Here is a 72,089-nt window from a genome sequence, read left to right as displayed (position 1 = left end):
TGTGGACCAATGAGTACAAATGCTAGAGGTGGTTTCAGCTACTTTATCACTTTCACTGATGACTTTAGTAGATATGGTTATGTCTACCTAATGAAGCATAAGTCTGAATCCTTTAACAAATTCAAGGAATTTCAGAGTGAAGTAGAGAATTAATTAGGCAAGAAGATTAAGGCACTGCGGTCTGATAGAGGCGGTGAATATCTGAGCTATGAATTTGATGACCATCTGAAAGAATGTGGAATTCTATCAGAATTGACTCCTCCTGGAACACCACAATGGAACGGTGTGTCGGAATGGAGGAACAGAACCTTGCTAGACATGGTCAGGTCAATGATGGGTCAGGCCAAACTTCCATTAGAATTTTGGGGACATGCACTAAATACAGCTGCACTCACTATAAATAGAGCTCCGTCTAAAGCTGTCGAAAAGACTCCATATGAGTTATGGTTTGGAAAGCCTCCAAATGTGTCTTTTCTTAAGATTTGGGGATGTGAAGTATACGTTAAACGATTAATTTTACACAAACTTCATCCAAAATCTGACAAATGTATCCTTGTGGGCTATCCAAAGGAAACAAAGGGGTATTACTTCTACAATACATCTGAGAACAAGGTGTTTGTTGCTCGAGATGGTGTCTTTTTGGAGAAAGATCACATTTCCAAAATGACAAGTGGGAGAAAAGTAGACCTCGAAGAAATTCGAGTCGAACAACAAACTCTAGAGAATGCTCAAGATGACATTCAGGATGAAACTCAGAGATCTTTAGAAGAATCTGGTGAGAATCATGGTCAATCTAGAAATGTTACCCCGCGTAGATCGCAAAGATATAGATCTCAACCAGAAAGGTACTTAGGTATTTTTGACGAACGAGAGCTATGACGTTCTATTACTTGAAAGTGATGAATCTGCGACTTACAAACAAGCTATGACGAGCCCTAGCTCCAAGCAATGGCAAGAAGCCATGCAATCTGAATTAGACTCCATATCTGAAAACCAAGTATGGGATTTGGTCGATTTGCCAGATGGCTACCAAGCCATTGGAAGCAAATGGGTTTTCAAACTGAAAAAGGACAAGGATGGGAAACTTGAAGTTTTCAAAGCTAGATTGGTTGCAAAAGGTTACACGCAAGTCCACGGTGTGGATTACGATGAAACCTTTTCACCAGTTGCAATGCTAAAGTCTATTCGGATAATGTTAGCAATCGCTGCATATTACGATTACGAAATATGGCAGATGGATGTCAAAACTGCTTTCTTAAACGGCGTTTTAACAGAAACTGTGTTTATGACACAGCCTGAAGGTTTTGAGGATCCAAAGAATGCTAAAAAGGTATGCAAGCAGGCATCCAGGAGCTGGAATATACGTTTTGATGAAGCAGTCAGTGACTTTGGTTTCATCAAGAACGCAGACGAATCTTGTGTATACAAGAAGGTCAGTGGGAGCAAAATTGCTTTCCTAGTATTATATGTCGACGACATATTACTTATCGGAAATGACATTCCTATGTTGAACTCTGTCAAGATTTGGCTTGGGAAATGTTTTTCGATGAAAGATCTAGGAGAAGCACAGGACATATTGGGCATCAAGATTTACAGAGATAGATCTAAAAGGATGATTGGACTTAGTCAAAGCACTTATATCAATAAGGTGCTTGATAGGTTCAAGATGGCAGACTCCAAGCGAGGCTACCTACCCATGTCTCATGGAATAACTCTAAGCAAGACTCAGTGCCCAAAAACACTTGATGAGCGTAGACGAATGAATGGGATTCCATATGCATCATTGATTGGTTCAATAATGTATGCTATGATATGTACACGCCCGGATGTTGCGTACGCACTCAGTGCTACGAGCAGATACCAGTCAGACCCAGGAGAGGCGCATTGGACTGCTGCCAAGAATATTCTGAAGTACCTGAAAAGGCACAAAGATGACTTCCTGGTCTATGGTGGAGATGATGAATTAATTGTTAAAGGCTATACGGACACAAGTTTCCAAACCGACAAAGATGATTTCAGATCACAGTCTGGGTTTGTCTTCTGCCTCAACGGAGGTGCAGTAAGCTGGAAAAGTGCTAAGCAAAGCACCATTGCGGATTCTACAACTGAAGCGGAGTACATTGCTGCACATGAAGCAGCAAAGGAAGCTATATGGCTAAGGAAGTTCATAGGTGAACTTGGTGTAGTCCCCTCCATTAAAGGACCAATAGCCCTGTATTGTGATAATAACGGAGCTATTGCACAGGCAAAGGAGCCTAGACACCACCAGAGAGTCAAGCATGTACTTCGTAGATTTCACCTTCTACGAGAGTTCGTTGAAAGAAAAGAAGTCGAGATAAACAAGATTGGAACTGATGACAACATATCAGATCCATTGACTAAACCTCTGCCGCAGGCGAAGCACAACTCGCACACTGCAGGTATGGGAATCAAGCATATTGGAGAATGGCTTTGATATCCCTGTTTAATGTTTTAAAGTTTTAGAGTTTAAATCTTTGTAAAACATTATTGGTTAATCATTCACAATAAATGAAAAGAATTCATTTTTCCATTTAATTTGTGGTTTATTAAATGATGAGTCCCTTCAATTTGACGATATATTCAAGATAGACTGTCAGGACCAGTCCTGTGACTAAGAAATGTCTATCAAGTGAACTTGAATGTCAAAGGTTGAAAATGGTCCCTAGTCGGAGTTTTCTATAAAATTGGACGCATAGAAAACGTTAGACGATTAGAATGCAAGATGACTAGTAGTTCTGTTTCTTGAACTATGTGGACATGGCAATGTCATAATCATTTGCATAGATACTTACTTTGAGAAGACTAGTATCGGACAAGACCTATGAAACTTTACTGTAAGAGATGAAAATCTGTCATAAGTAAATTTCATTAAAATTATTAGACACTAAATCCTCAATACCTGAGTGATTTGAGATTACTTGTTTGAGAACTGGTTGCTTTGACGTTGACCAACCGTCGCACCGTAAAAGGAGGCTATAAAGGCAACGCTCAGGTAATCACCTATCAAATGAAGTCTAATCTCAAGATCGCAAGATTGGGATTGTCCTCCCATAAATCGGGATGAGATGCTTAAAAGTTGTACAAGGCCACTCGGAGAGCTAGAAACTGTGAAATGCATGGCCGTGCTCGGATGAATCATAGGTTATGATTATCTGTTTATTTGATCAGTTGAACTCTGAAACCGAGGAACACCTCTGGACATAATAAGGATGACAACTCTTACCTTATGTTCAAGAGCAAGCATCGAGCGACAAAGGAATTAGGAAATGCACACTTGTCCCTAAGGACAAGTGGGAGACTGAAGGAAATAATGCCATTGGTCCAAGTATGCATTCTATGTTAAGTCTAATAAGTGCGGTTCAGTATTAATTAACAAGTTAATAATTCAGTGAGATCAAGTGAGCTGAATGCCTAGCTAGAGGCCGCTTCAGTTCAAGTGGAATTAATGATATTAATCCACAACTTACTCTTGACTGAACCCGTAGGGTCACACAAATAGTACGTAAACGGATCAAGTATTTAATGGCATTAAATACTCCATCTATGGATATTCGGAATCGACGGATCTTGGTTTCAGTGGGAGCTGAGATCGTCACAGGCAAGAAATGAATACTCCGGAAACGATGATATTGCCGGAAACGGAAATATGGATCGTATCGGAAATATAAATATTATCCAAGTCGTAGATGTTGCCGGAAACGGAAACATGGTACGTATCGGAAAATATTATCGGAAATGGAAATATTGCCGGAATCTGAAATATTGCCGGAAACGGGAATATTGTCAGAATCGGAAATATTATCGGAATCGGAAAATAATTCCGGAAACGGAAATAATAAATATTTGTTCGAAACGGAAATTAATTCCGGAATCGGAAATATTAAATATTGTTCGTATCGGAAATGAATTCCGGAACCGGGAATTTAATCGGAAGCGTATCGTACGAATAAGCATCGGACGAGGCCTGTCGGACGAGGGCCCAGCACGAAGCCAGGCCGTCGCCCAGCAAGCCAAGCGCGCCACACGAACAGCCAAGGCCACGCCAGGCCCAGCAGGCCATGGCAGCGCGCGCAGCGCGCGCAGCAATGGGCTGCGAGCATTGCTGCAGCTCGCGTGGGCTTGTAGCTCGCGTGGGCCGAGCGGCCGTGTGGGCTGTGCGCGGGCATGGCCTACACGCTTGCGGGTCATGCTCGTGTAGAGTTTGTGTTCACATACGAAACCTAAAGAGTATAGGATTTGTTTAATGATTAAAATTCCTAATCCTAAAAGATAAATTAATTAAATAAGAATTCTACTAGGATTATAATTTAATTAATTCGTATCCTAGTAGGATTCGATTACTTATTCCATGGTCTATAAATATGAGTTAAGGGCTCATAATTTAGATCGAGTATTCAAGTATTCAAAGTGATTTTTGAGAGCAAAAATTCAGTCATATAATTGCCTACAATAGCCGAAAATTCTAAGTACCTTAAGGGCAATTCTAGTTGGTCAAGCTTAAGGCGGATCCGGACGTGCTGTGGACTATCTACGGAGGGACGACACTTGGAGTCCTAAAGACTTGTTCTTGTTCGGTTCGGGCGCAGCTAGGGAGGGCACGCAACAAAGTGTATGCATCTAAACTATGCTAAATGATTATGTGTAAATAATATGCTTTCCTGGCTTTATGGTTTTTTCCGCATGATTTATGTTTTGTCATATGAATCATAACATAACAACTTCCACCATCACCTAACCTCGCTACAACCACCCTACATCGTCCGACCGCCCAGAACCACCGCGAAACACCACCAAAAATTCCCCTGTTTTCCCCTTTTGTTTTGCACACTCACCACCCTCTCACAACTCCGTCGCCACAAACAACCACACTCCGGCCACCACACCACCTTCCAAACCCACCTCCGCCCTCAACCACGGTGAGTTGCTACTTCCGCCGCCCAGAACCGCCCAACCGTTCTTAAACTCCCTTGCTTTCCCCCTCCTATGTTCGACTCCCTCTCCCCTCACTGCTCCGCCGTGAACCGCCGCTCACTCCCCCACCATCATCGTCACCTCTGGCGCGGGTCTCACGCTGCTGCGACACCCAGGCTGCCGCCCAGCCTCCCCTCTTTCCCCCCCTGTTCGTGCTCTGTTTCGCATCCCCCTTTTTTCCCTCTTTGGTCGACTTAAATGAAACCAGAAACCAAATACCATACCTCGTTTTACTGCTTTAACAAACCCAAAACAAAAGTGCTAGGCCCAAATTCTAATGGGTTTTGGTAAGCTCATTCTCTATTACTATTTTCAGATTTATAACCTTATCTTTCATGTTTTTATCTAAATAAATTTGATAAAATATTTCAATATATGTTTATATACTAAATTAGTAATAAAAATTACTTATTATTTTTCAGGTAGGAAAATATATTTAAATTACCGTTTTTACTAAAATTAAGTTACTAGCTAGTATTAACAAAAATGAAATTTAAATATTTTCATGTAAGTCGATTTATAAAATATAAACCTATGTTTTGATTGAAATATCATTTCGTGATATATCAATTAATTTATGAAATTATATTTTTATTAAAATTCGTTATTTATAAATTCATTACTTATAAATCTTATTATTTATAAAATATCGATTTTAGAGTATTTATTATTTTAAATAACTAATTGAATGATTTAATATTATGAAAGAAATTGGACTCGGAGCTCGGGACGAACGAACCAACGAAAATCCTTAGCAAATCGTGGAAGTGAGGTAACGGCTATTGCTAGTACCCGCAATCCCCTTATAAATGTATTATGAAATTATGACGTTATGATTGAATTTATGAATTAAATGTTTTGATGTGTTTTATGGATTGTGGGATGAAATATGATTTGATTGAATTGTTTCCTATAATATGATTTGATTGAGTTTTCTCATAAAATGATGTTTATGCAATGCTATGAAAGAATTGATATTTTATGGATCCCAGGATCTAAATGATGTTTTATGATCTAAAAAGGAGTTAGGTTATTTCAACTGAAATACAAGCCAAGGCTTGGTAAAAATTACACACAACATGATAAATGAAAGTGAAAGACATAGTTTGTCTGGCGGTATATAAACTACCATCTTCCTATCTATCGGTCATGCATGCACCACGGACACCTGTCCACCCATGGATTACGAGCCCAGGCTCCCATGGTTTATGAGCCCAGGCTCAGGGCCCAGGTCCATGTTACGATGATGAGCCCAGGCTTAGGGCCCAGGCCCAGTGGAGAATTCCTTCACGGTCAGTACTTGCCGACAATTAACTAGCATGTTAATTAAAAGTTTATGAATTAATCAAATATGATGTTTTATTAAATGTTTTACTTATTCTATTCTCCCTGTGTTATTAAATAAAATGAGTTGAAATGAATTTACGTTACTAGGGTAGTCGTTACTGAGTCTCCGGCTCACCGTTTTGTTTTCCGTTTTAGGTACTGCGGGGAACGATGGACACGAGTAGTGGCGAGGAATTTCACTTTATTAATATTCACCTAGTTTATGCTTAATGCTTTGATAGTTTAATTAAAGACTTTTAGTAAGTTATGTACTTTTATTTTGGGAATATAAAGGATTATATATTTATTGGAGAATTTAATAGCTTATGTTATGATGTTTGCCTTGTAATTTCCAAGAGGAAGTTACGGCAGTAATGGCCCGACCGAATTAGGTTAATTCCGCTGCTAAGTATGCTTTAATAATTGAATTAGAGATCGGGGTGTTACAGTGAAAGAATGTTAACAGTTGATGGAAAATGGCTAATTGATTGAAAAAGAATTATTTTCGAGTTTTATTATTGTGTTTAAATTTCTAATTACACCAACTTTTGTTGATTTCCTATTATAAATAAACTCCATTTGGCAACTTGACAGGAATTGATTATTCCCTTCGATTATAGTTTTTTATGTTTTTTTGCTCAGTACATTTTTGAATGAGTCTATAGTAAATGATGTGCACTGCTATGGACTGAAACTATTATGTACTGCTATATATTGCAATTAATTAATTTAATAATTTAAGTTAATTATATTAAACCCCAACTCTTATTCTCACACATTAGTTCAATTGACTTTTAAAAAAAAAACTCTACCATATATATATAGCCAAAGCACAATATTTGCAATCGAGTCAAAGATTATGAATATTATGTAATCTTATCTATATCTTATACTAAAAGAGAGAAAATGAGTGTGGTGATGATAAATGGGTCACTTTATGATTCGTCTCTCTTATAATTTTTTAATAATAATTACAATTATTAGTCAAATTTACTTTGTCTTACTTAAGGAAAAAATATACACCATAATATATTTGGATAAGGAAACAACTAAAATTTATAATTTTTCTATATATATTATACTAAAAGAGAGATAGGGAATCAATGTCGAGCTGTCAAGTGTCACTCTTTGATTTGCCCCTCTTATAATATAATAATTAATTAAAAAAATCTTAATTATGGTATGTCAAATATTCTGCTAATATGCATTAGTAAACGCTAAATATTCTGCAAATATGCATTACTAAACATGATTTAATGTGTCGCGTACAAGAGTATAGGTATAACCTCCCGTCAAAGAAAAAAAAATGCATAATTGCATAATCACGTTAACGTTTACTAACCATCAATATATGAATAACTGAAGGCACACATGTTTTATTAGCAAACTACAATAATCTTATTCTCTTATACTTTTTATAGGATAATAGGAATACAATTGTATTGGAATGTTTATTATGTATATATTCTTTATTGCGATTATTAACAACCCATACGTATAGGAATATTCGAACTAAATATTTCAATAAGTCATATACCTTATTCAACATATATACGTATTACTACTGTACCATAAACAAAAGACAAATTTACTAGACTTGGACATGATTAAATCTAATAGGGCATAATTGAAATTTATGGATTTGATCTAACCTGATTTCAAGAGAATAAACTTGAGATGGGGCGGGTAACAAAATGGGTACGGGTAACACAATAAAAAATGAAATAGTATTTGAACATAATATTGGATCTGAAATGGGTCGGGTTGAACAGGTATAGATGGGTTACATTACATAAGGTTCAAGTTTATATCGATTCAGGTTTTTGTTGGTTTAGGTTCATACAATGTGGATAAATCAATAGTGTTATGAAATGGGTAGAGGATTGTGCTTCGGGTCAGGTGAATTCGGTTCCAATTATAAAATCAAAGTTTTTAATAAGTTTATAAATACTAATATTGAGGCCGTGATTAGGGGACGAGAAAGGCAATGACTAACTTTTAAAAGTGTTAAAAGTTTAAGACCAGTAGCGGATTAAATGGACTATTGGTTACAAACGATTCGAATTAAACGAGTTACATGTTGTAAATGGTTTGGATTAAGCGGGTTACAGGTTAAAATCGTTCAGGTTGTAAAAGGGTTTTCCTCGGGTTCAAACGGTTCAGATTTAAACGGATTGGGTCACTAACGGATTCCAAATCCATTAGGTTTGGCTTGAAACGAATCGAGTTGTTGCGAAAAGGTTTGTTATCGGGTTTAGGATCTTAATCGGTTTGGGATGAATATAATTGGATCGATTTTGAGTTCTAGCTCGCGGGTTATTAACGGTTCGGGTTCTAAACGAGCAGACCAACCCAGCGGGTTCAACGGTTCAGGTTGAGAATTGAAATCTCTCATAGTATAGGATGATATTTGATTATTATATCTAAAATGAATTATGGGTGATGCGTGAAAATGAATAAAAAAATCTACGTATTTTTTTATGTTCCAAGTTAATTTAACTTTGCACATAAAGTTAAAATATGTAAATCGTGCATCGCACGGGTCCTATACTAGTAAAACAACTAAGGATGGGTAGATATTTTAGTAAGTAAACAAGTGGGATACACTTGTCTTTTTCGGCCGTATTTTTTTTTTGAAGGTAAAAATTAGTTCATTGATAAAATAGTCATACGACATCTACAAAAGAAATCAAACCTAACAAATACAAAACAATTTGGATCAAAGAAAATTCTAATCCGGCAAAACCACAATCGTTGTAAATGAGATCTGACAATGATGAATTCCCTCTTTCACATCGCTGTTTGATACAGCCTTCAACGAGTGGGTTTTTCGACCTGTGGTAGCTTTGGTATTGAATTAAATCTGATTCAATTGATTGTAGACGTGAGAATGATATCCGTTGTAACCCCGCACAAATCTCATCAATAAATCAACTTTTTCTGCCAAATTAAAAACATGGCCACAAACTCTCACAAGGAGAGAGATAAAACCCAATAAATGGGTATAGATAACCCAATAAATGGGTAAAAAAGCTCTCCAATAGGGAGAGAATGGAGTTTTATTTTTTCCGAACATAAAATCAAAAGCTATGAAAAACAAGAAAAAGGGGGCATACCATCAACTTAATGGTTGGTGGTAGCCCCTAGAAAATTAGGGTTTTGAAAGAGGAAGAGAGAAAAGGGAGATAAAAAAAAGAGGAGGAGCGGCTCATGAGATCCTAGTGGTGTTCCGTTTCGACCGTATTTATTTAAGGGATACACATGTCATTTTTAGTAACTTATCAACCCCACCATCTAATTAAAAAAAATTCTACACTCTCCCCCACCCCCACTCCCTAAAATGACATGCATGGTCCGCACTTCTTTTTCTTATTAAAATATCTTCTCAACCCCACTTGTTTTATTACTTTTTTTCATTCAATTCTTTTTCTTAATATCCGTGCCCGACCAAGTGTATTCCTTAAATAAATACGGAGGGAGTATGAACAACCCCTTCACATGTCATTTTGTGGTCTCATGCACCCTTCCCCCTACCCCCTTACCTCATTTAAAAAGTTGACACATATCCCTATCTATATTTAAAAAAATACCCCACTATTAACTACCATATAATTAAATAATAGGTCAATTACTTTGTTTTAAACTTTGTGCCGATCAAATCGGTTCAAGTATTACGGGATGGAGGGAGTAAATTGAATGTCAAATTAACCATTCCAGCACCTACTAGTCATGCTTTTTTAATTCTTTAAAATATATTTTAAGTAATTTAGGTTGATCATATTGTTTGATTGTACATAGTATTTCCTTTTGTTTATATGCTTGAAATGATTACATTACACGATAATTAATACAGATAGAGAAAAATATTACTTTAATAAAGAAGTAAAAACTCATAACACAACCAATTTGAACGAAAAAAAACAACAATTTCAAAATAATTAGCAAAAAAAATTATATGCCCAACACGTGAAAATAAAAATGACATTTAAAATATGAACCCGTAAAGGTATTGAACCCTAAAATCCTAAACCCTAAACCCTAAATCCTATTGCCGGAAACGGAAATATGGTTCACAACGGAAATATAAATATTATCCAAGTCGTAGATATTGCCGGAAACGGAAACATGGTTCGTATCGGAAAATATTATCGGAATCGAAAATATTGGCGGAAACGGAAATATTGTCGGAAAAGGAAATTATTTCCGGAATCGGAAATATTAACGGAAACGTAAATATTTGTTCGAAACGGAAATGGATTCCGGAATCGGAAAACGAATCGGAAGCTCGACGAGCGACAAGCCGGCAAGCGAGCCGGCCTATCGCTCGACAATTAGCAAGCAAGCAAGGCACTAGCACACGATGGGCCGCGCCAAGCAAGCAAGGCAGCAGCGTCATGGGCCGCGCCAAGCAAGCAAGACAGCAGCTGCTCCATGGGCCGCGCCAAGCCCGCGAACAAGGCATCAACTCCATGGGCCGCGCCAAGAAAACGAGCAAAGCAGCAGCAGTGCAGACCCGCCAAGGCAAGGCCGTAACACACTGGGCCTTCGGCTAGTTGCGACTGTGGCTGGGCCTAGGCAGGCACGCGCACCAACGTGGCCCATTGTTGCTGCGTTGAGTTGCTACGTCTTGGGCTCCAAGAAAAGTCCGATTGCTTAATTCCCAAGTAACCTCGGATTAAGTATTCCTAGTCCTACTGGAATTGATTTAATTTAGAGTTTAATTAATGTTACAATTCTAATTGGATAAGAATTTCAATCCTAGTAGGAATGGTAATTCTCTTCCTAGTAAGACTCAAATTTCTTATTTCCTACCCTATAAATATGAGGCTAGGCCCTCATAATTATACACATCAATTACATTGAAAATCATATTCTTTATTCTCATTGTGTTCAAGGGAGAACATAATATAGCCTAACCCGAATACATAAAACCTTTAGTAAAATCCTAGTTGGTTAAACCTAAGGCGGATCTGAACGTACTGTGGACTTTCTACGGAAGGGCAACGTTTGGGGCTCTAAAGACTTGTTCTTTTTCGGTTCGGGCAACATTGTATGTAACCTAAATTATGCTAATTGAGTATGTGGCAATTAATTTGGATTCTGGCTTTATGATTTTTCCGCATGAATTATATTATTGTATTATTCATAACCTAACAGGGGTATCACGAGCCTCTAATTAATTCCATAATATATTACAGTTAACATGTATTAAATTTTATAAGTTTGCAATGAATTAAAGGGGTGATTAATTTCGTGGATGTAATTGATTGCAAATTCTTGCGAATATTTGATTATATGTTCGCAGGTTTTTTCGGCAGTTTTGTCAATAATGGTCGAAATCTTATGTTTTTATAGTGAATTTCTCATGTAAACGACGTTTTAAAATTTGACAAAAATCAAAGATTTAATGCTGAACCCAGAATTCCCAAATTCGAAGACTAACTATGACTTTTCGGAGGTAATTTTTATGATGGTAAATTAAATATTTGCGAATCTTGTATGTAAATCTTGAATCTATGATTGATCTACCGTATATGTTTAACAATCTTAAGGTCTAATTTTCTTAATTATACAACCTAATTTGTAATTATAAATAATTTGTTGAATTTCAAATAATTTAGAATTTGTTTTGATTTTAATAATTAATTGATAATTTAATTAGGATCCTAGGATTAAAAACCATTATAAAATTTGTTAAAAATTAAATATTTTAAAATTTTATGACCTAGATTTTAATCCCTAAGAGAATATTTAATCGGAAATTAATTTGAATAATAAATTTTCGACTTTTCGCCTAAATTTAGTAAAATTAATATGAATTATTAATTCGTCATTAAATTTAAATATAAAAGTTTTGATTTTTATAAATTGTTCACAAGCCGCACGTGCGAAGCAATGTAAGCTAAGTGTTACCCTTAAGGGGTGTTGCATAGTGCGGGCATGCGACGACGAGCAAGGGAGCTCTTCGCCCATGAGGTATAAGGCAACGAGCAATGCACAAGCCACGCGCGCGGGGACAACACATGTGCAGTGTGTGCTGTGCGGAGTGATCGAGCAAAGTCAGTAGGCAACGCTGCTAGCCCGTGTTGTGCCCAGGAGCGATGGCGACGAGGCATCAATGGATGCCCTCGTGCCATGCGCGCAAAGCAATCAAGCATGCAACAACAGCCAGCGATGGCGTCGAACCAATGTCGCTGGAGTGGGCTTCGCTGTGCGATGGCCTCGGCCATGCGTGCGACCAGCTCATGCGACACTGCTGGCCTTGGCATGGCATGGGCCTTGCGCCCATGTGCCTTGCCTTGGTCGATTAACTTGTTTCGTTTTTTTTTTAATTTTCGGTTGAAAACGATTTATTTAAATTTAATTTCGTAATTTAATTTTTCTCGGAATTCAATTTTGATTAATTTCATTATTATAATTTGTTTTATACTAATTATTTTAATAAAATTAAAACTTTGGTAAAATTATGATTAATTAATTTTAATCAACTGAAAATAATATAAAGGGATTTAAAATTATTTTTATGTGAGCTTTAAATTTTAATTAAATTTTTAAGTTTCTGGTTGGACTAGGAAATACAATTTTATGTTTAAAATTTGTAAAGAATGTAAATTCGTGGTTTTAGTGGGGCTTTTAGTCATTAAACTCTTGATTAGGTCTTTATTCCTTTATGGTTAAAACAACTCGGTTAGAACTAATAAGGTTGTAAAATTTGTAGATTGCTGCAACCTTTGATTAGTTGTTGCAAATGTTTATGTGATGCGTGATTTTTTCTACTAACTTGCTATGTGGGCCATTCATTGATAAATGAATGGACGAATGGTATATTGTAAATGTACTGTTTTGCAGGTTATGAAAAGTGACTAGTATGGCCCAAATAGGATAGTAAATATGGTATGCGTACCATTAATTTGAATGTAAAATTGGTCTTATGCACCAAAGTTTTTATTTAAATATGGTATGCGTAACATCAAATAGTTGTAATTAGTTTTAATTATAGCATATCCTATTTGAAGAAAATGACGCCTCGCATAGTGAAACTCAAGACGGATTTCCAATCAATTTTCAAGACAGAGTTTGAAGTTGAAGCTTAAAGATGAAGTCGGGCCATACTAGATCACATTTAAATCTTATGCATGTGTTAAGTTATTTATTGCTTTAAGTATGTCTTAATAATGCATGAGATTGTGGCTTGATTATATTGCATGATTAAGAAATCAATCTACGGATTGAAGCAGGCATCCAGGAGCTGGAATATACGTTTTGATGAAGCAGTCAGTGACTTTGGTTTCATCAAGAACGCAGACGAATCTTGTGTATACAAGAAGGTCAGTGGGAGCAAAATTGCTTTCCTAGTATTATATGTCGACGACATATTACTTATCGGAAATGACATTCCTATGTTGAACTCTGTCAAGATTTGGCTTGGGAAATGTTTTTCGATGAAGGATCTAGGAGAAGCACAGTACATATTGGGCATCAAGATTTACAGAGATAGATCTAAAAAGATGATTGGACTTAGTCAAAGCACTTATATCAATAAGGTGCTTGATAGGTTCAAGATAGCGGACTCCAAGCGAGGCTACCTACCCATGTCTCATGGAATGACTCTAGGCAAGACTCAGTGCCCAAAAACACTTGATGAGCGTAGACGAATGAATGGGATTCCATATGCATCATTGATTGGTTCAATAATGTATGCTATGATATGTACACGCCCGGATGTTGCGTACGCACTCAGTGCTACGAGCAGATACCAGTCAGACCCAGGAGAGGCGCATTGGACTGCTGCCAAGAACATTCTGAAGTACCTGAAAAGGCACAAAGATGACTTCCTGGTCTATGGTGGAGATGATGAATTAATTGTTAAAGGCTATACGGACGCAAGTTTCCAAACCGACAAAGATGATTTCAGATCACAGTCTGGGTTTGTCTTCTGCCTCAACGGAGGAGCAGTAAGCTGGAAAAGTGCTAAGCAGAGCACCATTGCGGATTCTACAACTGAAGCGGAGTACATTGCTGCGCATGAAGCAGCAAAGGAAGCTATATGGCTAAGGAAGTTCATAGGTGAACTTGGTGTAGTCCCCTCCATTAAAGGACCAATAGCCCTGTATTGTGACAATAACGGAGCTATTGCACAGGCAAAAGAGCCTAGACACCACCAGAGAGTCAAGCATGTACTTCGTAGATTTCACCTTCTACGAGAGTTCGTTGAAAGAAAAGAAGTCGAGATAAGCAAAATTGGAACTGATGACAACATATCAGATCCATTGACTAAACCTCTGCCGCAAGCGAAGCACAACTCGCACACTGCAGCTATGGGAATCAAGCATATTGGAGAATGGCTTTGATGTCTCTATTTAATGTTTTAAAGTTTTAGAGTTTAAATCTTTGTAAAACATTATTGGTTAATCATTCACAATAAATGAACAGAATTCATTTTTCCATTTAATTTGTGGTTTATTAAATGATGAGTCCCTTCAATTTGACGATATATTCAAGATAGACTGTCAGGACCAGTCCTATGACTAAGAAATGTCTATCAAGTGAACTTAAATTTCAAAGGTTGAAAATGGTCCCTAATCGGAGTTTTCTATAAAATTGGACGCATAGAAAACGTTAGACGATTAGAATGCAAGATGACTAGTAGTTCTGTTTCTTGAACTATGTGGACATGGCAATGTCATAATCATTTGCATAGATACTTACTTTGGGAAGACTAGTATCGGACAAGACCTATGAAACTTTACTGTAAGAGATGAAAATCTGTCATAAGTAAATTTCATTAAATTATTAGACACTAAATCCTCAATACCTGAGTGATTTGAGATTACTTGTTTGAGAACTGGTTGCTTTGACGTTGACCAACCGTCGCACCGTAAAAGGAGGCTATAGAGGCAACGCTCAGGTAATCACCTATCAAACGAAGTCTAATCTCAAGATCGCAAGATTGGGATTGTCCTCCCATAAATCGGGATGAGATGCTTAAAAGTTGTACAAGGCCACTCGGAGAGCTAGAATCTGTGAAATGCATGGCCGTGCTCGGATGAATCATAGGCTATGGTTATCTGTTTATTTGATCAGTTGAACTCTGAAACCGAGGAACACCTCTGGACATAATAAGGATGACTACTCTTACCTTATGTTCAAGAGCAAGCATCGAGCGACAAAGGAATTAGGAAATGCACACTTGTCCCTAAGGACAAGTGGGAGACTGAAGGAAATAATGCCCTTGGTCCAAGTATGCATTCTATGTTAAGTTTAATAAATGCGGTTCAGTATTAATTAACAAGTTAATAATTCAGTGAGATCAAATGAGCTGAATGCCTAGCTAGAGGCCGCTTCAGTTCAAGTGGAATTAATGATATTAATCCACAGCTTACTCTTGACTGAACCCGTAGGGTCACACAAATAGTACGTAAACGGATCAAGTATTTAATGGCATTAAATACTCCATCTATGAATATTCGGAATCGACGGATCTTGGTTTCAGTGGGAGCTGAGATCGTCACAAGCAAGAAATGAATACTCCGGAAACGATGATATTACCGGAAACGGAAATATGGATCGTATCGGAAATATAAATATTATCCAAGTCGTAGATGTTGCCGGAAACGGAAACATGGTACGTATCGGAAAATATTATCGGAAATGGAAATATTACCAGAATCGGAAATATTGCCGGAAACGGAAATATGGTCAGAATCGGAAATATTATCGGAATCGGAAAATAATTCCGGAAACGGAAATATTAAATATTTGTTCGAAACGGAAATTAATTCCGGAATCGGAAATGTTAAATATTGTTCGTATCGGAAATGAATTCCGGAATCGGAAATTTAATCGGAAGCGTATCGTACGAATAAGCATCGGATGAGGCCTGCCGGACGAGGGCCCAGCACGAAGCCAGGCCATCGCCCAGCAAGCCAAGCGCGCCACACAAACAGCCAAGGCCACGCCAGGCCCAGCGCAAGGCCAGGCCCAGCAGGCCGTGGCAGCGCGCACAGCGCGCGCAGCGCGCGGAGGTGCTACGTGGGCTTGTAGCTCGCGTAGGCCTCGCTGCGTGGGCTGCTCGCACGCACGCGCATGGGCGGCCCATCGTGGCTGCCGTGTGTGTGTGCTTAAGTGTTTGTGTTCATGCACGATTCCTAAAACGTGCAGAGTTCGGTTAATGATTAAATTCCTAATTCTATTTGATAAATTAATTAATTAGAGTTCTTGTAGGATTCTAGGTTTAATTAATTTGTATCATAATAGGATTCCAATTCCCTTTCCATACCCCTATAAATATGTGGCTTGGGCTCACAATTTATAACGAGTTTTCAAGTATTCAAAGTGAGTTTTTGAGAGAAAAATTCAGTCACACATCTTGCTCAAAAGTGCCGAAAATTCTAGTACCTTAAGGGCGATTCTAGTTGGTCAATCTTAAGGCGGATCCGGACGTACTGTGGACTATCTACGGAGGGACGACACTTGGAGTCCTAAAGACTTGTTCTTGTTCGGTTCGGGCGCAGCTAGGGAGGGCACGCAACAAAGAGTATGCATCTAAATTATGCTATATGATTATGTGTAAATAATATGTAATCCTGGGTTAATGGTTGTTTCCGCATGATTTATGTAATATCATATGTATCATAACCTAACAGTACTCTCACCCGGAATCACCTTACAATTGGTGTAGCACTGTCTATAAAGCATTCCTTACTAAAAAGAAGTCAATCTGACTCGTATTATCTCCACTCCTATAGGTTACTAGGTGAGAGTCTCTTTTCTCAAACCAAGTGTTCATTATACCAATTGTTCAACCAAGTGTTCATTATCTCCACTCCTATAGGTTACTAGTTTTACCAATGGTTAACAACTTAATATCTTTGTCCATTTAATTCTCGAATGAGTCTACTCCCTAGACATTCGAATAGATCGATGCTTAGAGAATTTTAGAAGCTTCTGGTAAGATCATCTAGTTGAAGCAAAATATTCAACATAAATAAAATGGTAAGAACTTTGTTGAAGTGACATTTGGACATGTCTAACAAAGTATAAAGGTCAATACTAGAGAAGTCAATTCTTAAGACTGTAAGAAAGGGTACAAGAAATAGGAAACACAAAGGAACAAATGAAAGGAATTTACGATTCCGTTTCTACCTATAAGTTTATGTTTAAAGAGAAGTGACCTAGAAATCAAACTTCCTTGGTATCATATACCGCTTGAGGTTCTTACTTCAGTAAAAACTCAAACAATGGAAGCTAGGCTACACTAATGACCTACAAGTGGGAAATGAAGAATCGCAATGCTACATTAGTTGTAGGGTCATGTAGTTCGTTTTAAGTCCTTTCAAGGCTGGAACTTAATGGCTATATTGTTCCAGAATCAGCATACCTAAATTTCTGTTTTCAAACACAGAAAGACTCACATTCAAGAAAAACAAAAACAATGTTTGTTGGTTTATTTGAATGAAATGGTCATTTACGGGTTGAGTCAATATGCTTGATTAAAACAAACAACTCTTTAACAACAAAGAACTTTACTAGGTTCAAATCAATCTCTTGATTTGAGTTCCACAGATCTTTGGTATTGTTACTTAGACCATATCAACAAGTTAACATTCAAACGCTCTATTTTGATGGACTTTTGAAAGTTGATTGATTTCTAGATCATTCAAGGCAAGCTAGTCTTACTTGTTGAAAGTAACAAAAAAAAATTTGAACTATTGTTAGAACACCTAGACAATAGAGTTCAAAGCTAAAGAAAGATTTTATGACTTTATTATTTCACCTAGATTTGAGTGAATATTGGTTTATTTACTCAATATGATATAAGTTTGAATCTGTTTGGCTAGTTCAAAGATTCAGAAGTATAAAATCCACTTGGCAAGAACTCATAAAGATCTAGGTTAGATCATGACGATGATTATTTTAAGACCAAAAATGATCATCAATGATTGTGTGTTATAATTTCACGATCTAGCTCCATAAGATATGACATATCTACATTGGAATGATCGAAGTTAATTGGTACCTGATTCGACCAATGATCAATAATAAAAAAAAAATTCTATAATTTCTATAAACAAAATAGTCAACTACCACCATACTAAACCAAATTCGTCAAAGCCATTGAAAAATAATTTCACAATATCTTTTCAATAATATATATATCTAAAGAGTTGTTAAACTCAGTGGGAGCTTATTGTTTGTTATTCAACAAACTAAGGCCCAAGTATAGATATATGTCTCATTGTGATTTATTCAAATGAGACACAAGGGTATTGTTTATACCAGGATTTTTTGAGAAAATAATGTTTGTTTACTCGAATTAATGTCCTTTTGGAGATTCGTTTCCAAAATGACAACTGGGAGAAAATAGACCTCGAAATCTTCCGGACGTTCCGGAGGCTTTTTGAAGTTCTTCACAAAATCAAAAAAATTTATTCTTTAAGGACTTTAGAAGTGGCTTTAAAGAACAGACATCTCTTAGAAGACTTTACAAGTGCTTCAAGGAGAACAGAATATTCAAAGGACATTCAAGTAGCTATTGATATTCTATTTTTTGATGTTCTAAACCCATGTAGGCATGAGTTCAGATCACTGAAACCACGAGATTCTTCTATTAGATAGTGAAGAAACCTACAACTTGCAGCCAGACTATTATCATGAATATAAATTAGTTTATGACTTGTAAGAAAGCTATGACGAAACCCAGATTCCCTAAAATGGTTAGAGGCCATATATAGACTCAATGTTATAAATGGTTTGAGGCCATAAACATACTCAATGTTTTGATGACAAAATTGAAATTTTGTTGATTTGCAAGAATGGTTTATATCTATTGGTTGCATGTTGGTTTTAAGGATAAAAACCATCAAACATAGAATTGTGTTCACACACAAAGCTAGATTATTTGCTAATTGTTACAAGCAAATTCATGTGGATTGTGTTGAAACCTCATGCATAATCATAATTCTCCAGTCTATAAATCAAGCAATGATTGCATATTGGTACATATGGCAATTGGATGACAAAACATATTCCTCAATCAAATGTTGGAATAAACTATGTTCATGAAATGTCATAGGATTTGTGGATCCAAATAATACTTGAAATGAATGCTTGCTTATGAAATTTAAATATGGATTTAAGCAAGCAATTGGGAATTGGAACTGTATTTTAGTGAACCTAATAAGTATTTTAGTTTCATAAAATGTAGACCATTCTTATAGATGTATAAGAAGTTTAGTGGGAGTACGTAAAACTTAATTGGTCCTATGTATATCACACACATATCTCTCTATTGTAAAATAACTTTCAAATGCTAATAACTTAGATTTGAAAATTATTTATGAAGGCTGGAGCAAGGCGAAACTTAGTACATACTGGGTATTAATATCTATTAACAAATGTCTTATAATATTGTTTTAGATTAAGTAATGGCATTTACTAAATCAAACACGAATGACTCCATTGGAGATATTCGACCCATATAAATAAATCTAAGTAAAGAATGTTTGAACTATGTATAAGAATTTACTAAGTTAAACATCAAAGGATCTAAATGAGATTCTTCACCTATATTATATATTAAAGAATTTAGCTGGATTTAGTATTAACTGAAATTGAATGAGCTAAAGTTACATGAATAGAATTCAATTGGGAATTATTCTTCAAAAGAATTTATCATGTATAATATAATATGAGGATCGCCAAAATGTATCGTATGACTTTAGGCATGACGAACATATACCAATCTCTATTGATCTAAGTGAAGATCAACTAGATTGAGATCAAGAAAAACTTATGGTACTTGAAAAGGTACATAGGAATAGTTCTTGATTCAAGAAAATGAAGATATTCTAATATTGATGCTACACGCATAAACACTGGCAAAGGATCAAGCAAGATCCCTTTGGAGTTAACAATTGGCAAGGACGAGCTACAGAGCATAGTGTTTTGAAATGGCAACATGGATTGAAGCCCATGAGTTGCGTGGGAAATTAGACATTAATTTCTATGTTAAGAGATACAGATGGAAAGTCTTCCACATATCTGTGAACTGCTTGGATAAATAAATCCAAACAAAGCGTCACTATAAACCTATACAGTTGAAGTAAAAGTAATTATTGCCTTAGAAGAAATGAAACAGAGTTGTTTATGTTAAAGAGTTCTTCACTGAACTTGGGTAGATCACATGTCTGCTGGCTTGATGGTTCTTCATTGCAAAATGCGTAGAACCACTCTTGAAGCAAGAAAGACTACATCACAAAATAAACATACTCAAAAGATCTGATCATCCTATCTCGAAAGGCATTCGATGAAAAGGATATTAAGATTGACAAAGCATGATAACTAAACCTATGCAACGAGTGAGATACAACACTCACATTGTGGCACTGAAAGTCAAACATAGTTTTGAATTCCATTAATTGTTTTAAAGATGGGTTCGAGGCCCATGGTTGTAAAACATTCAGTTTAAACATCTATCATATATGAAATGTAATTTCATATTCCATTTAATCTTTGTTTAGTATTAAATGATGAGTCCTTTCAAATTGACTATATATTGTAGATAGACTGTCAGGACCAGTCCTGTGGTTAAGAAGTGGCTATCAAGTGAACTTGAATGTCAAAAGTTGAAAATGGTCCCTGGTCGAAAGTTTTCTATAAAGGTGACGCATAGAAAATGCTAAACGACTAGAATGCAAGATGACTAGTAGTTCTGTTTCTTGAACTATGTGGACATGGCAATGTCGCAATCATTTGAATAGATACTTAGTTGAAAAGATTAGTATCGGATAGACCTATGAAACTTTACTGTAAGAGATGAAAATCTGTCATAAGTAAATTTCATTACATTATTAGACATTAATCCTCAATACCTGAGTGATTTTAGATTACTTGTTTGAGAACTGGTTACTTTGACGTTAAGCGTCGCACCGTAAAAGGAGACTATAACGGCAACGCTCAGGTAATTACCTATCAAACGAAGTCTAACCTCAAGATAACAAGATCGGGATTGTCCTCCCATAAATCGGGAGGAGATGCCAAAAGTTGTACAAGGCCACTCGGAGAGCTAGAAACTGTAAAATGCATGGCCATGCTTAGATGAATCATAGTCTATGATTATCTGTTTATTTGATCAGTTGAACTCTGAAACCGAGAAACACCTCTGGACATAACAAGGTTGACTACTCTTACCTTATGTTCCTGAGCAGGCATCATGCGATAGAGGAATTAGGAAATGCACACTTGTCCCTAAGGACAAGTGGGAGTCTGAAGGAAATAATGCCCTTGGTCCAAGTATGGATTTAATGCTAAGTCTAATAAATGCGGTTCAGTATTAATTAACAAGTATAATTAAGTGAGATCAAGTGAACGGAATGCCTAGCTGGAGGCCACTCCAGTTCAACTGGAATTAATACTATTAATCCACAACTTACTCTTGACTGAACCCGTAGGGTCACACAAATAGTACGTGAACAGATCAAGTATTTAAGTGAATGTTGATGAGGCTTTTTCCGTGTGTTGAATCGGAATCCACCTACCAAACAATATATATAAGATCCTAAACCGACACACTATATGAATTATAATGGTAAGCTAAGGTATCGTCCCAAGAGAATGGTTCGTTTTTGAGTCTATGAACCAAGCTAGTTTAAAAAGCTAATTCAAAAGTATGAGTCACAACTAAGGAAATTAAGCTAACTTGGCAACAATTATGGAAGGAGTTAGGGTATCGGGGGTCAACTTGGGTTCATTGGGGAAAACGAGATGCAATGCAAGCATGATAATGTAAGGATATGCAATTAAGGAAGCAACCAACAATTATGGTTCGGCACCCCTCTTGCGCGATCGGTTACCGAACCTTGCCAATTCTAACTCTAATGATACGCTTTTGCGTCACCTTAGAACTAGGATGGGAATCTAAATCAACTAGCCACTTCAAATTCATCCAAAGACTCTCAATTTCTTGACAAGTCCATGAAGAAAGCTCCAATTATAATGACAAGCATAGTATTTGCAACTACTAAACCAATCAAACATGGAAATCCAAAATTGCAAGTCACAATTTAATCACATCACCAATTCTACAAATTAACTCTACATCCCCAATTATTCCCCAAGAATCACCCCTAACCCTGACAATTAAACTACTCACTACACATTGTGCTAAGGAATGAAATCAAGCAATTGAACTTAGCCATGGAATTGAAAACTAAATTGAAGAGTAAGCAAGCAATTTGAAATTGAAATGATGAGAATCAAAGACAAGAACAATCAAAAAGAGCAATCACAAAATTCAGAAATTAAAGAAATTAAGAAAGCAATTATAAGAAGTAGAAGAGAATAAGAGGAAGAGAAATTACAATGCAGCTTCAAAAATTCTGCATTAATCTTCAAATTTGAATTCTACAATCAAGTGTTCTTGACTTTCTCTCTCTAAATTCAAAACCTAAAACTAAAAACTAATTTCTCCAACTTACTAAAAACTAACTCTCAAAATAATAATCGAAAAAAGTATTTATTGTAGGGGAATACAGTTAAATATACATAACAAGTGCGGAACATCCCCAAAGCCAGGAAACATGTATAAAGCAAAGATTAAGCATACTTACATTTGAAGCATGTTTTCCCGAGTCTAGTATCAACGAACACGAACAAAGAACTCCAATTGTCGTTCCTCTATTTGGTTCACCGACACGTTCAGATCCGTCTTGATAATTGTAGCTTAGACAACGTTCAAGAGTGTTTTCTTTTTCGGGAAGAACAGTTTTGAGTAGAGAGCAAAAATGAACAACGTAATTTAGAATTAGGTTTAGGGTTGTGGAAAAACTGAATTGTGTGTGGAAAAATATAACCTAAATTATATTTAGTATAACCGGCCAAGACACAAGGCCTTGACCGGCCACACAACACACACCGCACGCACAGCCCATGCGCACAACATACACCGTAGGCCGAAGCCCACAGCGCAGCCGACCAGCGATGGGCCATGGACCTTTGCTTGCTCCTGCTATGTTGCTGTGCTTGTGCGCGCTGCCGTGGCCACACGGGCTGGCTTGCTTGCTGCGTTGCGAGCTCGCTGGCTCGTTGGGCCTTGCGCGCATGCGCGCTTGCCTCGACGGGCCGGCAGCTCCGATGCGGCTCGTATTCGTGACGAACGCCTTACGGCCATTATTTATCGTGTTGTACACGACGAATCACCGTCGTACGATACAATTATTCGTTTCTCCCAGCTTACGAATATTCGCGATACATTATACGATTCCGATGCAAGGTTGTATCGTATAATACGTTTTTCCGAACTAATTCCCGAAAAGCTATTAAATGAATTTCCGATTCATTTAATCCGGTGATTTGTTACATGTCATTGGTGGGACCTTATAGGTTCAGTCAAAAGTAAGCTTTGAGCCTAATATAGATTATAACTCACTGATCAGAAGCATTGCTCCAGCTAGCTGTTCCGATAACTTGATCTTACTGAATTAATTGTTCGCAATTAATCTGAACCTTGGTATTAGACTTAATGCACCTTGGGTGAAGGACACATTTCCTTCATTTATATGTTTCTGAAAATAGAATTTTAAATCACGAAAATATGCCAGCCCATGTCAGTGTGCGAACGCACACACCCTTGTGCGAACGAACATGTGAGAATGTGTGGGCGCACGAAAATTATGTGCGTCCACATAGAGCGACGAATCAGACCCTTTGTGCCGTGCGAGCGCATGAAAATTCTGCACGGTCGCACAGACTAACTTCAGCTATTCTCTTCAAGATTTCTTGTGTGGTCGCATGGTTCTGCAGTGTGGGCGCATGGGAATTTGGTGCGAGCGCATGCAAAAAAGGAGAGCTACTGGAAATTTGACATGATTTGGTGCGAACACACTATGTTACCCGGGCGCACATCCTTATATTTCCTTCAATATCTCCTCTTCTTCACTGTGCGAGCGCACGGAATTCCTATGCGATCGCACAACACTTCTTCTTGCACAATTCTAGTCGGATTTCCACATTTCTTCAAGATTTTCCTATAAAGCATTAATGTGGAATAAGAACATACAAATGGCATAAAAACCACCTAAAAATCACAAAAATCAAAATTAAACAATAAGAAAACGTAAGCTAAGAGCGACATAAATGCCACTCATCAAACTCCCCCAAGCTAAGAGTTTGCTAGTCTCCAGCAAACTAAGCATGAAATAGGGAAGAACGAGCTCATTATACAGATTCTAGAAATTACGAATACGAGAATTACAAGAATATACAACCTAACTCACTTTCGTAGGAATCACGGTGTAGACACCTACTTTTGTCCCCATTCCCGAAAGGGAAGGTTCGATGATGAAAACGTAAATCTCCACTTGACAACGCATCTCCTATAAAATAACGAATCTCAATTCCCCTTTTCATTTCACCCGAAACCTGCTATTTATTGAAACCAGATATTTATGGAAACCTGCTAAAAATAGTAAACTGCCGTAATGGGTAGTTGTTAAAAGTGGCAAGTCATAAAAGATAGAAACCTGTCAGAATTAGGTGTTGCACTCCAACATAAATCCTAAATGAGATAGAAATTGCGAGAGAATCCTATTCCTAATATGATTCGAAAGTAAGAGTCACGTATTAATTAAAATCCTAACGAGCCTAGAGTTCGTAACGGGCCCAGACGCATCCCGTCACAAGGTTAATACGCACTAAAAGACTCAATTAAATCTCAAATACTCCGGATTCTTGGAATCCGAATCTGACTAAGAAAAACAGCCCAGATCCTATTTTCAACGCCTGGCTCTGGGCGCCGAAATCTTCGGCGCCCAGGCCTGGGCGCTGAAAATACCTGGTACGTGTTTTTTCCTAATTAATTCCTCGTGGATTAGAGTTCTGTAATTCTATCTTTCCACGAACTCTTTTCTATAAATAGGGCCTTAAGTTCGACGTGAAAAGAACACAACAACATACAATTATTATTCAGAGTATTGACTCTAAACCCCTAAGCCTAAGCCTCACGCCTCAAAACTGATCACGCGTTCTGTCGCAATCGATCCATAAATCGAACAGAACGTATCCCGTCCCATAATTTGAGATTCGTTAAATAAAAGGAGAAATAGCAAAGTCAAAGTGGTTAGTTTTCTGAGAACCGTGACGCACCTCTCAAGGGTGCGTCGTAATGTGTCCCATTTCCTCGCCCTTTTATGAACTGTTAAACTAACTAAAATCTGATTGTTCGATCACGCTTAATAAATATGATATTTTTGGGAAATTGGATTATCATGCTAGGTCCCTTAAAACAATCTAAATCAGATAATCGCGCTCGATCTAGTGCTATATGTTGCATATTATTAAAATCAACTCAGATTAGTTTAATAGTTAACGCATGTCCCTTCAATTATTTATGCTGAGCTAGTAAGGATATCCTGCCTCTGGAGTTATCGAAGAGCGAGTACTCCTCTCGGTAGTTACAGTCCCCGAACCCTCAATCTCTACCCTGCGGGTGTACGTTGAGCGATCCCCACCACCAGGGATCACAAGGGAACCTACGGCCGTCGTGGTCAAACATAATTGCATTCCCTTTATGTCACGATAACCGGGTTTTGTCAGTTTTTCTCATTGTCGTTAAAAACTGAATGTCGACTCCTATATTACTAGTCGATTGGGTGTAAACTCACAGGAAATCCAATTACACTTGATTTGACAAAAAGAAGCGTCACACCCACGAGGGACGAGGTCACGCATTAGCCTCGTGCTTTTTCGACCCCCTCACACACGGTTGCATTTAAGCACATGCAACAAGCTCTTTAAACCCCACAATCGCTCATGAGGGCGAGTGGGATCTCGCAAGGGTTTCCAAAGAGTTCAACCCATAACTCTTCCAAAAATTGGCCAAGGCATGACCTAAAAGGAAAATAAACCAAGAAAATGGAAAGAAAAGAGAAGAAAGGAAAAGAAAAGGAATGAAAACAAAATAAAACAAAATAAAACTACAAAATCCAAGAACCGAGCTTTTATTATGGAACGAGCACAAAAGAATGCAAATATTACTAAATTGATAAACGAATGCACGCTAATCAACGTCCTAAGTCGAGTGAAAGGTTCAAGTGTGAAGCATAGAGAACTAAGGAATTACACTTATCTATCCCCCTTCAACTTTAGATCCTATTCACCTTCAATGATAGCTTCTCGTGACGTCGCGAAGGCGCCGAAAAAGACATGAATTACAAGAGAGGAAAGAAGGCTACTCGACATCTCGGCATAACAATCCCGCTCCATAAATTTGACCAATTCCTCTCTCCACCGACAATGACTCAACTCAAAAGGGTCAAGAGGGCTTTTATGGTGTAACATATAGGCTAGGGGTAAGGGCGTAGAATAAATTTGGTAATTGGAGCTCAATCCTAAAGTGAAGCACAAAATGAACTTTACTCAAGCAAATAGAACTAAAACAAATTCACACCACTTATTTGGGGCACCCCCAAACTTATTCAACAACAAAACTAAACTATACTCTTTTTGCACTTTTCTTAATTTGATTTTCTCTTTTTTTTTTTTGTTTCAAATGAAACTTTTCTAATTGCCTTATTTGTCTCTATTTTTGGCTTTTTCTAAACTTTCCTTCTTCTTTTTGCTTTTATTTTTGCCTCTTCATTCACTATATACATCATACTTTTCCAAACTTTCCATTCTAACCAACAACCACCATTCCTCATCATTTGCATAAACACTCAAACCTACAAAGCACAATTATTCTAGTTTCACTATCACTTCTAAGGGTGAAAATAAAACAAAGGCTAATCGGCTTGTAATGAGCTTATAAGAAATGAAGGGAAAAGGCTTAAATGGCTAGCAAGGGGGAAAATGCAAACAAAAATATGAGAGGAAAAAAAATGTTCTAATCTAAAAAGAAAAATAGTCACCGAAAGAAATTCCTCTATCGTCCCCGAAAGTACTTCGGTCGCGGTCTCGGGAAGGAAAAAGTCAAATTCGGGATATAGGAAAGTCAATGCCAAGGATCCATGCCACTCAATATTTGTGTTTGAGAATTGGGCTAGAAAGAACAAGATCCTCACATATGGGTAGCAAATACTATCCTCTCCGCTTCAAGTCACTAGAGAGAACGACACCATCTTACCACAAACCAAGGGTTCAAGACTCATGCTATCCAAAGTTCTAACCGACTACCTTTACACCCAAATCCTAGACTCGAACCAAGACATTCAAAACCGTGCATACCTCTACCAATTAGGAATAAAAGCATTCTAGCCTACAAGTTCTAGCCTGAATCAAGAATATATCCTAAAAAGCATTCTAGCCTGAATCAAGAATAAATCCTAAAAACTAGAAAAACTTGCCTTGACAAAAAGAAAGAAAAAGGAATGAAAAAGGAAAAGGAAGCGGAAAAAAAAGATTGAAAAAGGAAAGAAAGAAAATAAAAAAAGAAAAAGAAAAAGGAAAACAAAAGGAAACAAAAAGAACCTAAAATCAAAGAAACGAAACAAGAAGATATATACAAGAGCACACAAATGCACGTAATCAATGGCATGAAAATCACAATGGAAACCACACAATAAAATCTCCCCCCAAGCTCGAATTAGGCCATGTCCTCAAGGCCTAAAACGAAACAAGGAGGGGCACAGCTACCCATCCAACCAATGCCCCACGTGAATAATGCCCGACCCCAAAGAATACAAGTGAGTTAGAAGGATATTACCGGAGATGTCGTGGAGCAAGTCCCGCAAAGAACCGGAATAATCGAACAAACTCACCAAAAATATTATCTGGGCATGGAAATGGTGGAAGAAATGAAACCACACCAAGAAAACGCACAAAAATATGCACAAAACCCGCTGGGTGCCTCCCGGAAGCGCTTCTTTAACGTCACTAGCTTGACGGTGCCCCCCCAATTCATGGGGGGTCCTTGAGGTCCATGATGGCAAACGAGCCAAGAGAGTCACCCATATAATAATGCTTAAGCCTTTGACCATTAACTTTGAAGTTGTTGGTATCTTGTCCCCGAATCTCAATAGCACCATAGGGGAACACTCTCACTACATCAAAGGGGCCGCTCCACCGGGACTTGAGCTTGCCCGAGAATAATTTCAAACGAGAATTATAGAGGAGAATCTTCTCTCCTTCCTTCAACTCTCTCTTTTCAATACGGGCTTCTTGATATTGCTTGGAACGAGCTTTGTAGATACTTGCCGAATCAAAGGCATTCATTCGGAGCTCTTCAAGGTCGGGGAGGTCAAGTAAATGCCGCTCACCCGCACAAGAGAGCTCGAAATTTAAGGTTTTAATGGCCCACATGGCCCGATGCTCCAACTCGATCGGCAAATGGAAATTCTTGCCATACACGAGCTTGTACGGGGTCATCCCAATTGGTGTCTTGAAAGCCGTCCTATAAGCCCATAAAGCATCGTCGAGTTTGATTGCCTAATCCTTCCGGTTCTTAGCACCCGTCTTCTCAAGGATGGACTTAATTTCCCGGTTTGTTACCTCAACTTGTCCACTTGGCCACTTGTTTGGGGGTGATACACCATATTTCTTCAAAAGTGCCTTGAACTTCCCATGAGTAAAGTGGGATCCTCCATCACTTATCACCGCTCTAGGGACTCCGAAACGGGGGAAGACAGTCATCTTGAAAAGATAAATCACCACCTTATGATCATTGGTGGGTGAGGCAATTGCTTCCGCCCATTTATACATATAGTCAACGGCCACTAGGATGTACAAATTGCATTAGGAAGAAAGAAAGGGGCCCATGAAGTCAATTCCCCAAACATCATACACTTCTAGCTCAAGAATGGAAGATTGGAGCATCTCTTGCCTCTTAGACACATTTCCCGTGCGTTGGAAACGAATACAAGATTTGACAAAGGCCAAAGAATTGCGGAAAAGGGTGGGCCACCATAACATGCTTTGAAGGACCTTGGAGGCGGTTTTATCACCTCCCATATGCCCACCACAAGGAGAGGAATGGTACATACGGAGAACATTAGTAAACTCATAATTCGGTACACATCTCCGTATTAGCCCATCTGGGCACCTTCTCAACAAGATAGGCTCATCCCACACATATTTCCGAGCATCATATTTAAACTTTCGCCGTTGTTGAGTAGAGAGATCCTCGGGAATCGCTCCACAAGCAAGGTAGTTCACAATGTCAACGAACCAAGGGAGAGTGGAGCTTTCTACCATATACAAAGTATAATCAAGAAAGGTATCTTAAATTGGAAAATCATCCTTAATCCTATCCCCAAGCTCAAGCCTAGAGAGATGATCGGCCACCACATTTTTGGCTCCCTTCTTATCACGAATCTCAATGTCGAATTCTTGGAGGAGGAGAACCCATCGAATGAGCCTAGGCTTTGCCTCCTTCTTGGCCATAAGATACCGGATTTCCGCATGGTCGGTGTACACAATGGTTTTTGAACCCACCAAATTAATAGGTCCAGAATTTCTCGAAGGCATGAACAATTGCAAGGAACTATTTTTCGGTGGTAGTGTAGTTGGATTGGGCTTGGTTGAGTGTTTTGGACATGTAATAAATGACATGGAGCTTCTTATCCTTCCTTTGACCTAAGACACCTCTAACCAAATAGTCACTTGCATTGCACATTAGTTCAAAAGGGAGGGACCAATCGGGTGCTTGCACGATAGGAGTGGAAACTAAGGCATCCAATTGAAAATCACACTCCTTTTGAAGGATATTAGTAAGAGGCTTGCAATCAACGAGAATTCCTTGATGAATCTCCTATAATAGCTGGCGTGCCCAAGGAAGGAGCGGATGCCCTTAACATTGACCGGAGGTGGAAGCTTTCCAATAACCTCATTTTTTCCCTATCCACTTTAATACCAATCTGTGATACCTTATGCCCAAGGACAATCCCCTCTTGCACCATAAAGTGACAATTCTCCCAATTAAACACCAAATGAACCTTTTCACATCTCTCAAGACACTTTTCAAGGTTGAGGAGACACTCATCATAGGTGGCACCACCCACCGAAAAATCATCCATAAAAACCTCCATCTCCTCCTCAAGAATGACACCGAAAATGCTCATCATGCATCTTTGGAAAGTCCCTGGGGCATTGCAAAGCCCAAATGACATCCTCCTATAAGAAAATGTTCCATATGGACAAGTGAAAGTAGTTTTCTCTTGGTTTTCCAGGTTTATGGGGATTTAAAAGAACCCGGAATAACCATCGAGAAAACTAAAGTAGTTGTGCTTTGCTAGTCGCTCTAGCATTTGATTAATGAAGGGCAAAGGTGTTAGGTTATGATACATATGACAATTCATAAATCATGCGGAAAAAACCATAAAGCCAGGTAAGCATATTATTTACACATAATCATTTAGCATAGTTTAGATGCATACTCTTTGTTGCGTGCCTTCCCTAGCTGCGCCCGAACCGAACAAGAACAAGTCTTTAGGACTCCAAGTGTCGTCCCTCCGTAGATAGTCCACAGCACGTCCGGATCCGCCTTAAGATTGACCAACTAGAATCGCCCTTAAGGTACTACTTATTTTCGGCTAAATGGGCAAGAGTTATGGCTGATTTTTCTACTTAAAAATCCTAGCTTTGAATACCTGAAAACTTGTATATAAATAATGACCCTAGGCCCTTATTTATAGAGGTATGGAAAAGGAATTGTAATCCTACTAGGATGTGGATTTGTTAATTAGAACTTTATTAGGACTCTAAATAACAAAGCAATTCTAATAAGATTAGGATTTTAATCTTCGCACGAATCCTAATAGAATTAGGATTTCTCGCACACGCATCGTACAAGCCGTGCACCCGCGCAGGCCTTGCGGCCCACGACAAGCGCACAGCCCATGTGCGGTGCTGCGTGCACGCGCGCCCTTGGCTGGGCCTGGCCTTGCGCTGGGCTTGGTCGAGGCGTGCGTTGCTGCGTGCGGCTCGCTGGGTGATGGCCTGGCTTCGTGCTGGGCCTTCGTCTAGCGGGCCTCGTCCGATGCTAATTCGTACGATACGCTTCCGATTAAATTCCCGATTCCGGAATTCATTTCCGATACGAACAGCATTTAATATTTCCGATTCCGAAATTAATTTCCGTTTCGAACAAATATTTAATATTTCCGTTTCCGGAATTATTTTCCGATTCCGATAATATTTCCGATTCTGACAATATTTCCGTTTCCGGCAATATTTCCGATTCCGGCAATATTTCCATTTCCGATAATATTTTCCGATACGTACCATGTTTCCGTTTCCGGCAACATCTACGACTTGGATAATATTTATATTTCCGATACGATCCATATTTCCGTTTCCGGCAATATCATCGTTTCCGGAGTATTCATTTCTTGCCTGTGACGATCTCAGCTCCCACTGAAACCAAGATCCGTCGATTCCGAATATCCATAGATGGAGTATTTAATGCCATTAAATACTTGATCCGTTTACGTACTATTTGTGTGACCCTACGGGTTCAGTCAAGAGTAAGCTGTGGATTAATATCATTAATTCCACTTGAACTGAAGCGGCCTCTAGCTAGGCATTCAGCTCACTTGATCTCACTGAATTATTAACTTGTTAATTAATACTGAACCGCATTTATTAGACTTAACATAGAATGCATACTTGGACCAAGGGCATTATTTCCTTCAGTCTCCCACTTGTCCTTCGGGACAAGTGTGCATTTCCTAATTCCTTTGTCGCTCGATGCTTGCTCTTGAACATAAGGTAAGAGTTGTCATCCTTATTATGTCCAAAGGTGTTCCTCGGTTTCAGAGTTCAACTGATCAAATAAACAGATAATCATAGCCTATGATTCATCCGAGCACGGCCATGCATTTCACAGTTTCTAGCTCTCCGAGTGGCCTTGTACAACTTTTAAGCATCTCATCCCGATTTATGGGAGGACAATCCCAATCTTGCGATCTTGAGATTAGACTTCGTTTGATAGGTGATTACCTGAGCGTTGCCTCTATAGCCTCCTTTTACGGTGCGACGGTTGGTCAACGTCAAAGCAACCAGTTCTCAAACAAGTAATCTCAAATCACTCAGGTATTGAGGATTTAGTGTCTAATAATTTTAATGAAATTTACTTATGACAGATTTTCATCTCTTACAGTAAAGTTTCATAGGTCTTGTCCGATACTAGTCTTCCCAAAGTAAGTATCTATGCAAATGATTATGACATTGCCATGTCCACATAGTTCAAGAAACAGAACTACTAGTCATCTTGCATTCTAATCGTCTAACGTTTTCTATGCGTCCCATTTTATAGAAAACTCCGACTAGGGACCATTTTCAACCTTTGACATTCAAGTTCACTTGATAGACATTTCTTAGTCACAGGACTGGTCCTGACAGTCTATCTTGAATATATCGTCAAATTGAAGGGACTCATCATTTAATAAACCACTAATTAAATGGAAAAATGAATTCTTTTCATTTGTTGTGAATGATTAACCAATAATGTTTTTACAAAGATTTAAACTCTAAAACTTTAAAACATTAAACAGGGACATCAAAGCCATTCTCCAATATGCTTGATTCCCATAGCTGCAGTGTGCGAGTTGTGCTTCGCCTGCGGCAGAGGTTTAGTTAATGGATCTGATATGTTGTCATCAGTTCCAATCTTGTTTATCTCGACTTCTTTTCTTTCAACGAACTCTCGTAGAAGGTGAAATCTACGAAGTACATGCTTGACTCTCTGGTGGTGTCTAGGCTCCTTTGCCTGTGCAATAGCTCCGTTATTATCACAATACAGGGCTATTGGTCCTTTAATGGAGGGGACTACACCAACTTCACCTATGAACTTCCTTAGCCATATAGCTTCCTTTGCTGCTTCATGTGCAGCAATGTACTCCGCTTCAGTTGTAGAATCTGCAATGGTGCTTTGCTTAGCACTTTTCCAGCTTACTGCACCTCTGTTGAGGCAGAAGACAAACCCAGACTGTGATCTGAAATCATCTTTGTCCGTTTGGAAACTTGTGTCCGTATAGCCTTTAACAATTAATTCATCATCTCCACCATAGACCAGGAAGTCATCTTTGTGCCTTTTCAGGTACTTCAGAATATTCTTGGCAGCAGTCCAATGCGCCTCTCCTAGGTCTGACTGGTATCTGCTCGTAGCACTGAGTGCGTACGCAACATCCGGGCGTGTACATATCATAGCATACATTATTGAACCAATCAATGATGCAAATGGAATCCCATTCATTCGTCTACGCTCATCAAGTGTTTTTGGGCACTGATTCTTGCTTAGAGTTATTCCATGAGACATGGGTAGGTAGCCTCGCTTGGAGTCCGCCATCTTGAACCTATCAAGCACCTTATTGATATAAGTGCTTTGACTAAGTCCAATCATCCTTTTAGATCTATCTCTGTAAATCTTGATGCCCAATATGTACTGTGATTCTCCTAGATCTTTCATCGAAAAATATTTCCCAAGCCAAATCTTGACTGAGTTCAACATAGGAATGTCATTTCCGATAAGTAATATGTCGTCGACATATAATACTAGGAAAGCAATCTTGCTCCCACTGACCTTCTTGTATACACAAGATTCGTCTGCGTTCTTGATGAAACCAAAGTCACTGACTGCTTCATCAAAACGTATATTCCAGCTCCTGGATGCCTGCTTCAATCCGTAGATTGACTTCTTTAGCTTGCATACCTTTTTAGCATTCTTTGGATCCTCAAAACCTTCAGGCTGTGTCATAAACACAGTTTCTATTAAAACGCCGTTTAAGAAAGCAGTTTTGACATCCATCTGCCATATTTTGTAATCGTAATATGCAGCGATTGCTAACATTATCCGAATAGACTTTAGCATTGCAACTGGTGAAAAGGTTTCATCGTAATCCACACCGTGGACTTGCCTGTAACCTTTTGCAACCAATCTAGCTTTGAAAACTTCAAGTTTCCCATCCTTGTCCTTTTTCAGTTTGAAAACCCATTTGCTTCCAATGGCTTGGTAGCCATCTGGCAAATCGACCAAATCCCATACTTGGTTTTCAAACATGGAGTCTAATTCAGATTGCATGGCTTCTTGCCATTGCTTGGAGCTAGGGCTCGTCATAGCTTGTTTGTAAGTCGCAGGTTCATCACTTTCAAGTAATAGAACGTCATAGCTCTCGTTCGTCAAAATACCTAAGTACCTTTCCGGTTGAGATCTATATCTTTGCGATCTACGCGGGGTAACATTTCTAGATTGACCATGATTCTCACCAGATTCTTCTAAAGATCTCTGAGTTTCATCCTGAATGTCATCTTGAGCATTCTCTAGAGTTTGTTGTTCGACTCGAATTTCTTCGAGGTCTACTTTTCTCCCACTTGTCATTTTGGAAATGTGATCTTTCTACAAAAAGACACCATCTCGAGCAACAAACACCTTGTTCTCAGATGTATTGTAGAAGTAATACCCCTTTGTTTCCTTTGGATAGCCCACAAGGATACATTTGTCAGATTTTGGATGAAGTTTGTCTGAAATTAATCGTTTGACGTATACTTCACATCCCCAAATCTTCAGAAAAGACACATTTGGAGGCTTTCCAAACCATAATTCATATGGAGTCTTTTCGACAGCTTTAGACGGAGCTCTATTTATAGTGAGTGCAGCTGTATTTAGTGCATGTCCCCAAAATTCTAATGGAAGTTTGGCCTGACCCATCATTGACCTGACCATGTCTAGCAAGGTTCTGTTCCTCCGTTCCGACACACCGTTCCATTGTGGTGTTCCAGGAGGAGTCAATTCTGATAGAATTCCACATTCTTTCAGATGGTCATCAAATTCATAGCTCAGATATTCACCGCCTCTGTCAGACCGCAGTGCCTTAATCTTCTTGCCTAATTGATTCTCTACTTCACTCTGAAATTCCTTGAATTTGTCAAAGGATTCAGACTTATGCTTCATTAGGTAGACATAACCATATCTACTGAAGTCATCAGTGAAAGTGATAAAGTAGCTGAAACCACCTCTAGCATTTGTACTCATTGGTCCACATACATCTGTATGGATTAAACCCAATAGTTCATTTGCTCTTTCTCCAACTTTAGAGAAAGGTTGCTTTGTCATTTTGCCAAGTAAACATGATTCGCATTTACCATAATCCTCTAAGTCAAATGGTTCTAGAATTCCTTCCTTTTGAAGTCTTTCTAAGCGTTTCAAGTTTATATGGCCTAATCGACAATGCCACAGATAGGTGAGATCTGAATCATCCTTTTTGGCCTTTTTGGTATTTATGTTATATACTTGTTTGTCGTGATCTAATAAATAAAGTCCATTGATTAATCTAGCAGATCCATAAAACATCTCTTTAAAATAAAACGAACAACTATTGTCTTTTATTAAAAAGGAAAATCCCTTAGCATCTAAGCAAGAAACTGAAATGATCTTTTTAGTAAGACTTGGAACATGGAAACATTCTTCCAGTTCCAAAACTAGCCCGGAGGGCAACGACAAATAGTAAGTTCCTACAGCTAATGCAGCAATCCGTGCTCCATTTCCCACTCGTAATTCGACTTCACCCTTGCTTAACTTTCTACTTCTTCTTAGTCCCTGTGGATTGGAACATAAGTGTGAGCCACAACCTGTATCTAATACCCAAGAAGTTGAATTAGCAAGTATACAGTCTATAACGAAAATACCTGAAGATGGAACGACTGTTCCGTTCTTCTGATCTTCCTTTAGCTTCAAGGAATCTCTCTTCCAATGCCCCTTCTTCTTGCAGTAGAAGCATTCGGATTCTGAAGTGGGTTGACTGACCTTCCTCTTTACAGATTTGGCGCCAGTTTGCTTAGTTGGGCTGGCCTTGTTGCCACCTTTCTTAGCATTCCTCTTCTTTCCAGATTTCTTGAACTTGCCCCCACGCACCATAAGCACATCCTGCTTATCACTTTTGAGCGTCTTTTCAGCGGTCTTCAGCATACCGTGAAGCTTAGTGAGCGTTTTGTCCAGACTATTCATACTGTAGTTCAGTTTGAACTGATCATACCCGCTATGAAGAGAATGGAGGATGGTGTCTATAGCCATTTCCTGAGAAAATTGCTGATCCAGCCGACTCATATTCTCAATGAGTCCAATCATTTTGAGAACATGTGGACTTACGGGCTCGCCTTTCTTAAGCTTGGTCTCAAGAATTTGCCTATGAGTCTCGAATCTTTCGACTCGAGCCAGATCTTGGAACATGTTCTTCAACTCACTGATGATTGTGAAAACATCTGAGTTGATGAACGTTTTCTGCAGATCTGCACTCATGGTGGCGAGCATTAGACATTTCACATCCTTGTTGGCATCAATCCAACGATTGAGGGCTGCCTGAGTGACCCCGTCGCCTGTGGCTTCGGGCATCGCCTCTTCTAGGACATACTCCTTTCCTTCCTGCATAAGAACTATTCGCAAGTTCCTTTGCCAGTCAAGGAAGTTTTTCCCGTTCAACTTCTCCTTTTCGAGAATTGATCGAATGTTGAATGAATTGTTGTTTTCCATATTTTAAACTACAATTGAAAAGAATAAACAAATAAATAACCATTCATAGTTTCTCTTAATAAACTTAAATTCTAGCATTCATGCATAATTCAATGTTCATTAAGCATTTTATTCAAGTTATGTGTTCCGGCAGGTGTGAATAAAATGATTCCAAGATCCTAAAATCATTGAAGAACTATGCACAGTTTGTCGACTTAATCCTAAAACATCTTAGGTAAGCAAAAGCCTTTTGCTAATAGTCTAGAAACTATTCTTGGTTGATAGGTACGTCTAAGAACTTATTAGGTAAACCTATCGATTTTGCCACGACATAAAAGGACTCCTTACTTATATCGTTGAGTTTCACCAAAACTAACATGTACTCACAATTATTTGTGTACCTTGCCCCTTTAGCACCAATAAGTAACACCTCGGTGAGCGAAAACTATTACTAGATTGATGTAAAGGATATCCAAGCAAGTGTATATTTTGGCATGGCACCTTTTAACTCTTTTTTAAGTTTGGAACTTAAGGCTCTTACTATGTTGGTTAGATTTTAAGTGAACTAAAATCCTTAATCATGCAACATAATCAAGCTTTTGATCTCATGCATTTTAAGACATATTTAAAAGCAATAAATAACTTAAAACATGCATAAGATAAATGTGATCTAGTATGGCCCGACTTCATCTTGAAGCTTTAACTTCAAAGTCCGTCTTGAAAATCTCCGTGGGAGGCACCATTTTCTTCAAATAGGATAAGCTATAATTAAAACTAATTACAACTATTTGATGGTACGCAAACCATATTTGAATTGAAAAACAACTTTGGTACTTTAGACCAATTACATTCAAATTAATGGTACGCATACCATATTTTCTATCCTATTTGGGTCATACTAGTCACTTCATAACCTGCAAAACAGTACATATACAATACATACCATTCATCCATTCATTATCATGAATGGCCCACATAGCTGGTTAGTAAAACACATCATGCATCACGTAAACATTTGCAGCAATTAATCAAGGGCACCAATAATCTACAAATTATTCAGTCCTTATTAATTCTAATCAAGTTGTTTTAACCTTAAGGATTTGTAGACCTAATCAAGAGTTTATAACTAAAAAGGGCTCCCACTTAAACCAATAAATTCATATGCTTTACTAATTTTAAACATAAAAATGTATTTCTAGTCTAACCGGAAACATACAAATTTAATTAAAATTTAAAGCTCATATAAATTTATAATTGAATCCAAAAAGTTTAATTTAATTTCAGTCGTATTTAAATTAATTCATGATTTTAATTTTAGTAAAATAATTAGAATAAATAAAATTTATTATAATTACAATATTCAAAATTAAAATCCAAGAAAATAATTTAAATTATAAATTTTAAAATTAATTAAAATTACGTAAACTGAAAATTTCAAATTAAAATTTCAAAACGATTTAATCGCAACGTAACAATCCCACGCATCGCACGCCCATGGGCCACACGCACACAGCCATCGCTGGCCATGTGCGCGCAGCCCATGCGCTGCGTCGCATCGCTGCTGCTCACCATCGCAAGGCATCACGCGAGCTGGTGCTCGCTGCGCGCGCCAGCGCTCGACGCACGAGCATGCTGCCGCAGCCCATCGCTGGGCGCAGCGCTCGTCGCACGTCGCAATAGCAAGCTGCTTGCCATCGCTGGGCGCAGCGCTCGTCGCACGTCGCAACAAGCACTCGCACGCCATCGCTGGGCGCAGCGCTCGTCGCGCGCACAACAAGCACTCGCACGCCATCGCTGGGCGCAGCGCTCGTCGCATGTCGCAACAAGCACTCGCACGCCATCGCTGGGCGCAGCGCTCGTTGCACGCACAACAGCGCTCGCTGCGCGCGAGCGATCGATGCTGGGCGTAGCACTCGTGGCACGCGAGCTTGCGCTTGCTGCGCGCGAGGCTCCGCACGCTTGCGCGAGGCAGTGCGCGCTGTGGCGCAGCTCGCTTGCTGCCCACACGCGACTGCTCGTGCCTTGCTCTCGCCCTCGCCCATTCGCCCATTGCACACAGCCCACGACACAAGGCAGGGCTGCTGCCTTGTGCTCGTGCACCATGGCCTTGCTCATTGCTTTTGTACCGCATGGGCGACGAGCTCCCTTGCTCGTCGTCACATGCCCGCACTATACAACACCCCTTAAGGGTAACACGTAGCGTCCATTTCTTTGTGCGTGCAAGTTATATGAGCGAATCGCATAAAATTTTAAAATTTATATTCAAAATTAATGACAAATTAATAAATAATATTAATTTCATAATTTTAGGGCGAAAAATCGAAAATTTATTATTCAATTGATTTCCGATTAACATGGATCCAAGTCTAGGTCATAAAAATTTAAAATTTAACATAAATTTACAATTTTTATGGTGGTTTTTAATCATAGGTATCTAATTAAATTATAACTAATTATGAAAATCAAATTAATTCTAAATTATTCCAATTTTCAACAAATTAATCATAATTACAAATTAGATTGCATAATTAACAAGGTTAGGCATTCAAACTTGTTAAACATATACAGTAGGTCAATCAAAAATTCAAGATTTAACAACAAGAATCGCAAATATTTAATTTAACATCTTAAATTTACGAAATTTTGCATTCGAAAAACTAAAACCTTCGAAAAGTCATAGTTAGGCTTCGAATTTGAGAATTCTGGGTTCGGCCGAAAAATACTCTTTTTGTCAAAATTTTAGAATGCCTTTTAGATGCGGAATTGACACAAAAAGCACTCGATTTGGATGAGTAACGAAGAAACTGCCGAAAAACTGTGTACGTATAATTAAATAAACGCAATTTGCAATTAATTAACAATTACGAAAATTAATCACCCCTTTTAATTCTTGCAAATTTGTAATATTTAACCATGTTCATGCAATTTAGATTATGAAAATAATAAGAGGCTCGTGATACCACTGTTAGGTTATGATACATATGACAATTCATAAATCATGCGGAAAAAACCATGAAGCCAGGAAAGCATATTATTTACACATGATCATTTAGCATAGTTTAGATGCATACTCTTTGTTGCGTGCCTTCCCTAGCTGCGCCCGAACCGAACAAGAACAAGTCTTTAGGACTCCAAGTGTCGTCCCTCCGTAGATAGTCCACAGCACGTCCGGATCCGCCTTAAGATTGACCAACTAGAATCGCCCTTAAGGTACTACTTATTTTCGGCTAAATGGGCAAGAGTTATGGCTGATTTTTCTGCTTAAAAATCCTAGCTTTGAATACTTGAAAACTTGTATATAAATAATGACCCTAGGCCCTTATTTATAGAGGTATAGAAAAGGAATAGTAATCCTACTAGGATGTGGATTTGTTAATTAGAACTTTATTAGGACTCTAACTAACAAAGCAATTCTAATAAGATTAGGATTTTAATCTTCGCACGAATCCTAATAGAATTAGGATTTCCCGCACACGCATCGTACAAGCCGTGCACCCGCGCAGGCCTTGCGGCCCACGACAAGCGAACATCCCATGTGCGGTGCTGCGTGCGCGCGCGCCCTTGGCTGGGCCTGGCCTTGCGCTGGGCCTGGTCGAGGCGTGCGTTGCTGCGTGCGGCTCGCTGGGCGATGGCCTGGCTTCGTGCTGGGCCTTTGTCTAGCGGGCCTCGTCCGATGCTAATTCGTACGATACGCTTCCGATTAAATTCCCGATTCCGGAATTCATTTCCGATACGAACAACATTTAATATTTCCGATTCCGGAATTAATTTCCGTTTCGAACAAATATTTAATATTTCCGTTTCCGGAATTATTTTCCGATTCCGATAATATTTCCGATTCTGACAATATTTCCGTTTCCGGCAATATTTCCGATTCCGGCAATATTTCCATTTCCGATAATATTTTCCGATACGTACCATGTTTCCGTTTCCGGCAACATCTACGACTTGGATAATATTTATATTTCCGATACGATCCATATTTCCGTTTCCGGCAATATCATCGTTTCCGGAGTATTCATTTCTTGCCTGTGACGATCTCAGCTCCCACTGAAACCAAGATCCGTCGATTCCGAATATCCATAGATGGAGTATTTAATGCCATTAAATACTTGATCCGTTTACGTACTATTTGTGTGACCCTACGGGTTCAGTCAAGAGTAAGCTGTGGATTAATATCATTAATTCCACTTGAACTGAAGCGGCCTCTAGCTAGGCATTCAGCTCACTTGATCTCACTGAATTATTAACTTGTTAATTAATACTGAACCGCATTTATTAGACTTAACATAGAATGCATACTTGGACCAAGGGCATTATTTCCTTCAAAAGGGAAATGATCCTTCTTGGTTGAAAGGTTGAGTTGACGGTAATTAATGCACAATCGCCACCCGGTCACCGTCCGGGTAGAAATTAGCTCACCCTTTGCATTTTTTACCACTGTCATCCCACCTTTCTTGGGGACAACGTGGACCAGGGACACCCACCTACTATTGGAAATAGGGTAGATGATCCCGGACGCCAAGAGTTTGACAATTTCTTTCTTAACCACCTCACCCATTGGTGGGTTAAGCTTGCGTTGTCTTTCCCGATGGGGGACGACATTGTCCCCAAGTTCAATGTGGTGCATACAAAGTGTCGGGCTTATGCCTTTCAAGTCATCTATGGTATACCCCAAAGCATTTTGATGCCTCCTCAAAACTTGAATGAGCTTGAGGACTTGCTCATCATTCAAACTAGCATTAACTATGACGGGGTAGGAGGAGTTAGGACCAAGGAAAACATACCTCAAGCTCGAAGGTAGAGCTTTGAGATCAACCTTGGGAGCTTCCTTACCATCACGTTTAGATCATCAAGAACGTCCTCCCGGTCAAGCAAAAGGCAACATTCCTCATCAAGTGGGGTGGAATTCAATTGCTCCTTGTATTTCGCCGCTTCCACCCCTACATTTCCTAAACCTTCCCTATTAAAGATAGCAAGCTCAAGAGGATCATTGGAAATGAGAAAGTGCTCATGCATGTCATGGACAAGGGGGTCAAGGGAGTCAACAAAGAAACAATTTTCACTAGGTGAGCTAGGATAGTGCATAGTGTTAGTCAAATCAAAAGTAAGACTATTTCCCACCTTAAGGGTGATTACCCCTTGTTTAACATCAATGATGGCCCCCGCCGTGGAAAAAAAGTCCTACCAAAAATGATAGGGACATGAGCGTCCTCATCAATGTCGAGTACAACAAAGTCCACGAGAATGATGAAATTTCCTACCCTCAATGGTACATCCTCAACCTTGCCAATGGGATATTTGACCGATCGGTCGGCAAGTTGCAATGTAATATTGGTAGGGACCGATTCTCCAATGTCAAGTTTAGTTAATACCGAGTACGGCATCAAACTAACACTAGCCCCCAAATCACATAGGGCATTCCCAATTTCAAGGGTTTTGATTGCACAAGGGATGGAAAAACTACCCGGATCCTTGAGTTTTGGGGGATTTGATTAAGAATAATGGCACTACAATTCTCGGTTAAATTGACCGTTTCCTTTACGTCGTAATCTCTCTTCAATGCATTTGCTTCAATGCGTCCGTAAAGGGAATGCTAATATGCAACTTCCTAAGAACTTCAAGGAATTTCGAGAATTGAACATCCAATTTGTGCCTTAGAAACCTTTGGGGGTAGGGGAGTTTAGGAGTGGGGAGAGGTAGAAGAGTAGCCTCCTCTGGCTTTGAAATATCACTCACATCACCAACTTGAGGCTCCTCTTCTACCGCATCATCGTCATTCGACTCAACAACCCCCTTTTTTTCCTCCCCTTTTGACTCGGAAACTTTACTAGCTCTAACACCATCACCTAGAGTCTTCCCACTCCTAGGCACAATGGCATTCATTTGCCGTGGAGCTTGACCTTGGGGTGGGAGACTAGTATGAACTTGATGCTCTTTGATGGTGCTAGCAAGTTGAGCTACCTGAGTTTCAATCATCTTAAGATGAGTATTGGATTTCTTGAATCCATCCTCAAATTCCACATTCTTTTTGGCTTGCGCCCCCACAAACGACTCCATGAGAGCCTCAAGATTAGACTTGAGAGGCGGAAGCGGTGGAGGAGCATTACCAAATCCGATAGGATTGGGTGGAAATTGATTTCCATTGGTCTTAGGCGCATTGAATCCGGGAGGAGGATATTGGGAATTGCCATATTGGTTTCGCGAATTCAATGGATAGCCCCCACTAGAAGCTCCCCTATATTGCCCATATTGATAGTTGTAACCCCCTCCACCATGGTGGCCGGTTTGGGTTATAACTAGCTTGGTTGCATTGAGTTTGATTACCTAGGCCATGGGGTTGACCATAGGAATTTGGGCCTTGATAGCCTTGCGCCCTATAGTTACCCCGACCTTGATTCTCATCCCCTCCTCCTTTGCCTTGGCCTTGGTAGGATACACCTTGATAATCATGCATAGGGGAGGGCCTGTAGGTGTTTGTCTATTAAAGTTTGGGTTTGGGGGCCCATCATACCTAGGCCTTTCATTCATAGCTTTTGCATATTCCACATAAAATTGTTGCTCATAAGGAGAGCCATGTTCAACATATGAGACATTATCCAATAAATGGCACATGCTAGGGAAAAAACCATGCTCACCACTATGAGGGGGTCGAAAAAGCACGAGGCTAATGCGTGACCTCGTCCCTCGTGGGCGTGACGTTTCTTTTTGTCAAATCAAGTGTAATTTGATTTCCTGTGAGTTTACACCCAATTGACTAGTAATATAGGAGTCGTCATTCAGTTTTTAACGACAATGAGAAAAACTGTCAAAACCCGGTTATCGTGACATAAAGGGAGTGCAATTATGTTTGACCACGACGGCCATAGGTTCCCTTATGATCCCTGGTGTGGGGATTTCTCAACATACACCCGCAAGGTAGAGATTGAGGGTTCGGGGGACTGTAACTACCGAGAGGAGTACTCGCTCTTCGATAACTCCAGAGGCAGGATATCCTTACTAGTTCAGCATAAATAATTGAAGGGACATGCGTTAACTATTAAACTAATCTGAATTCATTTTAACAATATGCAACACATAATACTAGACCGATCGTGATAATCTTGTTTAGATTGATTTAAGGGACCTAGCATGATAATTAAATTTCCTAAGATATTATCTTTATTAGGCGTGATAGAACAATCAGATTAATAGTTTAACAGTTTTATAAAAGGGCGAGGAAAGCGATTAAATCATGCGAAGGGACACATTACAACGCACCCTTGAGAGGTGCGTCACGGTTCTCAGAAAACTAACCACTTTGGCTTTGCTATTTCTCCTTTTATTTAAAGAATCTCAAGTTCCGGGCTTAATTCTTCAGCTATAAGGGACAAGATACGTTCTGTTCGATTTTTGGATCGATTGCGACAGAACGCGGGATTAATTTCGCAGCGTGAGGCTTAGGCTTAGGGGTTGGAGTCAATACTCAGAATATGAATTGTGTGTTGTGTTCACGTCGAATTTGGGGCTATATTTATAGGGAAGAGTTCGTGGAAAGATAGAATTGTAGAACTCTAATCCAAGAAGAATTAGGAGAGAATACGTACCCAGGTATTTTCAGCGCCCAGGGCTGGGCGTTAAAGATTTCGGCGCCCAGCTCTGGGCGTTGAAAATGGGATCCAGGCAATTTCAGCGCCCAGGGCTGGGCGTTGAAAATGATGTTTGGGCCGAGTTCTTTGTCAGATTTGGACTCTTAGAATCCGAAGTGTTTGAGACTTATCCGAGTCTTTTAGTGCGCATTAACTTTATGACGGAATGCGTCTGGGCCCGTTACGAACTCTAGGTTGGTTAGGATTTTAATTAATACGTAACTCTTATTTTCGAATTATACTAGGAACAGGATTCCTCTTGCAAATTCTATCTCTTTTAGGATTTATGTTGGAGTGCAACACCTAATTCTGACAGGTTTCTATCTTTTATGACTTGCCACTTTTAACAACTACCTATTACGGCAGTTACTATTTTTAGCAGGTTTCTGTAAATAGCAGGTTCGGGTGAAATGAAAATGGTGATCGAGATTCGTCATTTTATAGGAGATGCGTTGCCAAGTGGAGATTTATGTTCTCATCATCGAACCTTCCCTTTCGGGAATGGGGACAAAAGTAGGTGTCTACAGTTAGCCCCCACTTTGACTGAGTCTCGGGATGAGACGATGGTCAATGTACTGGACGGAGTGCGTCACACAAGCCATAGCGTAGGTGACTTGTTTTGCGAGGGTCCCACGAGCCCCCGAGTGATAACATTTTACTTAAGGGTCATCACTTGAAGTGTCGACATATCCCTCACGTGTCATTGGGATTTGTCAACGGATAGTATAGAAACTCCCTCACTTTGTCATTGGAAGTATCTAAAGAGGCGTAGAAACTCCCTCACTTTGTCATTGGGAGTAGCTACAGATGTTTTCGAAATCAAAGCTATAAAGTGTAATTGGGCCTGGCCAAGCCCAATCACGAGGTAAAAATGTTTTTAAAGGTTCTCATTTTCAAGGTTAGCTAAACGAGAAAACCCCCTTGCTTTTATGGGACGTAAAACGAAGAAAAATCCAGCACATCGTTCTTTTTTGGAAAAAACGGAAAACCAATCCTTTAATTATTGGAAAAAGGGAAAACTACTCACATCGCTCTTTTTTGGAAAAAACGGAAAACCAATCCTTTAATTTTTGGAAAAAAGGAAAACTACTCACATCGCTGTTTTTTGGAAAAACGGAAAACCAATCCTTTAATTTTTGGAAAAAAGGAAAACTACTCACATCGCTCTTTTTTGGAAAAAACGGAAAACCAATCCTTTAATTTTTGGAAAAAAGGAAAACTACTCACATTGCTCTTTTTTGGAAAAACGGAAAACCAATCCTTTACTTTTTGGAAAAGGGAAAACCAGAAAAAGTTATCGCTGTAGCGACTAAGGACCTGCGCGGTTAGTGGCGCAGACCCCGCCGGCTAAAGATGGCAAGCCTGTCCGCTAAGGGTGGACGCCCCGTCTGAAAGAAGTGGACGAATCTGTTTTGAAGTTTGTTTGCTTTTTTTGAAAATAAGGACCTACGCGGTTTGTGACGTAGACCCCGCCGGCTAAAGATGGCGAGCCTATTTTGAATTTGAAGATTTTATTTTTCGAAAACTAAGGACCTGCGCGGCTAGTGATGCAGACCCCCGCCCGCTGAAGGTGGGCGAGCCCTGTCCGCTGAGGGTGGACGTCCCTGAATTCGTTTTATTTTTATTTTTATTTGGAACTCGCGTGGTTCGTGGCGCGATCTTGCCCGATTGAGGTGGGCAAGTCCCTATCGTGATTTCTTTTGAGAATTTCTTTTATTCATTCTTGTAAGAGCGAATTCTTTCGAGGGATGCTCGGATTTAGTTGTAACCTGAATGTGGGTTGACAACGTGCTTAGACGGACCGTTGTTTTGTGGTCATCTTCCTTCATGGTTTTGAGTTAGTTTTTACGGCTCGATTTTGCCACCACTTGGTTTTTTATCAGAGGACCATGTACAAATATCAACGACGACCTTTACTCTGAGGTCGAAATCCGTTTTTTCTTTGAGATTGTCCAAACATGGGACCGTGTATAGCGTAGTCCGGGAATATGATTTTAACTTCGCACACTCTTCGTTGGAGTATATATTTTCTTTCGAGCCCCCAAGCACTCGTGCTCGACGGTCATTTCTTGCCCAGAGAGGTACGTATTTTATAACGTCTTTTAATCATGTTTGGGATCGTGCTCGTATGTGCGAGCGACCTTTATAGTGGTATGCTATTTTGACGAAGTCGTGGAGTGCGACTTCGTTTTCCGGGCGACAAAGTTTATTTTTCAATAATATCAGATTTAGCTTGGCCCGGATTAATCTTTTGACAAACAAACACTTTTTATTTGAGAAACCAACGACTTAATAATATTTTTTGGTGTTTCGAAGAATGACCTTGATATTTATTTTTCTTATATTTGTTTTGAAAAAATGTACACGTATATTCCTTGAGACGAGTCTAAGTTTCGACAAGTTTTAACATTTATTTTCACTATTTGGGTGCTAAAGGTGCTTTTGGGCTTGATCTTGATTTCAATAGGGCCTCGTGTCTACCAACACGGTTTTAAGTCCTTTCCTGTTCCGCGTTTTGCGAGATCCGGGCCTTGGGCTGCATTTTCGGCGCCCAAGGCTAGGCGTTAATCATTTAGGCGCCCAGCCTTGGGCGCTGAAAGTTTTATCCTGGCAATTTTTGGTTTTCGATTTCTTAACGCGTTTCTGAATGGGATCAGGATGTCACTTGATGTCTTCAGGTATATATAGGGGTTAGATACGTCCTTCTTTTCCATCACTCTCAATCTTCCTTTCTCTCGTAATTACTTAACTTTAATTCTTCCTTGCTTTTGTCATGTCGATTCCTCCCTTCTCCCTCCAACGAGCTGTCAGGCATTGGCTAAGAGCCCTTACTTCTACAGAAAAGGCTTTGTTGAAAGAATACCACTTAGAGGCACTTTTAGGCTTACAACAAATTAATATTGATTATAACTTCCTGTATGCAGCCCTGAGCTTTTGGGATTCCGATCACCATGTTTTTGTCTTTCGGGGCAATGAAATATGTCCTTTGCCAGATGAGTTTGCTGCGATCCTTGGTTATCCTACTAATGCTACTCCTGCCACCCCTGGCACCATTGAAGAGGGTAAAACAACCATAGGGGCTTTCCTAGGACTAGATGCTAACATGCTTGCTGAGATTGTTGTGGGTGATGAGGTTAATTTGGCAAAGCTTGTAAAACATCACTTTAGACCTAGTAAAAATATGACCGAATAGAAATTGAACATTCGAGCCCTTGTATTTTGCTTGTTGAATCATTATTTGCTGTCGAATAACAATGGCGAGTTCGGTGACATAAGGTTGATCCCCTTGATTAGCAAGATGGAAAGTTGCTATTCTATTATGCCGTTGGTTGTGGCCGAGACTTTGCTGAGTGCGGATGAGTTGAAGAAGGATGCCAAATCTGAATATTTTAAGGGGAGCCCCTTATTGCTGCAGGTAATCGATCTTTCTTTTGCGCACACATATTTTTTATATTTTTTTCGTTCGTCCTTCCTGGAGCTGATTTTCAGCGCCGAGGGCTGGGCGTTAGAATTTTTGGCGCCTGGTCCTGGGCGTTGAAACTGCGCCCCAAGGTTTAGTTTGTTTATTTTTTAATTTTTTTATCTGATCGTACACGTTTTTTGCAGATTTGGCTCATGGAACGACTTAGGCTTTTACAAATTCCTGCCGATCCTAAACAATATCGCCCTATAGCCTTGGGTAACCGAAAGTATTTGCACCGAGGCCAGGACGAGGCCGAGTGGGCTTCCTTTTTTAGTCATGGTATCTGTTCTATTAAGTGGGTGGTACCGTGGTGGGGTTTGACTACTATGACGGGGGGTTCTGATGTGTCGGTTTATGTTTCTTTGTTGGGGCTATCTCGGCCTATTTATATCTTTCCTTACCGAGTCATGCGTCAATACGGCTTAAGGCAGACTATCCCATTTTCTGATACAGTACCACCTAAAGTAGCGGCCTTTTCACAAGCACGGGTTCAAGCATGGGCTAAGTATTATGATGGTCTCCCGCGTTGGGCTGTGGCTACAAATGGTTTTGTGGGTCTTTCCGAAAACTACAAGTTATGGATGAGTTCCGATGATAAAGCTGTGAGACCGAGGCTCGAAATGGGGAGCCGACTGAGCTTTTGATACCTCGTATTCAGGTTAAGTATGAGGGCCGTGATTCTGCCAAGCCTCGCACCCATGGTATTAAGACTGTGAAAGCTCGTCCTGCTCGAAAGCGAAAGGAAGTTCCTCCCCGTTCCAGTTCTAGGCCTAAGAAGATGCCTAACATGAAGGGGCCTGTCGTTGCTAAAAGAAATGCAAGCTCTCGCGGAGATCGTCGTCGGAACAATGTATGGGTTAGGAAAGCTCAGCCGCTAGTAGAACTAGTGACTAATCCAGTTGATGTTGATAATCCTTCCCCCACCATTGTTTGTGCCCTTGAGGCTGAGCGGGCTATAACGGTTCAAACTGAGGATGTTTCTGAGGCATTGGCATCTTTGGAAGTTAGTGTCCAGGAGCCGGTTCTTATGGAGATTGATATAGGGGCAGCGCAGAAACCTGTGGAGGTGGATCCCGCGAATATTGCGCTCTACAAGACTTTATTTGATGATCCGGAAGAACTAGAGTAGTGTAGTTCTTGCTAGGGTGTAGGTGCCCTTTATTTATTTCAGTTGTGTTTGTTTTTTATTCCTTAGCACTTTTGTTTTCCTTCATATTATTTTTTAATAAAGGCGTATTTTATTTTTACTTTCATTTTTGCTTCTCCTCTTTTTTCATCATTTTTTTTGCTCATTTCTAACACTTTTGCGCAACGTATATATTTTTTACTTGATTGGACCGAATCCATAAATAGGATTGCCTACGTATCTTTGTTAAATAATTTTAACTTAGAATCAGGTCGCGCGTAGTTCTAGCTAGAATAAATTCTAGGATGCCGAATTTAATAGATATGCTCTGAGGTGGAAACATATTATTTGATCGGTGAAATGAGTGAAGTTTTATCATTATTTTAATCTGCTGTTTTTGCCGTAAGCCGTGTATCTGCTCATAAAAATGAAATTCCATGTGTTTTTTTGTTTTGTGTTTTTTTTTGTACGGCTATTTTTCGGTACGCATATCTGAATACGTGTTGTACCCCCCAAGTGTTCGTTATTTTTCCGTTATGTTCGGATAAAATGACGAGCACTTCTGGGAAAATTTTGGCAGGCAGAGAGTTTCAACGCCCAGGCTGGGGCGTCAAAGATTTCGGCGCCCAGCCATGGGCGTTGAAAATGATTTCTGGGCGGTCTTTTTTCGACGCTTTGCTTCACATGTTCTTGCATTTATTTATTTTCTCTTTTTTTTTGTTTTACTTTTTTACTCGTATTGAAATCAATTTTGACGCTATTTCGGAGGCTTTTTTGACTGTTAGAGTGAGACGCGTTTTTGTCCGGATTAATTTTTTCTATTCATGACTCGAAACGGTTTTGAGAATGGGGTTAGTGTGCGGAAGATACGAAGATCTTTGTGTAGGATTTTGAGTGGGCCGAGGTGTGCTTTGACGTGGGGGGCGGTGTTTATTATTTTATGAATTTTTTTTGAGCAACATTTGCATTGTTTGGGTTTGATTTCCTTTTTGATTTCTTTGGGTCGCATGGGTTAGACCCTTATGTTTTGGGGATGGTGTGGTTCACTTTGTGGGTTTTCGGGTATTGATTTCGATGTCACGATTCAAGACCGAGTGGGCCTTGTTTATTGGGCCTAGAGTGGGCTGCTTCTTTGTTTTTGTATTTGCAAGTTTGGTGCTTATTTAGTGTTAGAATAAAAGTTTTTAGGAGAAATCTTACGCCTTTATTAATTTGGAAAGTAAGGAAAACATACTGAAATAAAATTTGCCTATATTCTAAGGGGTTTTAGGACCATCTAAAGTCTTTATTTTTTTCTATCAATCTAAAGAATTACTAGGCTTTTTTTTTTACTAAGGTGCTCTCTATGGCTCAAGCCTTGGGTTTAGTCTCTTAAAACTTTGGTCCTTCACCGGTACTCATATTGAATTCTATTCCCTTTGTGTTGACCCACTGATATGTCTTCACCCATCCGTTCTCGGCCTCTTCTAGTGTTGATGCAGGAGAGATTAACCGGGTTGGATCGAAACCTTCATCTTGTAAAGCTAGGCTAGTCATCACAGTCTCCTCCTCCATAGGCCTCGATTCGTTAAACAATGTCCATAGAGCCTGGTTGTCCAATATTTCAGCTGTTTTGGTCTTGGTGAGGTGAGGTGCCTCATCCAAAGTATGACAGTCATGGGAAATTCCAGATCTGGGCCAAGTTTTAGTAAAGAGGTCCTGGCCCGATACTTGAGACATGTAGACATCTTCACCATCATCATCCCACACACTACACACTTCTCTCTCGATTTGACCCGTAGGGACCATGGCGAGTGGTGCACCTTGGGGCGTAATATACGCCGTAGGGTCAAAGTTCATATTTTTTGGTTGGTCAAGAGAGATGTGACAAGAACCGAGTGGGCTCTTGTTGTTGTTGGGTTTGCCAACGTTGGGGAGAGGTGTTATTTCATCCTCTATCATGTCCTGGATTGTGTTTTTTAGACTCCAGCAGTTTTCAGTGTCATGCCCATTTCCTTGATGGAACTTGCAGTAAGTACCTTCGACCCAATATTTACTTTTGATAGGAGGGTCACGGGTGGGGCCTATAGGCCTCAACTTTCCTTGATTGGTTAGTCTTTCGAAGGCTTGCACCAAAGTCTACCCGAGTGGGGCAAACTTTCGATATCGGACCCATCTTCCAGGGCTTCTCCGGGCTGGGGTTTCTTCCACAGCATGGACCTCTTGGGCTTGGGGCGTGGGGCCCCTGTAGTAAGTGCTACTCTTGTATGCAGGTTTGCTTTGTACTGTTTGTGTGAGGTCATCCTCGATCTTTATTCCTACATCATAAACCCTCTTGAAGGTATCAAGGCCCAAGTATCTAAGATGTTGTTTGTAAATTGGGTCCAGGTTGTCAATGAATTTTTGGACTAATTCGGTTTCAGGAGGAAAAATGACCAGTAATGCAAAATGTTTGGCTTGCGCAGCCGCTAAGGATTCGTTTTCCATTTTCAGTTGGTTCATGAGTAGGGTCATTTGGGCCATTTGGTTCTGTAGCTCTTCTATAGACATGTTTGAGGGTGCGAATCGAGGTTGGGGAAGCGGAGATCCTTGAAATGAGGGATGACGGACGGAACCTGGAGTTACTAAACCTTGCGTCGGTGATGTAGCTTCGAGACGCACTAACCTTTGATTTTCAGATCGGCACCAAGTGGCAGGACCAGCCCTATGCATAAGATAAGCTAAAGTTTAGGCCCCAAAGTTTTAAGCGTTACTTAGTCTAGACTTTTGACTCTCTCTATTGGTTTTTTTTTTATTCTCTCCTTTGTTGGTACGCTTTTTGGTTTTTTCTTTTTCTTGGTCATTCTTTGGATTTTCGAAACACTTTCCCGTGTGACATTCATAGTTATTAGCATGCTCGGTTTTGGTGCCGAACATTCTCGTCGTAGGAGGCCTAACAACGACACGAAGAGTTATTTGTTACTATTATTTTTTAGTCGCTTTTAGAATCGAGTGCCTTTTCGTACGCCCTCGCAATTTTTTTTTTTACGAACAGTTTTTTTTTGCTACGTATTTTCTTTATGCGTGGGCACCGAGGCTGCTGTGCCTGACCAAAAGGCCAGGCAGCAACTTCGGCACCCAATGAAGGGCGTTAGAAATATTGGCACCCAGCCAGGGGCGTTGAAAATGCGTCCCTGGCTGGTGCTCGTTTTCTGTTTACGTATATTTTTTGTTTATGCGACTTTGATTTTGCGTGCTTGCCTAATAACGTCCTTTACGCGTTGTACAGCGTTTGTGGGATTCGTTACGGGTCATCCCGAGCGTCGCTCATTTTTGTGGCGATCGTTCGGGTTTGCGGAACACGTGTTTTGGTATAACTCTTTGGCCAATTGGTTTATGAATGTTTGGACAATTTTTTAAGGTCGTTGGTTTTCTAGCATTATTTGTCACACACAATCACATAATTCGCTACACATAACTAACATTACATCATGAGGCAAAATAATAATATGTCATGTAGTTTATGATAGGCTTCTATGGGTAGTATTTGCGCCGGCTTAGTACCGCTTCTATCGCAGATCCAACACATGCCCCGGTCGAGGTAGTGCCTTCAACAGACGAATTTCGCCCAGGAGGCCAATCACGATGTAAGCCAAGGGGGCATGAACCAATGAGAGGGACCTAGTGGGCGAGCGATTGGGTTTGGGACGGGTGTACTACTAGCGAAAGTGCCGAGTGGACAACATTCAAAGCGTATGCACCCCCCGGTTGGCGATGGGTATCCTTAGTCCCAACTCCCTAAGGGAGCCAAGATTCGTTATGCTGTTCTGCCCGTTCACATTAATATGCTGATTTTCAGATCGTCCCAACTTGATGGGGAAATAAACGCGGGGTAGGATCGTTTCACCCTTCGGCTATTTTGATTACCTACGAGCACGAGTATTTCCTTCACTATCCCCAGCGGAGTCGCCACTGTGAGGGGGTCGAAAAAGCACGAGGCTAATGCGTGACCTCGTCCCTCGTGGGCGTGACGTTTCTTTTTGTCAAATCAAGTATAATTGGATTTCCTGTGAGTTTACACCCAATTGACTAGTAATATAGGAGTCGCCATTTAGTTTTTAACGACAATGAGAAAAACTGACAAAACCTGGTTATCGTGACATAAAGGGAGTGCAATTATGTTTGACCACGGCGGCCATAGATTCCCTTATGATCCCTGGTGTGGGGATCTCTCAACGTACACCCGCAAGGTAGAGATTGAGGGTTCGGGGGACTGTAACTACCTAGAGGAGTACTCGCTCTTGATAACTCTAGAGGCAGGATATCCTTACTAGTTCAGCATAAATAATTGAAGGGACATGCGTTAACTATTAAACTAATCTGAATTGATTTTAACAATATGCAACACATAATACTAGACCGATCGTGATAATCTTGTTTAGATTGATTTAAGGGACCTAACATGATAGTTCAATTTCCCAAGATATTATCTTAATTAGGCGTGATAGAACAATCAGATTAATAGTTTAACAGTTTTATAAAAGGGCGAGGAAAGCGATTAAATCATGCGAAGGGACACATTACAACGCACCCTTAAGAGGTGCGTCACGGTTCTCGGAAAACTAGCCACTTTTGCTTTGCTATTTCTCCTTTTATTTAACTAATCTCAAGTTTCCGGGCTTAATTCTTCAGCTATAAGGGACAGGATACGTTCTGTTCGATTTTTGGATCGATTGCGACAGAACGCGGGATTAATTTCGAAGCGTGAGGCTTAGGCTTAGGGGTTGGAGTCAATACTCAGAATATGAATTGTGTGTTGTATTCACGTCGAATTTGGGGCTGTATTTATAGGGAAAAGTTCGTGGAAAGATAGAATTGTAGAACTCTAATCCAAGAAGAATTAAGAAAGAATACGTACCCGGGTATTTTCAGCGCCTAGGGCTGGGCGTTGAAAATGATGTTTGGGCCGAGTTCTTTGTCAGATTTGGACTCTTAGAATCCGGAGTGTTTGAGACTTATCCGAGTCTTTTAGTGCGCATTAATTTTATGACGGAATGCATCTGGGCCCGTTACGAACTCTAGGTTCGTTAGGATTTTAATTAATACGTAACTCTTATTTTCGAATTATACTAGGAACATGATTCCTCTTGCAAATTCTATCTCTTTTAGGATTTATGTTGGAGTGCAACACCTAATTCTGACAGGTTTCTATCTTTTATGACTTGCCACTTTTAACAACTACCTATTACGGCAGTTACTATTTTTAGCAGGTTTCTATAAATAGCAGGTTCGGGTGAAATGAAAAGGGTGATCGAGATTCGTCATTTTATAGGAGATGCGTTGCCAAGTGGAGATTTATGTTCTCATCATCGAACCTTCCCTTTCGGGAATGGGGACAAAAGTAGGTGTCTACAACCACAAATATCACAAAAAGATGTATCAAGAGGCATGGTGTTGTAGGAACTAACCTTGCCCTTCCCCTTAGTGAGAAGGGTGGCCGATGGTGGAGGAATTGTAGATGGAGATGGTGGTTGACTAGGAGCACTCACAATCTTCTCAAGCCTTGAGCTAAGCTTTTCAGTGAGATTGGCTTGCTCCAAAGCGAAAGTCGAACCCTTGCAATCTTCATATTTGCCTTTGCTATCATGATTCCTAGTCCCCACATGCCATGCTTGGTATTTTTGCACGACATCTTCGATTATCTCTTGGATTTGGTCCTCCGTCTTATTCATGATTGGACCACCCGCCCCCGCATCAAGACTTATTTTGGAGGTTGGTCTAAGTCCCAAGTAGAAATGTTGTAGGAGGAGCCATTTAGGTATTCCATGGTGAGGGCACTCCCTTTGGTATTCCTTAAATCGATCCCAAGCCTCAAATAGGGATTCATCACCTTTTGCTCGAAGGATTGGATTTTGTGTCGGTACTCCACCGTCTTCCCATGCGAGTAGAACTTACTAAGGAATGCACTTGTCACTTCGTTCCAAGTCCTTAGTGAATTTGGCTTGGCCTCCTTGTCAAGCCAATCACTAGCTCGACCCAATAGAGAAAACCGGAATAGCTTCAACCTAACATACTCGGAAGTTACCCCGTTGTGCTTTATGGTATTGCAATAATGTTCAAATTGTTTCAAATGTTCGTGCAGCGATTCACTACTTTTTCCGCAAAACGGGTGACTTTTAACCAAGGTAATCAAGGCGCGCCTTATCTCAAAGTTTTTGGCAGTAGTGGTTGGGGCTTGTATGCCACAAGTTGTCTCCAAAGCGCCCGGTATGCCCAAATTCTTAACCGAAAGAGCCATTCTCTCTATGGTTGGACTTGATAGTTCTTGATTCGGTATTTCGCTCAAAGGATCAAACCTATTGTAGCTCTATGAACAGGTTCGGATTCGTCTCAAGCTCCGCAAAGTCCTCTCTAACTCTAGGACGGGAGGGTAGAGAGGCCTATGACGAGTGCGCCCCCTATCTTGCATACAATCTCAAACACACCGCGAGCAAAGAAAAAGTAAACTAAAGCAATAACGAAATTTGGTTAAACTAGACTCGACTAAACTAAACTCAAGAACAACAACCGTTCCCCGGCAATAGGGCCATTTTGATGAGGCTTTTTCCGTGTCGTTGAATCGGAATCCACCTACCAAAAAATATTTTTAAGATCCTAAACTGACAAAATATATGAACTATAATGGTAAGCTAAGGTATCGTCACAAGAGAACGGTTCATTTTTGAGTCTATGCACCAAGCTAGTTTAGAAAGCTAATTCAAAAGTATGAGTCACAACCAAGGAAATTAAGCTAATTTGGCAACAATTATGGAAGAAGTTAGGGTATCGGGGGTCAACTTGGGTTCATTGGGGAAAACGAGATGCAATGCAAGCATGATAATGTAAGGATATGCAATTAAGGAAGCAACCAACAATTATGGTTCGGCACCCCTCTCGGTTAGCGAACCTTGCCAATTCTAACTCTAATGATACGCTTTCGCGTCACCTTAGAACTAGGATGGGAATCTAAATCAACTAGCCACTTCAAATTAATCCATAGACTCTCAATTTCTTGACAAGTCCATGAAGAAAGCTCCAATTATAATGACTAGCATAATATTTGCAACTACTAAACCAATCAAACATGAAAATCCAAAATTGCAAGTCACAATTTAATCACATCACCAATTCTACAAATAACTCTACATCCCCAATTATTCCCCAAGAATCACCCCTAACCCTACCAATTAAACTACTCACTACACATTGTGCTAAGGAATGAAATCAAGCAATTGAACTTAGACATGTAATTGAAAACTAAATTGAAGAGTAAGCAAGCAATTTGAAATTGAAATGATGAGAATCAAAGACAATAACAATCAAAAAGAGCAATCACAAAATTCAGAAATTAAAGCAATTAAGAAAGCAATTATGAGAAGTAGAAGAGAATAAGAGGAAGAGAAATTACAATGCAGCTTCAAAAATTCTGCATTAATATTCAAATTTGAATTCTCCAATCAAGTGTTCTTGACTTTCTCTCTCTAAAACTCAAAACCTAAAACTTAAAACTAATTTTTCCAACTTACTAAAAACTAACTCTCAAAATAATAATCGAAAAAAGTATTTATATGTTTTCGAAAATAGAATTTTAAATCAAGAAAATATGCCAGCCCGCGTTAGTGTGCGAACGCACACACCCTTGTGTGAACGAACAGGTGAGAATGTGTGGGAGCACAAAAATGATGTGCATCCATATAGCGCGATGAATCAGACCCTTCGTGTCGTGCGAGCGCATGAAAATTCTGCGCGGTCGCATAGACTAACTTCAGCTATTGTCTTCAAGATTTCTTGTGTGGTCGCATGGTTCTGCAGTGTGGGCGCATGGGAATTTGGTGCGAGCGCATGCATTTTTCGTGCGAGCACATGAAAAAAGGGGAGCTACTGGAAATTTGACATGATTTGGTGCGAACGCACTCTGTTACCCGGGCGCACAGCCTTGTATTTTCTTCAATATCTCCTCTTCATCACTGTGCGAGCGCATAGAATTCCTGTGCGATCGCACAACACTACTTCTTGCACAATTCTACTCGAATTTCCACATTTCTTCAAGATTTTCCTATAAAGCATAAAAGTAGAATAAGAACATACAAATGGCATAAAAACTACCTAAAAATCACAAAAATCATAATAAAACAATAAGAAAACCTAAGCTAAGAGCGACATAAATACCGCTCATCAAATATATTATTCATTAAGTACTCCATTTATGATCATTCGGAAACGACGGATCTTGGTTCTAGTGGGAGCTGCAATCGTCAAAAGGCAAAAAAAAGAATACTCCGGAAATGATGATATTGCCGGAAACAGAAATATGGTTCATAACAGAAATATAAATATTATCCAAGTCGTAGATGTTGCCGGAAACGGAAACATGGTTCGTATCGAAAAATACTATCAAAAATAAAAATATTGCCGTAATTGGAAATATTGCCGGAAACGGAAATATTATTGGAATCAGAAATATTGTCGGAAAGGAAATTATTTCCGGAAACGGAAATATTAACGGAAACGTAAATATTTTTTTGAAACGGAAATGGATTCCGAAATCGGAAAACGAATCGGAAGGTCAACGAGCGACAAGCCGGCAAGCGAGCCGGCCCATCACTCGACAAGAAGGCAAGGCAGCAGCACACGATGGGTTGAGCCAAGCAAGCAAGGCAGCAACACCATGGGCCGCGCCAAGCAAGCAAGGCAGCAGCGCCTTGGGCCGCGCCAAGGAAGCAAGGCAGCATGAGCTCCATGGGCCGCGCCAAGCTAGCGAGCAAGGCAGCAGCTCCATGGGCCGCGCCAAGCGAACGAGGAAAGCAGCAGTAGTGCAGGTCCGCCAAGGCAAGGCCGCAGCGCGCTAGGCCTTCGGCTAGTTGCGACTGTGGCTGGGCCTAGGCAGGCACGCGCACCAACGTGGCCCATTGTTGCTGCGTTGAGTTGCTTCGTGTTGGGCTCCAAGAAAAGTCTGATTGCTTAATTCCTAAGTAACCTCGGATTAAGTATTCCTAGTCCAATTGGAATTGAATTAATTAAGAGTTTAATTAATGTTAAAATTCTAATTGGATAAGAATTTCAATCCTAATAGGATTGGTAATTCTCTTCCTAGTAAGACTCAAATTCCTTATTTCCTACCCTATAAATATGAGGCAAGGCCCTAACAATTATACACATCAATTACATTGAAAATCATTTTCTTTATTCTCATTGTGTTCAAGGGAGAACATAATATAACCTAACCCGAATACATAAAACCTTAAGAAAATCCTAGTTGGTTAAACCAAAGGCGGATCCAAACGTGCTCTGGACTTTCTACAGACGGGCAACGTTTGGAGATCTAAAGACATGTTCTTGTTCGGTTCGGGAGCAGCTAGGAAAGGCACAGATCACATTGTATTTAACCTAAATTATGCTAATTGACTATGTGGCAATTAACTTGGATTCTAGCTTTATGGTTTTTCCGCATGAATTATATTATTGTATTATTCATAACTTAGCAATGGTATGACGAGCCTCTAATTAATTCCATAATCAATTATAGTTAACATAGATTAAATTTTATAAATTTGCACTGAATTAAAGGGGGGGGGGGTTAATTTCATGGATGTCATTGATTGCAAATTCGTGCGATTATTTGATTTTATGTTCACAGGATTTTTCGGCAGTTTTGTCTATAATGGTCGAAATCTTATGTTTTTTATAGTGAATTTCGTATTTAAACGACGTTTTACAATTTTGACAAAAATCATAGATTTAATGCCGAGCCCAGAATTCCCAAATTCGAAGCCTAACTATGACTTTACGAAGGTTTTAGTTTTTCCAATGCAAAGTTTGTAATTTTTATGATGTTAAATTAAATATTTGCGAATCTTGTATGTAAATCTTGAATCTATGATTGACCTACTGTATATGTTTAAATATTTTAAGGACTATAATTTTGTTAAATATACAACCTAATTTGTAATTATAAATAATTTATTGAATTTCAAATAATTTAGAATTTGTTTTGATTTTCATAATTAATTGATAATTTAATTAGGATCCTATGATTAAAAACCACCATAAAATTTGTTAAAATTGAAATATTTTAAAATTTTATGACCTAGATTTTAATCCCTAAGAAAATATGTAATCGAAAATTAATTTGAATAATAAATTTTCCATTTTTCGCCTATATTTAATGAAATTAATATGAATTATTAATTTGTCGTTAAATTTAAATATAAAAGTTTTGATTTTTATAAATAGTTCACAAACTTGCACGCACGAAGCAATGGAAGCTAAGTGTTACCCTAAAGAGGTGTTGCATAGTGCGGGCATGCGACGACGAGCAAGGGAGCTCGTCGCCCATGCGGTACAAGGCAGCGAACAATGCACAAGCCACGCGCGCCGGGACAGCCAATGTGCAGTGTGTGCTGTGCGGAGTGATCGAGCAAAGGCGAGTGGGCAACGTTGCCAGCCCGCGTTATGCCCAACAGCGATGGCGACGAGGCATTCATGGATGCCCTCGTACCATGCGCGCAACGCAAGCAAGCATGCAGCAGCAGCCAACGATGACGTCGAACCAATGGCGCTGGCGTGGGCTTGGCTGTGCGATGGCCTCGGCCATGCGTGCGGCCAGCTCATACGACACTGCTGGGCTTGGCTAGGCATGGGCCTTGCGCCCATGTGCCTTGCCTTGGTCGATTAACTTGTTTCGTTTTGTATTTTAATTTTCGGTTGAAAACGATTTTAATTAAATTTAATTTCGTAATTCAAATTTTCTCGCTTTAATTTTGATTAATTTAATTATTATAATTTGTTTTATACTAATTATTTTAATAAAATTAAAACCTTAGTAAAATTATAATTAATTAATTTTAATCAACTAAAAATAATATAAATGGATTTAAAATTATTTTTATGTGAGCTTTAAATTTTAATTAAATTTCTAAGTTTCCGGTTGGACTAGGAAATACAATTTTATGTTTAAAATTTGTTAAGCATGTAAATTCTTGGTTTTAGTGGGAGCTTTTATTCATTAAACTCTTGATTAGGTCTTTATTCCTTTAAGGTTAAAACAACTTGATTAGAACTAATAAGGTTGAATAATTTGTAGATTGTTGGAACCTTTGATTAGTTCCTGTAAATGTTTATGTGATGCATGATTTTTTCTACTAACTTGCTATGTGGGTCATTTATTCATAGATGAATGGTATATTGTAAATGTACTGTTTCGCAGGTTATGGAAAGTGACTAGTATGGCCCAAATAGGATAGTAAATATGGTATGCGTACCATTAATTTGAATGTAAAATTGGTCTTATGCACTAAAGTTTTTATTTAAATATGGTGTGCGTACCATCAAATAGTATTAATTAGTTTTAATTAGGAAAAATTGTAAATATTAATCCAACCTTTGGCCGGTTTTCTTTAATTAAGCCAACATATGAGTTATTTTAGAATAATCCGAACTTTTATAGTCATTCTCTTTTAACAGTCCCATGTGACCGGTAACCTATTAAAATGGTAATACTTATCCTAATTTGTCTTTTTAGAAAATATTTTCACCCTCTCCCCCTATCATCTTTAGCAATCATCGATCATCTTCATCCCACCACCGCCGATCTTTCTCCGACCGAATTGAATTCAGGTTTGGAGGAATTGAACCTCTCCCATTAAGCTGTTTCTCACCTCGATCACTCCCCCCTGCCTCTTCATTCACCGTCTATATAAACCCGTCACCGAACACATCCTCCTCTCACCTCACATCACAAACCCAGAAATTTCTTAGTTTCTGGAAAATTCGATTTTGTGAATGGAGGAATTGAAAATGGTAGAAGGAGGAGGAGAAGAAGAAGGAGAGGAAGAGATCTTCTGCGGCATAGATTTCTATGTTCTACCGGAAGGATGCATTGCGGTTGTTGTTTCCTTCACTAGTCCTCGTTATGCGTGTCGTTTCTCTTCTATATCGAAGATTTTCAAGTCTGCTTCTGATGCTGTTTGGGAGAATTTTATGCCGTCTAATTACCGTGAGATTCTTGGTCGATCCGATAATGGTGTTTCGCTTTTGGATTCTCTTCCAGGCGCTGAATTGAGGTTACAGGCGCTGAATTGAGGAAGGAAGGAGAAGGAGAGGGAGCATAGAAGAGAGCGGAGAAGAGAGCAGAGTGAGATTTAGATTTTTGTTCTTTTGTCCGCCATTTCCGATTTTTTGTTCTTTTGTCCTGAAAGGTTTTGATGTGGAAACCTTTTCCTGAAATTGAGTGAAGAAGTTACAAATGATTTGAAGATTTCGTTAATTTTAGCTTATGATTGTTGTTTATTTGAAGTATTAGGCTACTTGATCCTGAATTAATGTAATGCAGGTGATTTTGAGTGTTGGAATTGAGCTGTGATATGCATTATTCGTTGTTTTCCGATTGCCAAAACTGATTTTACAGTGATCATTTTGACCGCCATTTCCGATTTCAATGTACTTAATTTTGACAGCCAAAAATGATAATATATTTTGACTAATTAGAAAGGGACACGTGTATAGGTAACTTGTTATAGAAGGTGGGTTACCTGTTGGGACTATTAAAAGAGAATGACTATAAAAGTTCGGATTATTCTAAAATAACTCACATGTTGGCTTAATTAAAGAAAATCGACCAAAGGTTGGATTAACATTTACAAATTTTTCTTTTAATTATAGCATATCCTATTTGAAGAAAATGGCGCCTCCCCTGGTGAAACTCAAGACGGATTTCCAATCAATTTTCAAGACGGAGTTTAAAGTTGAAGTTTCAAGATGAAGTCGGGGCATACTAGATCACATTTAAATCTTATGCATGTTTTAAGTTATTTATTGCTTTAAATATGTCTTAATAATGCATGAGATTGTGGCTTGATTATGTTGCATGATTAAGAATTTTAGTTCACTTAAAATCTAACCAACATAGTAAGAGCCCTAAGTTCTAAACTTTAAAAATTGAGTTAAAAGGTGCCATTCCAAAATAACGCTTACTTGGATAACCTTTACATAATCTAAGTAATAGTTTTCTGCCATAGTGAGGTGTTACTTGTAAGGGCTAAGGTACACAAATAATTGTGAGAACATGTTAATTTTGGTAAAATTCAACGATATAAGTAAGGAGTCCTTTTATGTCGTGGCAAATGGGATAGGTTTTCCTAATAAGTTCTTATACGTATCTATCAACTAAGAGTAGTTTCTAGACTATTAACAACGGATTTGCTTACCTAAAATATTTTAGAATTTAGTCAAAATACATACTGTGCTTAGTTCTTCAATGATTCAAGGATCTTGGATTCATTTTATTCACACCTGACGGAACACAAAAACTCCAATAAAATGCCTATGACTTGTTTAGACTTTGCATGCTTCAATGTATGTTTTAATTATTGTTTATAATTAAATATCTTGCACTGCAGTAAATCCTTTTAGAAAGGTAACAGTAAATTTCCTCGATTGGTAGTGAATCCAAGAACGATTCACGAAAATGAGATAACATGAGCAATTTAAAATGTACGTTTCTTATAGAGAATTTTATGGTTGTTTTCGAGTATCAAAGTCGAATGGCAAACGGATTGGTGCTTGATAATCCAAAAATACAACATAGTTTTGAGATCATAAAGCATTGAGTTTAACACTCAGCTTTACCAATGGTTACAACAACAACAACAAAGCCTTAGTCCCAAAATGATTTGGGGTCAGCTAACATGAATCGTCGTAGGAGATCGTCATTGTCACCAATCAAACTAGAAAGGAGCAGGAATTAAAAAGAAAAAAGCAAGGAAGAGAAAGTGGAATTAATGAAAGTAAGATAAGAGAAAAATGTATATATATTATAGAAGAAATATTGTAAGAGATAATAAAAAAATAAGTAAAGTTTCAAATAACTGAATAAGTAAAATAAGTACATTTCAAAATAGCATGTAAAATTAAAAAATTGTAAAGAAAAAATAAAATAAAAAATATAAATAAGAATACAAAATACAAAATAAAATAAAAATAGAAAGAAACAGAAGCATGAAAGCTGTATAAGTCAAATGAAGTCATCAATGTATATTCTCTCCCTCCCACTCTGTCCTATCTAACGCCATATTTTCCTCAATCCCAAGAAAGATCATATCGTGCTCAATCACCTTCCTCCAAGTTTTCTTAAGTCTTCCCCTACCCCTTGCAATTCTATCACTTTTCCACCCTTATATCCTCCTAACCGGGGCATCACTGAATCTTCTGCTTACATGTGCAAACCATCTTAAACGATTTTCCATCATCTTAAACTAAATCGGTGACACCCCTACTTTCTTCCTAATAATCTCATTCCTCAAACGATCCTTTCTTATATGCCCACACATCCAACGTAACACGCGCATCTCCTCCACATTCATCTTGTGCACGTGACAATGTTTCACTGCCCAGCATTCTGTGCCGTATAACAAAGCCGGGGAATTGCCGTGCGGTAAAATTTTCCCTTCAATATTGGGGCATGCCTGAATCACATAGGAACCCTGTGGCACCTTTCCACTTCAACCAACCTGCTTTGATTCTATGGGCCACATCGCCATCCAATTCTCCATCCTTTTGGATAATAGATCCTAAATAACGGAACATTTCAGAGCCTTAGACAATTTTCCCATCTAAGGTAATCCCCCCTGTCTCTCTATCTTGGACTCCACTAAACTTACACTCCATATATTCCGTCTGGTTTCTACTCAACCTAAAACCCCGAGATTCCAAAGTTTGTCTCCATAACTCCAACTTACTTTCCACTCCTTTTGTTTCATCAATCAACACAATATCATCTGCAAACATCATGCACCAGGGTATACCATCTTGGATTGACCTCGTCAATTCGTCCATGACTATAGCAAAAAGAAACGGGCTAAGTGCGGAACCTTGATGCACTCCAATTGTAATGGGGAATTCTTCGGTCTTAGCAAGACTGGTTCTCACACTCGTGCTAACTCCCTCATACATGTCCTTGATGATATCAATATAATTCCTCGGAATTCCTTTCCTACTTAATGTCCACCAAAGAATTTCCCTTGGTACCTTATCATACGCCTTCTCCAAATCAATGAAAACATATGTAAATCCTTCTTCTTATCCTGATAATTCTCCATTAGTTGCCTTATAAGATGAATGGCCTCCATAGTCGATCTCCCAGGCATACATCCAAACTGGTTCTCCGAAATTTTTACAGTTCTCCTCAATCTTTGCTCAATAATCCGCTCCCAAAGTTTCATAGTATTACTCATTAGTTTGATTCCTCGATAGTTGGCACAATCCTGGACATCACCCTTATTCTTGTACAAGGGGATGATAGTACTTTTCCTCCACTCTACTGGCATCCTTTTACTTCCCCAAATCTTGTTGAAAAGAGTTGTTAACCATACAATCCCTCTCTCTCCCAAACATCTCCAGACTTCGATAGGTATACCATCGGGCCCCACTGCCCTCTTCCGTCCCATCTTTTTCAGTGCCATTTCGACTTCTCTCTTTTGAATTCTTCGCATGAAGTCTACGTTAACTATATCCCGAGGGATATTTGTATCCCCAATATCGCGCCCTTGATCCCCGTTGAACAAGTTATCAAAGTAGAACCTCCATCTATCCTTGATTTTCTTTCACACATTTAATCCTCCTGATGTCTAGCGTCTTTCTATCTCTCATTCGAGCAAGTATATAGATTTATTTTTCCCCTTCTTTTATATCCAATCTTGCGTAAAGATCCTGATTCACCTTTGCTCTAGCCTCTCTTACGGCCTTATTTGCTTCCCTTTTAGCCTCCTTGTACTTCTCGTAGTTCTCATCACTCCTACATTTTCCCAACTCCTTATAGAATTCACGTTTGCTCTTTATAGCTTGTTGCACAACTTAGTTCCACCAAGATGTGTCCTTACTTGGTGGCATGATTCCTTTAGATTCCCCTAGGACCTCTTTCGCCGCTCCGTTTATGGTGTGCTTCATTCTTGTCCATAATGAGTCTATATCCAAATCAATATCCCCGGCTCAAATACCTTCATTTGTCACCTTTTCCACGAACTTTAGTTGTTGCTCCCCTTGAAGTTTCCACCACTTGATCCTAGGTCCTACTAGTGGTCTTCTCCTCCTTATATAACTTCTACCTCGAAAATCAAGTACCACAAGTCTATGTTGGGTTGTTGTACTCTCACCCGGAATCACCTTACAATTGGTGTAGCACTGTCTCAAAGCATTCCTTACTAAAAAGAAGTCAATCTGATTCGTATTATCTCCACTCCTATAGGTTACTAGGTCAAAGTCTCTTTTCTCAAACCAAGTGTTCATTATACCAATTGTTCAAATAATTGTTCATTATTTCCACTCCTATAGGTTACTAGCTTTACCAATGGTTAACAACTTAATATCTTTGTCCATTTAATTCTCGAATGAGTCTACTCCCTAGACATTCGAATAGATCGATGCTTAGAGAATTTTAGAAGCTTCTGGTAAGATCATCTAGTTGAAGCAAAATATTCAACATAAATAAAATGTTAAGAACTTTGTTGAAGTGACATTTGGACATGTCTAACAAAGTATAAAGGTCAATACTAGAGAAGCCAATTCTTAAGACTATAAGAAAGGGTACAAGAAATAGGGAAACAAAGGAATAAATGAAAGGAATTTACAATTCCGTTTCTACCTATAAGTTTATGTTTATAGAAAAGTGACCTAGCAATCAAACTTCCTTGGTATCATATATCTCTTGAGGTTCTTCTTTCAGTAAAAACTCAAACAATAGAAGCTAGGCTACACTAATGACCTACAAGTGGGAAATGAAGCATGGAAATGCTACATTAGTTGTAGGGTCATCTAGTTTGTTTTAAGTCCTTTCAAGGCTGGAACTTAATGGCTATTTTGTTCCATAATCAGCATACCTAAATTTCTGTTTTCAAACACAGAAAGACTCACATTCAAGAAAAACAAAAACAATGTTTGTTTGTTTATTTGAATGAAATGGTCATTTACGGGTTGAGTCAACAAGCTTGATTAAAACAAACAACTCTTTAACAACAAAGAACTTTACTAGATTCAAATCAATCTCTTGATTTGAGTTCCACAGATCTTTGGCATTGTTACTTAGACCCTATCAACAAGTTAACATTCAAAAGCTCTATTTTGATGGACTTTTGAAAGTTGATTGATTTCTAGATCCTTCAAGACAAGCTAGTCTTACTTGTTGAAAGCAACAAAAAAATATGAACTATTGTTATAACACCTACACAATAGAGTTCAAAGCTAAAGAAAGATTTTATGACTTTATAATTTCACCTAGATTTGAGTGAATATTGGTTTATTTACTCAATATTATATAAGTTAGAATATGTTTGGCTAGTTCAAAGATTCAGAAGTATAAAATCCACTTGGAAAGAAATCATAAAGATCTAGGTTAGATCATTAAGATGATTACTTTAAGACAAAAAATGATCATCAATGATTGTGTGTTGTAATTTCACGATCTAGCTCCATAAGATATGGCGTAACTACGTTGGAATGATCGAAGTCAATTGGTACGTGATTCGGTCAATGATGAATAATAAAGATGTTTTTTCTATAATTTCTATAAACAAAATGCTCAACTACCACCAAACTAAACCAAATTCGTCAAAGCTATTGAAAATAATTTCAGAATATCTTTTCAATAATATATATATATCTAAAGAGTTGTTAAACTCAGTGGGAGCTTAGTGTTTGTTATTCAACAAACTAAGGCCCAAGTATAGATATATGTTTGATTGTGGTTTATTCAAATGAGATACAAGGGTATTGTTTCTACCACGAATGTTTGAGAACATAATGTTTGTTTGCTCGAAATAATGTCCTTTTGGAGATTCGTTTCCAAAATGACAAGTGGGAAACCTACAACTTGCAGTCAGACTATTATCATGAACATAAATGAGTTTATGACTTGTAAGAAAGTTATGAAGAAACCCAGATTCCCTAAAATGGTTAGAGGCCATATATAGACTCAATGTTTTAAATGGTTTGAGGCCATAAACATACTCAATATTTTGATTAAAAAATTGAAATTTTGTTGATTTGCAAGAATGGTTTACATCAATTGGTTGCAAGTTGGTTTTAAGGGTAAAAACCATCAAACATAGAATTGTGTTCACACACAAAGCTAGATTATTTGCTAAAGGTTACAAGAAAATTCATGGCGTGGATTGTGTTGAAACCTCATGCAAAATTATAATGCTACAGTCTATAAATCAAGCAATAATTGCATATTGGTACATATGGCAATTGGATGACAAAACATATTCTTTAATCAAATGTTGGATTAAACTATGTACATGAAATGTCATAGGATTTGTGGATCCTAATAATACTTGAAATGAATGCTAGCTTATTAAATATAAATATGGATTTAAGCAAGCAATTGGGAATTGGAACTGTATTTTAGTGAAGTTAATAAGTATTTTAGTTTCATTAAATGTAGACCATTCTTATAGATGTATAAGAAGTTTAGTGGGAGTACGTAAAACTTAATTGTACATATGTATATCACACACATATCTCTCAATTGTAAAATAACATTCAAATGCTAGTAACTTAGATTTGAAAATTATTTATCAATACTGGACCAAGGCGAAACGTAGTACATACTGGGTATGAAGATCTATTAACAAAGATCTTAAAATATTGTTTTAGATTAAGTAATGGCATTTACTAAATCAAACACGAAAGACTCCATTGGAGATATTCGACCCATATGAATAAATCTAAGTAAAAGATGTTTGAACTATGTATAAGCATTTACTAAGTTAAACATCAAAGGATCTAAGTAAGATTCTTAACCTATATTATATGTCAAAGAATTTAGCTGGATTTAGTATCTACTGAAACTAGAATGAGCTAAAGCTACATGAATAGAATTCAATTGGTAATTATTCTGCAAAAGAATTTATCATGTATGATATAATATGAGGATCGCCAAAAACGTATCGTATGACTTTAGGCATGAAGAATATATACCAATCTCTATTGATCTAAGTGAAGATCAACTAGATTGAGATCAAGAAAAACTTATGGTACTTGAAAAGGTACATAGGAATGGTTCTTGATTCAAGGACATGAAGATATGCTAATATTAATGCTACACGGATAAACACTGGCTAAGGATCAAGAAAGATCCCTTTGGAGTTAACCATTGTCAAGGACGAGCTATAGAGCATCGTGTTTTGAAATGGAAACATGGATTGAAGACCATGAGTTTTTGCGTGGTAAATTAGACATTAATTTCTATGTTCAGAGATACAGATGGAAAGTCTTCCACATATCTATGACTGCTTGGATAAATAAATCCAAACAAAGCATCACTAGCAACCTATACAGTTAAAGTAAAAGTAATTATTGCCTAAGAAGAAATGAAACAAAGTTGTTTACGTTAAAGAGTTCTTCACTAAACTTGGGTAGATCACATGTTTGCTGGCTTGATGGTTCTTCATTGAAAAATGTGTAGAACCACTCTTGAAGCAAGAAAGACTAGATCACAAAATAAACATACTCAAAATATCTGATCATCCTATCTCGAAAGGCATTCGACGAAAAGGATATCAAGATTGGCAAAGCATGATAACTAAACCTATGCAACGAGTGAGATACAACACTCACATTGTGGCACTGGAAGTCAAACATAGTTTTGAATTCCATTAATTTTTTTAAAGATGGGTTCGAGGCCCATGGTTGTAAAACATTTAGGTTAAACATCTATCATATATGAAATGTAATTTCATATTCCATTTAATATGTGTTTAGTATTAAATGATGAGTCCTTTCAAATTGACAATATATTCAAGATAGACTGTCAGGACCAGTCCTGTGACTAAAAATTTTTATCAAGTGAACTTGAATGTCAAAAGTTGAAAATGGTCCCTGGTTGAAAGTTTTATATAAAGGTGGACGCATAGAAAACGCTAGACGACGAGAAAGCAAGATGACTAGTAGTTCTGTTTCTTGAACTATGTGGACATGGAAATGTCGCAATCATTTGCATAGATACTTACTTGAAAACATTAGTATCGAACAGACCTATGAAACTTTACTGTAAGAGATGAAAATCTGTCACAATTAAATTTCATTACATTATTAGACACTAATCCTCAATACCTGAGCGCTTTGAGATTACTTTTTTGAGAACTGATTACTTTGACGTTGTCAAGCGTCGCATCGTAAAAGGAGACTATAACGGCAATGCTCAGGTAATCACCTATCAAACGAAGTCTAACCTCAAGATCACAAGATTGGGATTGTCCTCCCATAAATCGGGATGAGATGCCGAAAGTTGTACAAGGCCACTCGGAGAGCTAGACACTGTAAAATGGATGGTCGTGCTCAGATGAATCATAGGCTATGATTATCTGTTTATTTGATCAGCTGAACTCTGAAACCGAGAAACACCTCTGGACATAATAAGGTTGACTACTCTTACCTTATGTTCATGAGCTGGCATCAAGCGACAAAGGAATTAGGAAATGCACACTTGTCCCTAAGGACAAGTGGGAGACTGGAGGAAATAATGCCCTTGGTCCTTGTATGCATTTATTTCTAAGTCTAATTAATGCGGTTCAGTATTAATTAACAAGTTAATAATTCAGTGGGATCAAGTGAACTGAATGCCTAGCTAGAGGCCACTTCAGTTCAAGTGGAATTAATAATATTTATCCGCAACTTACTCTTGACTGAACCCGTAGGGTCACCCATTTAGTACGTGAACGGATCAAGTATTTAAGTGAATATATCATTCATTAAGTACTCCAATTATGATCATTCGGAAACGACGGATCTTGATTCCAGTGGGTGCTGAAATCATCAAAAGGCAAAATAAATAATAATCCGGAAATGATGATATTGCCGGACACGGAAATATGGTTCATAACGGAAATATAAATATTATCGAAGTCGTAGATGTTGCCGGAAACGAAAACATGGTTCGTATCGGAAAATATTATTGGAAATAGAAATATTGTCGGAATTGAAAATATTGCCGAAAACAAAAATATTACCGGAATCGGAAATATTGTCGGAAAAGGAAATTATTTCCGGAAACGGAAATATTAACGGAAACGTAAATACTTGTTCGAAACGGAAATGGATTCCAGAATCGGAAAACGAATCGGAAGCTCAACGAGAGAAAAGCCGGCAAGCGAGCCGGCCCATCACTCGACAAGCAAGCAAGGCAGCAGCACACGATGGGTCGAGCCAAGCAAGCAAGGCAGCAGCACCATGGGCCGCGCCAAGCAAGCAAGGCAGCAGCGCCTTGGGTCGCGCCAAGCAAACAAGGCAGCAGGAGCTCCATGGGCCGCGCCAACACTAGAGGAAAAAACTTGATAAGTTGCCCTTAAAAGTGGCTTATAAGTTTCGCTTCATAAGTGCCGCCAATGGGGGGGTCACTTTTGTAAAATTATCAAAAGTTGCCCTTAACAAGGGCAACTTATAATCTTATAAGGTGCCCTTGTTGTTATGTGAAACTTATAAGTTGCCCTTGTTGCAACAAGGGCAACTTATAAGCTTCACATAAGTTGCCCTTGTTCCAAACAAGGGCACCTTATAAGCTGCACATAAGTTGCTCTTGTTGCAAACAAGGTCAACTTTTGAGTTTTTTTTTTTTTAAAAAAAAAAATTCTGCAGTATAATTCCTAATATTCTGCAATATAATTTCTCTTTTTGCAATATAAAATTCTACATTTAAATTTATAGAATACTGTTTCATCAAACATCAGCTTGACATTCTCAAAAATGATATAAATTTCAAATTTCCAATAATATTAACGAACTAATTCAAATGTAATTAATTAAATCGATAAATAACAAAATAATGTAAGAGTCACGAATAACTACAAGCATGCTCTATTTATTACACTGAGGGTAGTTCACAATCGTTGAAGTAAATAGCCCACTTGTCTCAAACTTCATCCAACTCCTCTTTGGTAAAGCGCCCCTCCCTTGGAGTTTTGAAAACCTTTAAAAGAACACCGTACATGCAAACCAATAAATTAAATTAGGTTTCATATGCGAAAACAATTATATTGGCAAAAAATGACATTTTTGAACCCAACTACCAACAAACGAACCTCTTTCCACATTCTAACCCTTTTTCATGATTTATATGATTAGTCAGATGATTATAAGACTCATTTCAAGTTCGTTATGCACGCATATTGGTCATTTGGGTCGATATAGGTCATTTATGGCCAAAAATGGCATTTTCGATCCCAACTACCAAAATACGAACTTATATTCAAATTATAACCCTTTTTCATGATTCATATGATTAATTATATGTTTATAAGACTCATTTTAAGTTCGTTATTCACGTCTATGGGTCATTTGGGTGGATATAGGTCATTTTTAGCCAAAAATGGCATTTTCGATCCCAACTACTAACAAATGAACCTAATTCCACATTCTAACCCTTTTTCATGATTCATATGATTAGTTATATGTTTATGAAACTCATTTCAAGTTCGTTATGCAAATTTAAGGGTCATTTGGGTCGATATAGGCCATTTATGGCCCAAAATGCCATTTTCGATCCCAACTACCAACAAACGAACTTATTTCCATATTCTAAACGTCTTTCATGATTCATATGATTAATTATATGTTTATAAGACTCATTTTAAGTTCGTTATGCACGCCTATGGGTCATTTGGGTCGATATAGGTCATTTATGGCCAAAAATGGCATTTTCGATTCCAACTACCAACAAACGAACCTATTTCCATATTCAAAATGTTTTTTATGATTCATATGATTAATTATATGTTTATAATACTCATTTTAAGTTCTTTATGCACGCCTATGGGTCATTTGGGTCGATATAGGTCATTTATGGCCAAAAATGCATTTTCGATCCCAACTAACAACAAACGAACCTATTTCCATATTCTAAACATTTTTCATGATTCATATGATTAGTTATATGATTATAATACTCATTTCAAGTTCGTTATGCACGCCTATGAGTCATCTGGGTCGATATAGGTCATTTATGGCCAAAAATGGCATTTTCGATCCCAACTACCAACAAACCAACTATTTCCATATTCTAAACGTTTTTCATGATTTATATGATTAGTTATATATTGATTAAACTCAATTCAAGTTCTTTATGCAAATCTA

At 38.7% G+C, this 72,089-nt stretch overlaps 2 protein-coding genes, 1 long non-coding RNA gene and 1 other non-coding gene across 4 annotated transcripts in view; 1 reads left to right on the top strand and 3 right to left on the bottom strand.

Moving 5' to 3' along the window:
* Positions 1 to 28,212: 28,212 nt before the first annotated feature.
* Positions 28,213 to 28,680, bottom strand: LOC110796904 (uncharacterized). Its single transcript, XM_022001995.1, has one exon. The coding sequence runs from the start codon at positions 28,678 to 28,680 to the stop codon at positions 28,213 to 28,215; it is 468 nt and encodes a 155-aa protein (XP_021857687.1).
* Positions 28,681 to 54,749: 26,069 nt separating this feature from the next.
* Positions 54,750 to 54,854, top strand: LOC130460294 (small nucleolar RNA R71). The gene has a single exon (XR_008920207.1). It is a non-coding gene; the product is annotated as a small nucleolar RNA R71 (small nucleolar RNA).
* Positions 54,855 to 61,108: 6,254 nt separating this feature from the next.
* Positions 61,109 to 65,249, bottom strand: LOC130471496 (uncharacterized). Its single transcript, XM_056841673.1, has 4 exons — positions 64,961 to 65,249; positions 64,683 to 64,816; positions 64,026 to 64,564; positions 61,109 to 61,187 (listed from the first exon to the last, which is right to left on the bottom strand). Exons 1-4 carry the CDS (start codon positions 65,247 to 65,249, stop codon positions 61,109 to 61,111), a joined length of 1,041 nt encoding a protein of 346 aa, XP_056697651.1.
* A 5,455-nt stretch (positions 65,250 to 70,704) lies between these two features.
* Positions 70,705 to 72,089, bottom strand: part of LOC110796895 (uncharacterized) — a 6,507-nt gene continuing 5,122 nt past the window's right edge. The window contains exon 4 of the long non-coding RNA XR_002535695.2: positions 70,705 to 70,926. This is a non-coding gene — a long non-coding RNA (uncharacterized lncRNA). The remainder of the gene's footprint in view (positions 70,927 to 72,089) is intronic.

Source organism: Spinacia oleracea, chromosome 4, assembly GCF_020520425.1.
Source record: "Spinacia oleracea cultivar Varoflay chromosome 4, BTI_SOV_V1, whole genome shotgun sequence".
NCBI classification, from domain to species: Eukaryota; Viridiplantae; Streptophyta; class Magnoliopsida; order Caryophyllales; family Amaranthaceae; genus Spinacia; species Spinacia oleracea.
The sequence above is the reverse complement of the archived record's forward strand: the minus strand, read 5'-3'. Positions and strand labels throughout refer to the sequence as shown.

Bases quoted from the DNA above. Each gene is read 5' to 3' on its own strand.
- LOC110796904 (XM_022001995.1), bottom strand. From the start codon at position 28,680: ATGACCCCGTACAAGCTCGTGTATGGCAAGAATTTCCATTTGCCGATC.
- LOC130471496 (XM_056841673.1), bottom strand. From the start codon at position 65,249: ATGAACACTTGGTTTGAGAAAAGAGACTTTGACCTAGTAACCTATAGG. The intron at 64,817-64,960 runs GTATTTGAGCCG...GGTGGAACTAAG, and splicing joins GGAAAAGGTGACAAATGAAG to TTGTGCAACAAGCTATAAAG. The intron at 61,188-64,025 runs GTTTTCATTGAT...ACTCAATTTCAG, and splicing joins AAGAAGAAGGATTTACATAT to GAAAAGGTTTCCACATCAAA.